This window comes from Chiloscyllium plagiosum, unplaced genomic scaffold (genome assembly GCF_037043375.1).
Source record: "Chiloscyllium plagiosum isolate Xiang-an unplaced genomic scaffold, Cpla_swu_hap1 HiC_scaffold_31, whole genome shotgun sequence".
NCBI lineage: Eukaryota > Metazoa > Chordata > Chondrichthyes > Orectolobiformes > Hemiscylliidae > Chiloscyllium > Chiloscyllium plagiosum.
The window spans coordinates 49785429-49857517 of NW_028270169.1; the positions used below are offsets into that span (position 1 = coordinate 49785429).

The 72089-nt window shown below is 42.6% G+C and overlaps 2 protein-coding genes across 2 annotated transcripts; one reads left to right on the plus strand and one right to left on the minus strand.

Annotated features, from left to right (window-relative positions):
- Positions 1–8537: 8537 nt before the first annotated feature.
- Positions 8538–44159, plus strand: LOC148141919 (uncharacterized). Its single transcript, XM_087977528.1, has 10 exons — positions 8538–8584; positions 16995–17115; positions 19913–20265; positions 22730–22797; positions 24268–24416; positions 30311–30427; positions 33874–34006; positions 37523–37746; positions 39886–39962; positions 44016–44159. Exons 3-10 carry the CDS (start codon positions 20032–20034, stop codon positions 44157–44159), a joined length of 1146 nt encoding a protein of 381 aa, XP_087833654.1. The 5' UTR covers positions 8538–8584; positions 16995–17115; positions 19913–20031.
- Positions 44160–49063: 4904 nt separating this feature from the next.
- Positions 49064–67450, minus strand: LOC122564144 (cytochrome P450 2J2-like). Its single transcript, XM_043718771.2, has 9 exons — positions 67214–67450; positions 65191–65359; positions 60799–60951; positions 59656–59816; positions 57477–57650; positions 53438–53579; positions 51166–51353; positions 50139–50280; positions 49064–49623 (listed from the first exon to the last, which is right to left on the minus strand). The coding sequence occupies exons 1-9, from the start codon at positions 67418–67420 to the stop codon at positions 49421–49423; spliced, it is 1539 nt and encodes a 512-aa protein (XP_043574706.2). The 5' UTR covers positions 67421–67450; the 3' UTR covers positions 49064–49420.
- Between the last annotated feature and the right edge of the window lie 4639 nt (positions 67451–72089).

The window sequence follows — 72089 nt, forward strand, 5'->3', positions numbered from 1 at the left end:
ATAAATACAGTTTTGTACACGGGCTCCATCTAGTGGCTGTGATCTCCACATTGCAATATTATATTTCAAGTTGGCTAAAACATAATCATATGATAATCCCTCAGCAGGTTCAGATAGTGGGAAGAAAACTCCTTTGGTTTAATCCTTCTTTCTGTCTCCAAGGATACACACAGCACAGAAAAGGTCACCTTGCCACTGCTGCTGCGAAACAGCTGCTGAGTAGTCCCACTGTAACCATAGAATCATAGAGGAAGCCCTTCAGCCCATCAAATCTGTACCACTGAAAAGTATGCCATGACCCAGACTGGAGCCAGAGAGTGAAACAGACCCTTTGGTCCACCTTGTCTCTGCCGACCAAGTTTCCTAAACTAAATTAGTTCAACTTCCCTGCGTTTGGCCCGTAAGTTTTAAGGCACTGATATGCAAATTTTACCATTTTTATCACAAAGCACTTCCCAAAAATGATGCAAAGACACTAATAAATTGTTTAAAGCCCTGTCAAGTACCTATTACCCTCTATAGTGAATACTGTAAAATCTGCATGAAGTTACGATTCTGTTATAACTGACATTATGCTGACTTATATTTAGCACAATTACAATACTCCTACCTGCATTTTGAGTGAGACGCTGCTTCTTTAACATTGTTGGGAAACTGGCCATCTTTTGGGGTGGAACAGTGGCACTATTTTCCCATACTCGGCCCATAGCCTCGACACTTCAAGTGCTCATCCTTTTAAAGGTTGTGAGGTTTCTCGCCTCAACTACCCTCCCAGGCAGTGTTTTCAAGATGAAGGGCTTATGCCCGAAGCGTCGATTCTCCTGTTCCTTGGATGCTGCCTGACCTGCTGCGCTTTTCCAGCAACACATTTTCAGCTCTGATCTCCAGCACCTGCAGCCCTCACTTTCTCCTCGAGTGTTTTCAAGATCCCCACCAACCTCTGGATGAAAAGGGTTTTCCTGAAATCTGCTCTAAATCTCTTGCCTTTCACTTTAAAGTTACACCTTCTTGTTATTGACCCTTCAACTAATGGGAATGGCTGCTTTTTATTTACCCTGTCCATGCCTCACATTATCTTTTATACCTCTACCAGATTTCCCCCGCCACTCACCTTTTCTGCTCTTATCCAGCCTCTATTCATAACTAAACTGCTTCATCCCAGGCAACACCCTGGTGAACCTCCTCCACACCCTGTCTAATCATATCCTCCCTCTTTTAAAAAAAATGTCAATCACAGGATGAGAGCGTCACTCACTAGGCCAGCTTGTAGACCCACCCCAAGCAAAACATTCCAACCAGTGAATTTTCCTTTTGCGACATTTTATCTTTGCCCAAACTGATTCTACATCCTGATTCTCACATCTACCTACTTCAAAGGTAATAATCACTATACAGTATAGGGCTTTTGTGAGTGCAGTGGTAGTGTCGCTATCTCTAGCCCAGTAGACGTAGGGAAACCTATATTTCTGTATAGGTAGGGTGAACACAAGGGAAAACAAAGAATATTAGTACTCAACTAATAACAATATTTGGCTTGTTTGGAAATCTGTTTCATCATGATGAAGAATGTTAGCAAAGTAACCTGGTTTCACACATTGAGTGAAACATAATGTTTCCAATGTATTCTCAGAAAACCAGGGGAGCCTCATATGTACATGGCTTGATGAATTAAGCACCTCTCAGTATTAGCTCCTACTGGCTGTAAACAATGATCGCTGCCCTTCAAATTCCATTTTTATGAATCCATTTATAAAAGAAATGGATGTGAGCACATATCCTTCTAAGTCGTCTGTTCACACAAATGAATTCTTCATCTTTTTGATTTTTTTCCACCGATAGTATACAAATTGACGATGGCCTCAACAGATTATACAATTGATTGTTGATTAATTCACTGATTTTCCCTCAAATGTCAGATGAACAAGTAAAAAACCTTCTTTGGAGAATCACCCCCCCCGTCTTTTTAAATTCTGCGAATACTCCACATAAACAGGTAAAGTCTAGGAGGGAGATCAGAACATGCAAACTGAGCAACAGCAGACCATACATGTGCTTGGGGTCGAGAGCGTGGTGCTGGAAAAGCACAGCAGGTCAGGTAGCATCCGAGGAGCAGGAGAATCGACGTTTCAGGCAAAAGCCCTTCATCAGGAATGTGCTTGGGCCTGTTTTGCCATTCAATATAATCTTACCTGATCTTTGGCTTCAATTCCACTTTGCTTTCCACTTCCCATATCTTTTTTTTGTCACATAAGATTTGAACACAAAGACAGCCCAAAAATCATGAAGCAGGGATTCTTTACTCTTCTTGCACCAGGTCATTACAAACATGAAGGGGAATTCAAATTAAACAAGGATGATACAGTATTTACCTGGAATTAAGCCCGTGTTTCACATCTGGCTGAGGAAATCCATTGCCTGAACCTTATTTCCATTGGGCCTCTTTCCCCAAAGATACCCTTTGCTCCAGAAAAAGTTAGCTTGCCCTGCTCTTTGCCATCCCTCAACATCATCACCTGCTGCTAGAGTTCTCAGCACATCTGCTTGAGCTGCCCTGCTCGCTGCTGTCCCTCACCATCCCGCACTGGCTGGTGGTCCCCATATACAATTCCATGTTTGAGATTTGCTGTCCTGTATAACACAATAGTGGGACCTGAAGAAGGGCTTATGCCCGAAATGTTGATTCTCCTGCTCCTTGGATGCTGCCTGACCTGTTGCGCTTTTTCAGCAACACATTTTCAGCTCTGATCTCCAGCATCTGCAGTCCTCACTTTCTCCTCCCACAATAGTGACAGCATTCCCTTCTTGCATCATCAATTTGGGGCAATGGTAAGGATTGGGGTGACGTCCAGATTTGCATGAGAGGATTTTCTGAGCCTCTTACCTGTACGAGGACCGTCCTGGGAATCTTGGCTCTGTGGTAGATCACTCTCTTAGGGTCTATTCTCATTCATATTCACATCAGTCAATTCTCCAGAAAACATTTGATCGATGGCTGGACTTGTTGATTCGGTTTGCTCCTCCATGTAGGTCATCCCTGTGCCATTTTCCAGGACTAGAGTGAGCCTCAGGCTGCCCTCCAGCCAGCAGTTCAACAACACAGGTGTGGGCAGTGTTGTCCAGCCACTCTCGATGTCTCTGTGGAGCTTAAGGACCAGAAAATCCTGTATCTTCTTCCCACTCCTGATGTTCTGATCTTACGGCCAGTTGTTAGGTCTGTCCAGTCAATCTTGAAACGATCAATGTTTTTCTTTTCAGTGCTTCTCCCTCAGTCCACTTGGAGGCCATCTCAGACACCTATCTTAGCCTCATCAGAGCTCAGCTATCCACTCACTGACCTGGTCATCCCCATCAGAGCTCAGCTATCCACTCACTGGCCTGGTCATCCCCATCAGAGCTCAGCTATCCACTCACTGGCCTGGTCATCCCCATCAGAGCTCAGCTATCCAATCACTGACCTGGTCATCCCCATCAGAGCTCAGCTATCCAATCACTGATCTGGTCATCGCCATCAGAGCTCAGCTATCCACTCACTGATCTGGTCATCCCCATCAGAGCTCAGCTATCCAATCACTGACCTGGTCATCCCCATCAGAGCTCAGCTATCCAATCACTGACCTGGTCATCCCCATCAGAGCTCAGCTATCCACTCACTGACCTGGCCTTCCCCTTCAGAGCTCAGCTATCCAATCACTGACCTGGTCATCCCCTTCAGAGCTCAGCTATCCAATCACTGATCTGGTCATCCCCATCAGAGCTCAGCTATCCACTCACTGACCTGGTCATCCCCATCAGAGCTCAGCTATCCACTCACTGACCTGGCCTTCCCCTTCAGAGCTCAGCTATCCAATCACTGACCTGGTCATCCCCATCAGAGCTCAGCTATCCAATCACTGATCTGGTCATCCCCATCAGAGCTCAGCTATCCAATCACTGACCTGGCCTTCCCCTTCAGAGCTCAGCTATCCAATCACTGACCTGGTCATCCCCATCAGAGCTCAGCTATCCAATCACTGATCTGGTCATCCCCATCAGAGCTCAGCTATCCAATCACTTACCTGGCCATCCCCATCAGAGCTCAGCTATCCAATCACTGACCTGGCCATCCCCATCAGAGCTCAGCTATCCAATCACTGACCTGGCCATCCCCATCAGAGCTCAGCTATCCACTCACTGACCAGGCAATCCCCATGAGAAGGTGTGGAGCCCCCTAGATCATCTACAGGAAAGACTGGGACTGGTTTAAGGAAGGGATAGGATGAAGACTAGCCTGTGGATGATTGGGGTGCTATTATACACATAAACTAGTTTCAGAAGATACTCAGGCTGCTTTTATTTACTCTCAGGATGCAGCGGACATTCAGACAGAGTTTGATTACCCTCTGGATGATGGGAGGGTGGTGCTGCTGTTAGCAATTCCATAGACCTTGCAAGGATCTGCCTATTGAAATTGTTCCCCTGATCAATATACATGGTACACAGGCAGCAGAAAGAGTTGAAGTGTAGATCAATCGTTATTGCAAGCCCAATGGGCAGAGTGGCCTCTTTCTGTCCCTAATGTTCCTCTGTTATTTCACAGAATCATGCAATGTAGAAGCAGGTCATTCGGCCCACTGAGTCCACAATGACCCACCGAAGAGCATCCCACCCAGACCCAACCATCTACCCCATCCCTGCATTTCCCATGGCTAATCCACCTAGTCTGCACATCTTTGAACTGTAGCAGGAAACCCAGCCAGTCACGGGGGAACATGCAAACTCCACGCAGACAGTTGTAGAGTCATAGAGCTGTACAGCACGCAAGCAGACACTTCGATCTGACTTATCCATGCTGACCAGATATCCTAAGTTAATGTAGTACCATGTGCCAGCACTTGGCCTATATCCCTCTAAACGTTTCCTAGTCATATACCCGTCCAGTTGCCTTTTAAATGCTGTAATTGTACCAGCCTCTATCACTTCCTCTGGCAGCTCATTCCAGACACGCACCACCATCTGCATGAAAAAGTTGCCCCTTAGGTCCCTTTAAAAGCTTTCCCCTCTTACCTTAAAACTATGCCCCCTAGTTCTGGACTCCCCAACCCCAGGGAAACAAGTTTGTCTATTTATCCTATTCATGCCCCTCATGATTTTTTAAACCTCTATAAGGTCACCCCTCAGCTTCCGACACTCCAGGGAAAACAGCCCCAGCCCATTCAGCTGCCATTCTCCCTATAGCTCAAACCCTCCAACCCTAGCAACATCCTTGTAAATCTGAACCCTTCTGAACCCTTTCAAGTTTCACAACTTCCTTCCGATAGAAGAGAGACCAGAATTGCATGCAATACTCCAAAAGTGGCGTAACCAATGTCCTGTACAGCTGCAACATGACCTCCCAACTCCTGTACTCAATGCTATGACCAATAAAAGAAAGCATACCAAACACCTTCTTCACTATCCTGTCTACCTGCGACTCAACGTTCAAGGAAATGTGAACCTGTCACCCGAGGGCGGAATCAAATCCACGTCCTGGCACTGTGAAACAGCAGTGCTAACCACTGAGCCACCATGCCACCCCACGGCATTTGGAACACAGTCAATAAACAGCTCCCACTCCAGTCACCAATGCATGCACAGACTCTCTAATACCGCATGTCATCATTTTGTGCCTCAGTTTTTGATGTATTTAGTACCAGCCCTTTTTCCTCTCTGCTGTATGTGGTGAAAGTCTCACATTGTCAGTATGCAATAAGTCGTGGTCATGTCCACCAAAACCATTGGAAATGCTTTGGCTAGATTCACCTCTACTAGTCAGCCTGATAAGTGGGAAATTTCCCATGCCCATCCTAATGCCCTATTTAAAAAGCGTGCCATTTCCTCATGCTGACCTCTTCTTCGACCTGCTCAACACTAAATCCCACCAAGAGACATTTCAAACATCTGCTGGACATCTGGCCCGGCAGAATGACTCTCGGGTGGTGCATGATGGGAAATCATAAGCCCAGACAAAGCCTTAATTTCATTCATTTTTTTCACCCAATCATTTCAGTGAATCGAAAGTTAAAGACTGTAGGCCTGTAATTTCTAAAGATCTCTGCTGGAGTCAGTGTCAGTTCTCACCAGGAGGCCAGTGTGGAAATGAACACTCGTGCAAAAAACATCCCACAACTTACTATGGGGAGCTGAAGATGGAAGATTGAAGATTAGAACGAGCAAGCCTGGGTCAGTTACATTCACTGAGGTTTCTCCCTGGCGGTAATACCAAGCCATCTAATTGCTTTATAGATAGTTTTTATTCATTCGTGGATATGATCTATTCTTCCTTCAGGCAAAGCGAGGCTGTTCTGCATCATAATACAAGACTAAGAGAATGGTATCACAGCCATTACCTGGATCCCATGAACCTTTCATTGAAGCTCTGTATTATAGCTCCACATCACTGGTTTAGCGCTTGACTGACAAGGGATTAATAAAACTCATGGTCACCATTATTCATTTCCAATGAGGCTTGACTTTGGTTATTCATACATGGCCCCTCCTCTGTTATTGCATTTCTAGTCAACCTCTTGTTCTTTCCCTTGTTAAACACAGATGGCTTTGAGAATTCACTGTCTCTGGATTGTCTGCCTTCTTTCACGTTAGCATAGGCTGAAATCTGAGGATTTCTCAGTTTGGATTATCTGCAAGCACATCTCGCACGGTAATGTCTATGTTGTGGTTTCACTGAAGTCAGTTGTGTACATTAAATATATACTGCCCATGTTTAGAAACTGTCATCTAAATTTCCCTTGACAAGGTATGTTTTATTTAATTCATCCATGAGATGCCTGTGTTGCTGTACAGACCAGCATTTATTGCCCATAATACCTTTGAATGGCTTGCATCCTGATGTAATATTGTGAAATATAAGCAGGTTTATTTAAAATTAGCTATGTTGAAGTATTTATGAATATGTAAGGTCTGGAAATGTATGAAATATAATTGAATCTTTTGAAATATTAGCATATTATATTAAAGTATTTGCTGATTATTTGATATTTTTGTTAGATGTGTAAAGCACTAACTGAGTTTGCTGAAGCAAAAGTTAACTTAGTTGAAATCAAACAAGTACCCTAGCTTGCACCAAGCCCCTTCACTGGCTTCCCACTTGCTTGCTTGATGAAGAACCAATTAGGTTTTAGATTAACCTAAATCAATTTTTTTAAAAATCCCTTCATGGCCTCTTCTTCCTTATATCTGTAGCCTCCCACTGCCCTACAACTCAATAAGAACTCTACATATTCCAACCTAGTGATTTGTGCATTATGCCCTGTTGCTTTTCTCCACCTTTGGTGCTGTCTGTTTGACCATCGAGCTCTAGAATTCCTCCTTTGGACCTTTCTGCCTCTCAACATCCCTTAAAATGCCTGTTCTAGATGTTTCCTTTTTCTAGCTCAGTGTCAATGTAGCTTCATTAACACTCCTGTGATGGACTTTGTGATGCTTCCTGTGCAAGATCCATGCAAGTTGCAGTTGAATTAGTTGAGTTTTTGGTTGAGTTAGTTATAATATGAGCTAAGTAATGGAACATTACTACAGTTGAGTAAGTACACTGAGCATGAATGGAATTTGGCTAAGTTGGGTGAGAAATGTCTTGTGTGGTTATTGAAATATTAACTTTGTAAATCGAAGCATTATTAGAAACAGGACGTGCAATCTCCTGGTGAAAATAGAAATCATTTATTCAAGCATGACTGTATTGACCACTAAATACATTAATTATTAGTTAAATAATTAAGTTAGTTTATTGCTCAGGGGCAGTGAATTTTGCAAGCCAGCTACCAGGAAATCCAAAGCCCTGTTCAAAGTAATGATTTAAACTTCACACAGTAAAGATTCCACATGATGATCCAAGACAAACTGTTGGGGTGGTGCAATTGAGGGACAGGTCAATTGTCATTAATTTGTATCGATATCTCCCAGAATGCAATTGAAGCAGACCATAGATTGTTGTCACATGTACCGAAATATGGTGAATAGTGTTGTTTTGCGTGCTATACAAGCAGATTGAACCATACAAAATGCATCAGGCCAGCAGAACAGAGTGCAGAATACATTGTTGCAGCCACAGAGAAGGTGTTGAGAGAGAGATCATAATTGACGTTTGAGAGGTCCATTCAAACATCTGTTAACAGCAAGGAAGAAGCTGTCCTTGAATCTATTTGTAAGTGAATGCAAACGCTTTGTATCTTCTGCCCAATGGAGGTGTAGAAGAGTGTGGGCAGAGTCGTTGATTACATTTGTTGGTTTCCCAAGACAGCAGGAAGTATAGTTGGAGTCAATGTCTGGAAGGCTGGTCTGCCTGATGGACTGGAAATGTCTGAGCTGACCCTTTTCTTGATCAGGAACAATGGAATATGTCAGTGTGTGTGAAGCAGATGAGGGATGTGTCTGATCAAGAAACCCAACTATTTTCAGTTTGCAGGTTCAGAACAGAAATGTTTGCTAAAGGTTAGATGTGACTTAGCCTTGACCATCCTACAACCATTTTACTGCCATTCTTTCTGAACTTTTTCAGATGAAAAGCACAGAAGACAGAAATGGTTCAAGAAGACAGCCACCTGCGAAGGTAAATCCTTGTCAATATTTCTGAATGTTAGAAAGTGCAAGAATTGCTTCTTGTGTATAGGCTTTGGGGTGGATGAGGGTACAATGGTGAGGGATAATGGTGTTGGATTCAAAGTTCTCTGTTCAGGGGGCCATCATGGACTGCCAAAGTCCCGTGACTGATTGACAATGTAGGCTCATCACTGAATCCATCAACTTTACAAAATCCTCTTTATCAACATATCAGGGCTTGTGCCAAAATTGAGAGAGCTGTCCCATGGATTCATCAAGCAATTGCCTGACATTGCCAAGCTCATACATTCATAATCTACCATCCATGTCCCAGTCACCCCCATTGTCCTCAGGCACAGCTACTAGAGCTAGAGGCATAGTGGTGTACAATCAAGAGAGAGTCGCTCTGGGACTCCTCAACATTAACTGTGCCCCCACCCTCATGAAGTCTCAAGACATCAGATCAAATATGGTTAAAAGAAACCTGTAGATTCTGCCCCTCTCCATTCAAAAGCTGGTAAATGTGCACTGGGTGGGAAGTTCAATGACCATCATCAAGTGTGGCTTGTTAACACCACCACTGATCAGTAAATGCACAGATGATACAAAAGTTGTAACTGATGAGGGGGAGTAGCCTTAGAATAAAAGGGAATATAAATGGGCTGGTCAGATGTGTTTATCAGTGACAAATGGAATTCAATCCAGATAAAATGTAAAGTGATGCATTTGGACAGGGCAGAGAAGGCAAGGGATACATGAGGAATGGTAGGACCCTGGGAGGCACCGAGGGTCAGAGGGACCTTGTATACTTGTCCCTTAAGATTTCAGGACAGGCGGATAAAGTGGTTAAGAAGGAAACTTACATTTATTTACCGAGGCATAGAGTTCAGGAGTACAGAGGTGATACTGAAAATTCATAAAATGTTGGTTAGGCTACAGCTAGAGGATTGTGTGCTGTTCTGGAATTCACATTATAGGAGGGATGTGACTGCACTGGAGAGGGTGCAAAGGGGATTTACCAGGCTGTTGCCTGGGTTGGAGGGTTTCAGTAATGAAGAAAGATTGGAGAGACTGTGGTGGTTTTCCTGAGATAACAGGAGACCTAGCGGGAATGTGATTGAGATATATAAAATTATGAAGGGCATGGATGGGGTTGACAAGAAGAAATGTTTCCCCTTGATGGAGGGATCAATGACCATGAGGAATAGATTCAAGATCAGGTGCAGAAGGTTCAGAGTATAAAACTGTGAAGATAAACCTTTTCACCCAGAGGGTGGTGGGAGTCTGGAATACACTGCCTGTAAGGGTCGTAGAGGTGGAAACCCTCATAACATTTAAGACGTATTTAGATGTGAACTTGTGATACCAAATTATAAAAAGCTATGGGCCAAGTGCTGGAAAATGGGATTAGAATAATTAAGTGGTTGTTTTTGACCGGTATGGGTGCAATGGGATGAAGAACCTTTCCTGTGCTGTAAATCTCTCTGATTATAACCATTCACTGAGCTGATGCATTCCTAAAAAAAACAGAACTGCTACATTTGGTCTACAGCAGGTGGTGAGGGAACCAAAAAGAAGGAAAGTCTACTTGACCATATTCTCAACAATCCCCCTGCTGCAGATGCATCTGTCCATGACAGTATCGATAAGAGTGACCAATGCGCAGGCTGCATAGGGATGGAGGATCCCTCCATCATGTTGTGTACCACTGTGCTAAATAGGATAGATTTTAAGCAGTTGAGAGTGTGCTGCTGGAAAAGCATAGCAGATCAGGCAGCAACCAAGGAGCAGGGGGATCAACGTTTCAGGCATAAGCCCTTCATCAGGAAGTCATTCTCCTGCTTCTCGGATGCTACTTCACCTGCTGTGCTTTTCCAGCACCATACTCTCTACTCTGATCTCTAGCATCTGCAATCCTCACTTTCTCCTAGACTTTAAACAGATCTAGTAAGTCAAAGTAAGGCATTTATGTGGTGCTGTCATCCCTAGCAGCAGAACCGTATTCGACCATAATCTGCAACCTCATGGCCCCACATATCCTCCATCTCTACCATTACCATTAAACCAGGCAATCAATCCTGTTTCAATAGAGAGTGTAGGAGGCCATGCCAGGTATCCCTTAAAATGCATTGTGAGTCTGATGAAATTAGGACTAGCTTCTATGCCAACAGCAGAAGCAGCAATTACTGAACAGAGCTAAGCATTTGCACAATCAATGGGTCAGGTGTAAGCTCTGCAGTCCTACCACATCCAGTCGTGAATGGTAAACAGTTCAACAACTCACTGGAGGAGAAGGCTTCACAAATATCCCCATCCTCAATGTCGGAATAGCCCAGCATATCATGGGAAAAGATAAGGCTGAACATTTGCAACAATCTTCAGCCAGATGTGCCAAGTGGATGACCCATCTCAGCCTCCTCCAGGGGACCCCAGCATTACAGATGGCAGTTGTCAGCTATTTCACTCCCCGTGCTAACAGAAAAAAACCTGAAATCGCTGGATACTACAAAGGTTGTAGGCCCTGACAACATTCTTGCAATAATACTGAAGACTTGTGCTGCAGAACTAACTGCACCCTGAACCATGTTGTTCAAGGACAGTTACAACATTGGCATCTACACCGCAATGTGGAAAATTGCCCAGGTATGTCCTACACATGAAAAGCAGGACAAATCCTACCCAGTCTATTACCACCCCATCAGTCTATTCTCGATCATCAGTAATGTGATGGAAGGAGGTCATCAACAGTGCCATCAAGCAGCACCCGCTAAGCAATAACCTGCTGCATGATTCTCCACTTTGGATTCTGCCAACTCTTGACCTCATTACATACTTTGACCAAACATGGACAAAGAGTTTCTGTTAGGATGAAGGGAAAGGCTGGTAGGTGTAGGGAATGCTGGATGACAAGAGAAATTGAGGTTTTGCTCAAGAATAAGAAGGAAGCTTATGTCAAGGTATAGACAGCAGCGATCGATTGAATCTGTAGAAGAGTATAAAGGCAATACAAGTATGCTTAAAAGGGAAATCAGGAGGGCATAAAGACAACATGAGATAACTTTGACAAATAGGGTTAAGGAGAATCCAACGGGATTCTAACAATAAACTAGGGACAAAAGGGTAACTAGGGAGAGAATAGAGCCCCTTAAAGATCAGCAAGACCACCTGTGCATGGAACCACATGAGATGGGGGAGATAAGAAATGAATATTTTGCATCAGTGTTTATTTTGGAGAAGAATATGGATTATAGAGAACATGGGGAAATAAATAGCGACATCTTGAAAAATGTCCATTATGCAAAGGAGGAGGTCGTAAAATGCATAAAGGTGGATAAATTCCCAGGACCTGATCAGGCGTACCCTAGAACTCTATTGGAAGCTAGGGAAGTGATTGCTGCGCCCCCTGCTGTATTTGTATCATCAATAGCCAAAGGCAAGGTGCCAGATGTCTGGAGGTTGGCTCATGTGTGTGACACTATTTAAGAAAGGTGGTAAGGACAAGCTAGGGAACTACAGACCGGTGAGCCTGACATGGGTGGTGGGCAAGTTGTTGGAGGGAATCCTGATGGACAGGATTTACGTGTATTTGAAAAGGCAAGGACTGATTAGGGATAGTCAGCATGGTTTTGTGCGTGGGAAATCATGTCTCACAAACTTGATTGGATTTTTTGAAGAAGTAACGAAGAGGATTGATGAGGGCAGAGCAGTGGACGTGATCTGTATGGACTTCAGTAAGGCATTCCTCATGGTAGACTAGTTAGCAAGGTTAGATCACATGGAATAGAGGGAGAACTAGCTATTTGGATAAGAAGTGGCTCGCAGGTACTAGACCGAGGGTGGTGGTGGAGGGTGATGGGAGGCCTGTGACCAATGGTGTGCCACAAGGATTGGTGCTGGGTCCACTATTTGTCATTTATATAAATGATTTGGATGTGAATATAGGAGGTATGGTTAGTAAGTTTGCAGATGACACCAAAATTGAAGGCATAGTGGACAGTGATAAAGGTTGCCTCAGAGTACAATGGAATCTTGATCAGATGGGCCAATGGGCTGAGGACAGGGCAGGACTTATACACTTAATGGTAAGGTACTGTGGAGTGTTGCTGAACAAAGGCCCCTTGGAATGCAGGTTCATAGTTCCTTGAAAGTGGAGTCACAGGTAGATAGGATAGTGAAGAAGGCGTTTGGTATGCTTGCTGCTATTTGTCAGTGCATTGAGTGTAGAATTTAGGAGGTCATATCGGGGCTGTCCAGAACAATGGTTAGGCCACTTTTGGAATATTGTGTGAAATTCCTGCTATATAAAGGATGTTGTGAAACTTGAATGGGTTCAGAAAAGATTTACAAGGATGTTGCCAGGGTCAGAGGGTTTGAGCTATTGGGAGAGGCTGAATAGACTCGGGCTATTTTTCTTGGAGCATCGGAGGTTGCGGGGTGACCTTATAGAGGTTTATAAAATCTTGAAGGGCATGGATAGGGTAAACAGACAAAGGCTTTTCCCCAAGGTGGGGGAGTCCCAAACTAGAGAGCTTAGGTTCAAGATGAGAGGGGAAAGATATAAAAGGCATCTCAGGGGCAACTTTTTCACACAGAGGGTACTGCGTGTACAAATGAGCTGCCAGAGGAAATGGTGGAGGCTGGTACAAGTACAGTATTTAAAAGGCATCTGGATGGTTTTATGAATAGGAAGAGTTTAGAATGACATGGGTCAAATGCTGGCAAATGGGACTAGATTAGGTTAGGATATCTAGTCAGTATGGACAAGTTGTACCAAAGGGTCTGTTTCCATTCTGTTTATCTCTATGACTTTGACTTGTAGTGTTAAAGTGAGAATGACTCCCCTTGACATTAAGGCTGTATTGACCATTGTGGTATCAAGGAGCCCTAGCAATACTGGAAAGGAGGACTCTCTCTGGTGGCTGGAGTCAGACCTGGCACATAGGAAGATGGTTGTTGTTGTTGGAGGTCAGTCATCTCAGCGCCAGGACATCTCAACAGGAGTTCCTCAGGGTAATCTCCTTCACCCAACCATTTCAGCTGCTTCATCAATGACCTTCCCTCCATCATAAGGTCAAAAGTGGGGATATTGGCCGATGATTGGACACTATTCAGCACCATTCATGGCTCCAGAGATACTGAAGCAGTCCATGTTCAAATGCAGCAAGATACACTATTTGTCCTCCTTCCTGGCACCATTATGATGTACAGGACCTATGTTCTAGTCATGGTCACTCGCATTAAATGATAGCTGTTTATTGATGGCTTCTCAATTTCTAACCAAATAAAAGTAAAAAGACAGACAATTGGAAAATGACTCAGACGGACAGGTGGGAAGCTGTTGTCCCTATTCATTGTCACATGCTATCATGTGACTCAGTTATTTAAAGGTTGACTGTAATGAGATACATGTTCAACCTTACTTTGCTGCATGAGATTGGTTCTTTCTTCTAACAAAATAACTGCTTCCTTTTCCTGTTTATTATTTGATAAAAACTAATACTAGCTACCCTGATGAATGAACAGTGTTCCAAAAGTTTGTACTTCCACGTAAACCTGTTGGACTATAACCTGGTGCTGTGTGATTTTTAACTTTGGCCAGCCCAGTCCAACACTAGCACCTCCACATAATGATAACCAGATGAGAGTATCCTGGGTTCTATTTTGAGTTTCACCTCCCTCCAAGGTCTGAATTTATGTCACACCTTGATCATCCCTTCTGTCCAAGGTCGAGCTATTGAACCCAGGTCTCCCTTTGGTTTCTTTTCGGCTTTGCCAGAAACAGGACAGACCATCAGACCATAACAAATAGGAACAGGAGTAGGCTGTTTAGCTCCTCGAGCCATTCCATAGCATCACAACTGACCTGGCATTTTTAACATCCGCTTTTCTGTATTTTATCCATAACCCTTGACTCTCCTATTGTTCAAGAACCTATCTATCTCAGCCTTACATATACACAAGGACTCTGTCCCCACAGCTCTCTGTGGCAAGGAGTTCCAAAGACTCACAACCCTCTGAGAGAAGAAATTCCTCTTCATCTCAGTCTTAAATTGGCACCACTTAAATCTGAGACTATGCTCTCTGGCCCTAGAATCTCACATGAAGAGAAACATCCTCTCAGTATTTACCCTGTCAAGCCCCTTAAGAATCCCTTATGTATCAATGAGGTTACCTCTTATTCTTCTAAACTCTACTGAGTAAAGTCCCAACCTGTTTAGCCTTTGCTCATAAGACAATTCCTCCATCCCAGGGACCATCCTAGTGAACCTTCTCTGAACTGCCTCCAATTAAATGGTAACTTTCCTTAAATAAGGGGACCGAAACTGCTCACAATACTTCAAATGTGATCTCACCAACACCTTGTACAGTTGCAGTAAGAATTCCCTACTCTTGTACTCCAATCCCTTTGAAATAAGGGTCAAAATCCCACTAGCCTCCCTGAGTTCCTGCTGCCCCTGTGTGCTAGCTTTCTGCGTATTGTACAAAAGTTCCCCCGAGTCCCTTTGTGTTGCAGCTTTCTGCAGTTTTTCAACATTTAAATAATATTTTGTTCTTTTGTTCTCCCTCCCAAAATCAACTTTGCATTTTCCCACATTATAGTCCTTTTTGCCAACTTTTTGTTCACTTATTTAACATATCAGTGTCTCTTTGCAAATTTTTGTATCCCTCTCACAATTTCTGCCTATGTTTAAGTAATCTGCAAATTTGGCTCCTGTGCATTCACTTTTTCTGAAAGTCATTAATATATATTGTGTACAGTTGTGGTCCCAGCACTGATCTTGTGGAACCCCGCTGGGGTTACAGGTGTGCAACCTGAGAAAGAAAGCCTTATCCCCACTTGCTGTTTCCTGCCCATGAGCCAATTCTTTATCTATACTAATACACTACCTTCAACACCCCGGGCTCTTATCTTATGACTTAACCTTTTGTGAGATAACACTTTTGAACACCTTCTGGAAGTCCAAATACATTACATCCTCTGCTTCCCTCTATCCAATCTGGCTGAGACATTCTTGAAAAACTCTGATAAAACCACACAGTAGCACAGAGGTTAGCACTGCTGCCTCATAGCGCCAGAGACCCGGGTTCAATTCCCACCTCAGGCGATTGACTGTGTGGAGTTTGCATGTTCTCCCCGTGTCTGTGTGGGTTTCCTCCCACAGTCCAAAGATGTGCAGGTTAGGTGAATTGGCCATGCTAAATTGCCTGTTGTGTTAGGCGAAGGGGTGAATGTAGGGGAATGGATCTGGGTGGGTTTCGCATTGGTGGGTCAGTGTGGATGTCTTGGGCCGTAGGGCCTGTTTCCACACTGAAAGTAATCTAATCTTAAAAAACTGTTATTCCTTTGTCTCCTTTTCAGTCACATATGCTTCTTGCAGAGGAAGCATCAAACCTGAGTCTTGCAAATTGCAGGGGTCAAACAGGACAAGAACAAGAATTTGATTTTGAATTCATTAGTGCTTGGGTTCCAAACCCATCTGTTTAAATTCTAGTTATGGATGGAGAGAATTGAGCAGATCATCCAACTGCTCCCCCTATTGGCTGCATTTTGTTGGCGGAGGCACATAAAATCTATTAGGGGTCACACCAACCCCTGGTCCTCATACCAAGTGGCTCCCAATCTGGGGCTTCGTCCTGTTGCTGCTGGGATTCAACTGGTATTGAATGTGACTCATACTGACCGGCCAGTCCAACAGGTCAAGCAGTACCGGAGGGCCTTAGAATATCACTGCCAATGGACAGACTTTGAAGGGCAGTCAATGTTGTCATGTGTGAAATGTGCTGTCATTTTGAGTGTAGCATTTTTCTCCAGACAACAATGAGACAATGAGATGTAATCTGTGTTCATGATCTTATTTGATGTCACTCTTCCCACAAGATAGTGCCGTGGGATCTTACCTTGATGCTTGTCTATGTGAGCAGTTTAACAATTTATCTGAAAAGCAGAGTCTCCATTTTTGCAATCTCACTGGGGGGTCAGTCTAGATTGTGTGTTCAAGTCCCTGCAATGCCAAGGCATACAAGGATCTGGGCCAAGTATTGGAAAATGGGTTTGGAATAGTTAGATGACTGTTTTTGACTGGCACAGACTCGATGGGCTGAAGGGCCTTTTGCTGTAGACCTCTATGACTTGAAGACAGGACCCATTTCAGTAACAAGGAGGCTGTGCTGCTAACTAAACCACAATTGTAGCAGCAGCATCTACTGTGAGCACCTCTCAGAAAATTATGCGAGCAGGGCCCGAGGAAAAGGAAAACAAAGATTTGGGCGGGCACTGATAACCAGTACGTGGTCCTGATAGGTGAGGCTCAGTATTGAGAGGAGTGCCAACTCAGTTCACTCTGTTACCTTTATGACTGATGCAGAGAATTGTCTTGTACATATTGCATTGTAATAATCAAATCCATGTGCCCCAGCAGGAAAAAGCTCCCACGAGACCCTCGTGCCCTCGGTGGTGTTATAAGTGCCTTCCCATTGCCAGTGGCTTCATAATCCTGCTGGTGATAACAGGATCCATCACGCTAATTCGTGGAGTTCTTGGTGAGAAAGCAGGTTCCATGCTTAAACATCGTTTCTCAATACCTATACTGTCGGCAGGGTGTAACATCTGATAACAGTCCCCCCGACCTCCAAAATAAACCCACCACCATGAGGCGATCACACACTGTAAAGAACCAGTGGATGGTGAACAGTGCATGAGAGGCAGTATAACTTGATGCTGCCTCTGCACCCCCCTGTAATAGCAGGACTATCCTGGAATAGTGGGCCAATTAACAGCAGAGAGGACAATTAGTTCCATGAGCCAGTGACATATTCCCTTACCTGTGTGATTGAGTTCCCATCCCTTCTTTCCCATGATCAGACCATGCTGCACTCATCCAAAGCCCCTCAAATTCAGCAGCCACTCTCCATTGCTGTAAATTGGGAGTCACGCATGACCTCGACTGGGTGGTAGATGTCCTTCCCGAAAGGGCATTGTTGAACCACATGGGTTTTTAATGACATCCTACCATGGTTTCATGGTAACCACTTAACAGGTTTTTAACCAGATTTGTATTTTTGAATTGAAATGGCCATGACGGATTTTGAACCCACACTGTTAGCCAATAGATTGCTAGTCTAGTGACATTACCATCATGCCATCATCTCCCCATTGCCTTCTCAGTGAGAATTTTGATACATGTCTTTCTTATGTGTCTTGTCTCTGAGTTGGATGTTTGTGAACTTTTTTTTGGGTTTGAGCACATGAAACAATATATGGTTTGGCCCATTCAGTCTGCACTAACTCTTTTGAAAAGTAATCCAGTTAGTTGAACACCTCCATTCTCCCCCTCAACCTGACAATGTTTTCTCCTTCCAATACTGATCCAGTTCCCCTGTGAAGGCTACAGTTGAATCTATATCCATTCCCGATAGTATATCCCGAATCCAAAATATGGAATGTTTTCCTCAGCTCAGCTTTGGTTTTTTTGCCAATCAAATTAAATCTGTACCCTCAGGTATATCTTGCAGCCTTTGGTAAAGTTTCTTCAGGAGTCGGTTTAGCTCAGTTGGCTGGGTTGTTGGTTTACAGAGTAATATGATGCTAATACCGTGGGTTCAATTCCCATTACTGGTTTGAGGTTACTGTGAAGGACTCTCCTTCTCAACCTCTTCCTTCACCTGAGGTCTGTTGGCCCTCAGGTTAAATCACCACCAGTTACCTCTCTCTTTAATGAGAGAGCAGCCCCGATGGTCTGATAAGACTGTGGCGACACAACAACAATAATTTCTTCATTCTGACGAAGCCTGTGTGATTTTAAGTAGCTCTGTCAAATTCTCTGCTCCATGGAGAACAATTCCAATCTCTATACTTTCTCAGCCCTGGAATCATTCTGACAAATCTCTTCTTCACCTTCGCAGAAGCCGTCACATCCTTTCGGGTGTCCAGAAATCAATATAACACTCTGACTGGGGTTGAAACAATGGCTTATAAAGGTTTAGTCTAACATTTCCTGGGTTTTTTTACGCTGTGCAGACTCTAATTACAAAGTTATGACCCTTTTGTATATGCTTTATTAAAAACTTTGTAAACCTGACGAGTCATTTTCAAAATTGAATGCACAAGCAGTCCCAGGTCTGATGCTGTGTTACACGTTCTCCCTCATGTATCTGATGAGTCTGTCATGTTTGAGAATTATCGGGGCGGACAGACCAGTTGGGAGGAACTGGAGCTAGGAACAGGCAGGGGTTTTCAGAATGTGAGGGGAGTTCACACATTTGGAGCTTGTCTATTCAGGTCATAAGAGGCCTGTAAAGGAAGCACCCCACCACCATCCCTTCGTCTGGCTGTCATGTGCCAAATTATACCTGACAGATAGGATACTTGGCTGCAGCCTCCATTGTGCCAGGTAAAATCCCTGGGATATGGCAGGAGAACAGTTGAAATAGCCATTGATCGACCAGTTAATTGGTCCATGGGTAAGTGTATCACTCGCTCCTTTTCCTGCACTTGGTAAAATCGCAGCTGGAGTGGGCAGGAGGGGGTGGATAAGAAGGACGGCTGCTGTATTAACACCTAGTTTTATCGATCCCCCTCCTGCCCCAGCTGGTGAAGTCACGAAATTCTAAAACCTAATGCTTTTTCTCTCTTAGCCAATAACCTCAATTCACTAACTTGTTCTTATCTTCAATCTTTAACAGAAGAACAATGATGAAGTAAATATGTGATAGTGAAACATGATTGAAGTGTGAAAAAGTCCCTATTATAATAGGTCAAGAAGGGGAAAGGAAAGCAAACAGAACAGACAAGAGGAGACACTTCTATATCAGGATTTATTGGAATTAGTGCACTGTACTTGCTGTCCTTCCTGAAGGTTTTCTCTGTCTTTAACTTTCGCAACTCTCCAGTGAATCACTTACAGCGTTATAGTTTTCCTGTCCCAGTTGGAAGACAACAATGCCTACGTTACTTGGATGGCTTTTTTCTTGACTTCCTGCCACAGTTATTTTTAATTGCCCATCGCAGAATATTTTTGAAACTATTAATTACAAGATAATTAATAATTTTAAAAAAAGCATGTTCTTTTTATGCCCCTTTGAATTTTCTCTTGGATTAATTCGAGGCAGTGTTAGGAAAATGAATTCCTGGAGACTCCTGTAGTCTATGCAACCTAAATTCAAAACACTTTCCGTCCAGTAAACTAATGGTTGGACCAGTTTTTTCCAAAACATACCCTGCGTGCAACCAAAACACACTCAAGGCAATGCAAATCGACATAGTTATTTGGGAATGTTCCTTACAAGTACATTATAAATAAAACTGTCGATAAACAAACCACTTCTGTCGTTTTTTCAGAGGTCCCGATCATTGTCAATGGATTCGCTCCCAATCGTCCTGCACAGACATCAGTCGCAACCAGCCTGAGTAGCACAAGCATCACTGCTAGCCCAAAACACAGCAGCACCTCCACCAGCATGCAAGGCAGATCCAATACATACACAAGTCAGCATTTGCAGACCCCGGCAAGCAGTGTGACCCCAGCCAGCCATGTGACCAGGTTCAGCGATACGACCAGCTTAAGCATTGTCACAGAAGACATTTGCAACTTTGTGGGAGAGCTGAAGGTAAAGGCGTCCTCTTCCATCACCCTCAGCCCTGACCACAGGTCAGCTGAAAATACATCTATTGCTGCAGCCGTTGAACAGAAGGTAAGAGTGGTGCTTTTAAAAGGGGAGAGTTTAACCAAAGTTGCCTTATTGTGGGCTGGAAATTGTTTCTGGGCCATGTCTGGGATGGCGTGGTGTCCCAATGGTTAGCACTGCTGCCTCACACCAGAGACATGGTTAGATTCCACTATCAGATGACTATCTGTGTGGAGTTTGTACATTCTCCCCGTGTCTGCTTGGATTTCCTCTGGGTGCTCCAGTTTCCTCTCACAGTCCAAAGATGGATTGGCCACTCTAAATTGCCAATAGTGTCCAAGGATGTACAGGTTAGGTGGATTGGTCATGGTAAATTGCCCATAATGTCCAGACATGTACAGGTTAGGTGGTTTGGCAATGCTAAATTGCCAATAGTGTCCAGAGATGTTCAGGTTAAGTGGATTGGCCATGGTAAATTGCCCATAATGTCCAGAGATGTACAGGTTAGGTGGATTGGCCATGCTAAATTGCCCATAGTGTCCAGGGATGTACAGGTTAGGTGGTATGGCAATGCTAAATTGGCCATAGTGTCCAGGGATGTATATGTTAGGTGGATTGGTCATGCTAAATTGCCCATAGTGTCCAGGGATGGACAGGTTAGGGTGGTTTGGCCATGCTAAATTGCCCATAGTGTCCAGGGATGTACAGGTTAGGTGGATTGGTCATGGTAAATTGCCCATAGTATCCAGGAATGTACAGGTTAGGTGGTTTGGCCATGCTAAATTGCCCATAGTGTCCAGGGATGCACAGGTTAGGTGGATTGGCCATGGGAAATGCAGGGTTACAGGCTTGGGGTGAGTCTGTGTGAATTGTTCTTTGGAGGGATGGTGTGGACTCGATAGGCCGAATGGCCTGCTTCCACACTATAGTGATTCTACATTATGAGAGTTAGTTTTCATGTGAAATGTTAGTAACTACCCACCCTCCTCGTCACCTCACTTGTAGAAGTTATGTGACTGGTCATTGCAAAGATAGCTACCATTGAAGCATACAGGATAGGAACCATTCAGACCCTAGGGTTTGCACTCAGACACATCTCCCTTTTGAAAGTTGCAATTAGATCTGCTTCCGCTGTTTTTCTAGCTATAAATAGCATATCTCAAATCTGGCTGTTACACAAAGACAGGTGATGTGTAAGGCAGAACCCTTACCAACCAAAATGATTGGAAGTATACAACCAGCATGGGACTCATTGCTGTCTTGTAATATTAGTCATATCATCTATAATATGTTTTACTGTATTGTATAGTCTAAACCACATGGTTAATCAATCCCTGAGGAATGGCTGCAGTTATTGGCTACACCATTTTGACGTACAATCCCGCATTCCAAACAACTCTTAGCCTCACCTGACCTTGCTTGATCTGAATTGCCCAAATCCAACATCTGAAAATAAGCAAAAGTGAAATGACCAAACAAAAACTGAGGGTGTTTGTCGTGATTGGAACTAGGTGGACCTTGTTGACGATGTCCTCTTTGTTGACCTGTGCCAATCAGGAAGCACAGACTGACCAACATAAACAGGGGATGGTCCAGTCAGTATGTAGGGCGACTGAGAGCTGGGTGGTTGATCGCCAGCCTGGAGGAGAGTGGGCCTGGGGAGGGTCGAACAATACGCAGGGTGGCCAAAGACTGGAAGGCCGACGACTGTCTTGCAGGGAGGCTAGCCAAGGATGATTTGGTCAGTATGTGGTTTGGACCGGTGTCAGGTGTTGTCTTTGGCTATGTTGTGTTTTGTAGACTGTATTCCTTTGGGTCTGAGTGCAGGCGATGTGTAAAGTGTTCGCAATTATATATTGTGGGCTTCAGCCTGTTGTAAACTTTGCCCTTAGGGGCTGAAATGGACTCTTTTCTGTGTTTCTGTCATTGTAGCGCCTTAGAGGACTGTCTTGTGTGAAAATTCTGCATGTATTTTATGTGGTGTTGAATGTATTTTGTGTAATTATGAATAAAAGAAAAAAAGTAGATATAAACAGGGGATTCAGGGGGCCATAGGCAGTGTACTGTGAACAAGTAAATAAATGGTGACCTGGTGACGGGATTCCAACCTTTGTGCAGTTAGTTCAGTGCTGCATTTTGTCTACTGTATCTGAAACTGCGTTCCAGAACACGAGAAGTTTTCAACAGTTGAACAGATGTGCTTTTGTTTGTAACATTTTGAAACTTGACAAACACATTGGAGTCTACTGTCATAATTTAAAGGCTTTCGGGACACTAATTAGACATTTAGTAACGTTATTTGCACCTTTAAGGCAAGTTTCCACCTCATTCCCTTCACTAATGCCAATGAAAAATTCAGGACCAAAGATCAGTAGCCCACGAGAAAATTTCACCCAACTGGCCAACAGATAAAGTTCCATGTCAGGAGAATGAGTGAAATATATCCCAATGTTTGTTGCATTATATTTACAATGATTATTGTATAGCAATCTTGTGGCTTTTCTTTACAATATATACATTTTCCTGCTAGATAAAACAGGCCTACAGATCATCAACATTCAATACGAAATATATTAGTACCCAAATCATTGGCGTAAGGTAAGCAACAATTTCCAAAACCCTTGTGCACTGATTCCTCTCTCCTCCTACCTGGTTACAACACATTGTTAATTTCACCAGGATGATGATATTACCAATTGTATAGGTTTAAGACTGTCTCTACTTTTGTTTTAGAAATTCTAAAATTGCTCCTTCTTCAACAAAATGTAACAGGTTTATTACCAGAAAACATACTCAAACAAGCAAGCAAAGATTATTGACGAGAAAAGCTTTAAACTGTATATGTGTGACTTATATTCCAACATCCCAAAATGAAAATAAGGCAAATATAGGTAACAGGCAAGCTACGGTTAAATGACAAAACACATCAAAAATAAATTGAGATCAAAATAAAAGCAAATTACTGCGGATGCTGGAATCTGAAACCAAAAGAGAAAATACTGGAAAATCTCAGCAGGTCTGGCAGCATCTGTAAGGAGAAAAAAGGGTCAGTTAGACTTGAAACATCAGCTCTTTTCTCTCCTTACAGATGCTGCCAGACCTGCTGAGATTTTCCAGCATTTTCTCTTCTAAATTGAGATCAAGACAGACTTCTCAGCCACCCCCTTCAGACACCCTGTTAATGATACCCTGGGCCACCAAATCCTATCAATGTTTCATTTTTGATATTCTGGTCTTGAAACTCCCTTAAAAGCTGCCCCATTACGGACTGCCTCAAGAATTGCTCATGATCTAGTGGTCTGCCTTTCTCTCCTGGGACGATGCTCCCTTGGATTCTTGGAAACTGGACTTCAGGCCTTACTTACAGGTGTGACTCCAGCTTTTCACAAATAGTTAGCTTCACCAAGCTAGCGCTGCCCCTGAATTTCTGCTCCGGAGCTCTAAACTAATTGGCTGTGTCAAGCAATAGGCATTTGACTTCCATCCTCTGCTGCAGTGAACCATCAATGGATGCATGACATCTTTGGAGCCCCCAGGTTAGTGATTATGTAATACACTGATGGCATTTGAAAACAAAACAAAAGATCTTTGAATTTGATCCCTGGACTATTGAAGTAATGGAGTCGAGGAAATTCTGAATGTGGGAAGGAGAATTAGGATAATGATCATGTGAAATTCTGGGAAATCTGGAAGGTGGAAACTCAAAATTGTAGATATAATGGTTTGGAGGAATATGGGCCGAGTGCTGGCTGGTGGGACTAGATTGGATTAGAATATCTGGTCGGCATGGAGGGGTTGGACCGAAGGGTCTGTTTCCATGCTGTACATCTCTATGACTCTAAAAGTGAGTGGGGAAAATGGACTTAAAATCTTGGCGTAAGTTTTACAAATGTTAAGACTGTCCACTTAAAAACTGGACAAAGCTGATGTTACCTCCTTTTTCTACACCTGGTTCTCACTCCTTTCTAATGAGGCAAGTCTTTAGGTTTCAAATTGTGATCAAAGAGCCCATTGTTTCCAAATGCTTGACCAAATAATTCCCTCATGTATCTATTTCTCCTTATGCAGCAATGTCTACTCAGCTATCCGATTCATGATGCAGTTCTTATGTAGTGTAATTAACCAGGAAAAGCAAATGACTGAAATATTGCAGCAAGGATTGGGAACCATAACGTTATCTGATTCTGAACAGTTAACAGTAGACCTCAAAAGCACAAGTAAGTCTTATTTTTACTGGCTCTCGTCTCTTGACAGAAATGGCTTGCCAATGGCCTAGAAATTCCTTCCATCTCTAGTGGTATGGAAGTACATTGGAAAGGTTTTGGCAGCTAATTGGGATTACTGGGGAGGTGAAGCAGGTGGGAACAGCATCCAGGGAATTCTTGGCCAGGATTACTTGAGATATCTAAATGGAATGCAAATGAAGTGCATGGATTCCTTGAAGATTTTTGATGGGTTTATTTACAGCTAAACTAATACAAACATGATAGAGTAATCTCTAAACACATCCTTTGCCTAGGGTGCTGCAGTGCTGAGTGTCCCTGTTTATGTGATAACATCCAGGTACTTAGCTTATCTGCATGTTTATCTTCATAAAGTAAAATTACTCTTAAAATGATAGTACATCATCCCCTTTTACTCAAAAATAGCCCCAATGTACCACAAGTGAAAGTAGATTGGATTAGGTTAGATTACAGTGTGGAAACAGGCCCTTCGGCCCAACAAGTTCACACCGACCCGCCGAAGCGCAACCCACCCACACCCCTACATTTACCCCTTACCTAACACTACAGGCAATTTAGCATGGCCAATTCACCTGACCTGCACATCTTTGGATTGTGGGAGGAAACCGGAGCACCTGGAGGAAACCCACGCAGACACTGGGAGAATGTGCAAACTCCACACAGTCAGTCACCTGAGGCGGGAATTGAACCCGGGTCTCAGGTGCTGTGAGGCAGCAGTGCTAACCACTGGGCCACCGTGCCGCCCAAAGTACATAAGCATTTGGAAATTGTGAATTTAATTGTTCAGCGATAGAGTTTGCAAAATTTATAAGTTCAGAGGTAATGAAAATTTATGGTGTACAAGTATAAACATCCACGTATGGTTAACAGCTCTTCCAGATTTTGTTGTGGTGTAATCTTCTGGAAAGTGTTTTCTGGATTTTGTCATTGGCTGTTCTTGATTTGATGTTGGTGTGTTGATTGTTTTTCTGGAGTTCTGTCTCACTGTGGTTGCCTGGGTGTTCTTTCGTGCTTGCTGTGCACAACAAATGCAATATACATTTCCCTCACCTCAGTATTGCTCAATCTGATGTTGTAAGACCTGGGCAGGACTTGGCTTTGGGTACTTCTGTGGTTAAGCATGCTCCCATTGTAGACGGTGTGACTCTGAAATTTTGTTCACCATCTAGCTGATGCAGTTTTGCTTATGCACCATCTTCACCTTTCCTCTTTGGTTGAGAAGTATTTCCAGCGTGTCAGAGAATTTGGATAGGGTCATGGGGAAATCATTCTTGCTTGTCTTGTGAACTTGATCTGTGCTGATAATAACCCTATATCCAGAGGTGTGGCTGCAAGGAGTAACGATTACATAGAAATCTTGTTTTGTTGTCCCGCCCTTCAGAAGGAATGATATAACAGTGTATACCATCCACTCAGTGAGAACATTTGATCCAGGGTAAATGGGTGAGGATGCTGCATGGTTTATACTCCACTGGTACACATGCCCCTAGAGGTTCTGCTCATATACTGCAGCCAGTCTGCTGACCTGACTGGCAATGGCAGACAATGTGTATGCCACAGAGGCCTTTTAAGTGTTTTTATCTTCCTGACATTTGGAAATTTGGAGAAATAAATAGTGACCAAATTAACATCATGTTAATCTTTGGTCAGTGGTAATTTTGCATTATTGGACTGAATTTGTACTATGAGACTGTGCAGGTGCAGAAGTTCTCTACATTGTTGTAACTGGTGAATCAGCATGCCTGACACTTGTCAACATCACTGTTAATTCCTGACTAATGGACTGGATCACGTTCTTAACATCTTATCCAAGCAATGGCCATATGTCATAGAATCCCTACTGTGTGCAAACAGGCCATTTGGCCCAACAAGTCTACACCAACCCTCCGAAAAGTATCCCACCCAGCTTCATCCCCCTACCCTACTGCTCTAGATTTCCCTGACTAATGCATCTAACCTACACATTCCTGAACACTATGGGCAATTTAGCATGGGCAATCCACCTAACCTGTGCATCTTTGGATTGTGGGAGGAAACTGGAGCACCCGGAGGAAACCCACATAGACACAGGGAGAATGTGCAAACTCCACGCAGACAGTGACCCGAGGCTGGAATTGAACCCAGATCCAGGTGCTGTGAGGCAGCAGTGCTAACCACTGAGCCACCATGCTGCCTGATAAGCCACCATTTGCACATGACCTTGATGTAATTGTGACAGTTTGTCCTGGTGCACAGCTTGGGGCATAAATACTTAGAGTCACAGAGTCATACCGCATGGAAACAGACCCTTCGGGCCAACCCGTCCATGCCGACCAGATATCCCAACCCAATCTAGTCCTACCTGCCAGCACCAGGCCCATATCCCTCCAAACCCTTCCTATTCATATACCCATCCAAATGCCTCTTAAATGTTGCAATTGTACCAGCCTCCACCACTTACTCTGGCAGCTCATTCCATACACGTACCACCCTCTGCATGAAAAAGCTGCCCCTTAGGTCTCTTTTATATCTCTCCCCTCTCACCCTAAACCTATGCCCTCTACTTCTGGATTCCCCAACCCCAGGGAAAAGACTTTGCCTATTTATCCTATCCATGCCCCTCATAATTTTGTAAACCTCTATAAGCTCACCCCTCAGCCTCCGACGCTCCAGGGAAAACGGCCCCAGCCTGTTCAGCCTCTCCCTATAACTCAAATCCTCCAACCCTGGCAACATCCTTGTAAATCTTTTCTGAACCCTTTCAAGTTTTGCAACATCTTTCCGATAGGAAGGAGACCAGATTTGCACGCAATATTCCAACAGTGGCCTAACCAATGTCCTGTACAGCCGCAACATGACCTCCAACCTCCTATACTCAATACTCTGACCAATAAAAGAAAGCATACCAAATGCCTTCTTCACTATCCTATCTAACTGCGACTCCACTTTCAAGGAGCTATGAACCTGCACTCCAAGGTCTCTTTGTTCAGCAACACTCCCTAGGACCTGACCATTAAGTGTATAAGTCCTGCTAAGATTTACTTTCCCAAAATGTAACACCTCACATTTATCTGAATTAAACTCCATCTGTCACTTCTCAGCCCATTGGCCTATCTGGTCCAGATCCTGTTGTAATCTGAGGTAACCCTCTTCGCTGTCCACTACACCTCCAATTTTGGTGTCATCTGCAAACTTACTTACTATACCTCTTATGCTCACATCCAAATCATTTATGTAAATGACAAAAAGTAGAGGACCCAGCATAGAGGTTTATATGGAGAGGAATTTGGTAAGTGTGTACAAGAAAATTTTCTGATTCAGTATGTTGATTTACCCACGAGAGAAGGTGCAAAACTTGAGCAGGGCAAGTGACTGAGGTGTCAGTGGGGGAGCACTTTGGGGCCAGCGACCATAATTCTATTAATTTTAAAATAGTGATGGAAATAGATAGACCAGATCTAAAAGTTAAAGTTCTAAATTGAAGGAAGGCTAATTTTGATGGTATTAGGCAAGAACTTTCGAAAGCTGATTGGGGACAGATATTCCCAGGTAAAGGGACGGCTGGAAAATGGAAAGCCTTCAGAACTGAGATAACAAGAATCCAGAGAAAGTATATTCCTGTCAGGGTGAAAGGGAAGACTGGTAGGTATAGGGAATGCTGGATGACTAAAGAAATTGAGGGTTTGGTTAAGAAAAAGAAGGAAGCATAGGTCAGGTATAGACAGGATAGATCGAGTGAATCCTTAGAAGAGTATAAAGATGGTAGGAGTATACTTAAGAGAGAAATCAGGAGGGCGAAAAGGGGACATGAGATAGTTTTGGCAAATAGAGTTAAGGAGAATCCAAAGGTGTACCCTAGAACTCTGTAGGAAGTCAGGAAGTGATTGCAAGGCCCATTGCTGAGATATTTGTATCATCGATAGTCACAGGTGAGGTGCTGGAAGACTGGAGTTTGGCTAACGTGGTGCCACTGTTTAAGAAAGGTGGTAAGGACAAGCCAGGGAATTATAGACCGGTGAGCCTGACGTCGGTGGTGGGCAAGTTGTTGGAGGGAATCCTGAGGGACAGGATTTACATGTATTTGGAAAGGCAAGGACTGATTAGGGATAGGCAGCATGGCTTTCTGCATGGGAAATCATGTCTCACAAACTTGATTGGGTTTTTTGAAGAAGTAACAAAGAAGGTTGATGCAGTTAAAAATCGCACAACACCAGGTTATAGACCAACAGGTTTAATTGGAAGCACTAGCTTTCGGAGCGATGCTCCTTCATCAGGTGATTCATGTCGATATGTGCAATCTTCTTGGAGATCCTGTCCACTTTAAGCCGGCAGTTAGTGGTGTCGATAGTAGTCATGATTCGGAGATGCCGGTGTTGGACTGGGGTGTACAAAGTTAAAAATCACACAACACCAGGTTATAGTCCAACAGGTTTAATTGGAAGCACACTAGCTTTCGGAGCGACGCTCCATCAGGTGATTCCCCAGTCCAACACCGGCATCTCCGAATCAAGGTTGATGAAGGTAGAGTGGTGGATGTGATCTATATGGACTTCAAGTAAGGGATTCGACAAGGTTCCCCATGGGAGACTGGTTAGCAAGGTTAGATCTGATGGAATACAGGGAGAACTAGCCATTTGGATACAGAACTGGCTCAAAGGTAGAAGACAGAGGGTGGTGGTGGAGAGTTGTTTCTCAGACTGGAGGCCTGTGACCAGTGGAGTGCCACAAGGATCGGTGCTGGGTCTCTACTTTTTGTCATTTACATTAATGATTTGGATGTGAGCATAAGAGGAACAGTTAGTAAGTTTGCAAATGACACCAAACTTTGAGGTGTAGTGGACAGCGAAGAAGGTTACCTCAGATTACAACAGGATCTTGATCAGATGGGCCAATGGGCAGAGAAGTGGCAGATGGAGTTTAATTTAGATAAATGCGAGGTACTGCATTTTGGGAAAGCAAATCTTAGCAGGACGTATATACTTAATGGTAAAGTCCTAGGGAGTGTTGCTGAAAAAAGAGACCTTGGAGTGCAGGTTCATAGCTCCTTGAAAGTGGAGTCACAGGTAGATAGGATATTGAAGAAGGCGTTTGGTATGCTTTCCTTTATTGTAAAGGAAATAGTACAGTCTTTGGGAGGTCATTGTGTGGCTGTATAGGACATTGGTAAATTCACTTTTGAAATATTGCATGCAACTATGGTCTCCTTCCTATCGGAAGGATGTTGTGAAACTTGAAAGGATTCAGAAAAGATTTACAAGGATGTTGCCAGGATTGGAGGATTTGAGCTATAGGGAGAGGCTGAACAGGCTGGGGCTGTTTTCCCTGGAGAGTCGGAGGTTGAGGGGTGACCTTATGGAGATTTATAAAATCATGGGGGGCATAGATGTGATAAGTAGACAGTCTTTTCCCTAGCATGGGGGAGTCCAGAACTAGAGGGCATAGGTTTAGGGTTAGAGGGGAAAAATATAAAAGGGACTTAAGGGGCAACCTTTACACGCAGATGGTTGGTTTTTGTATGGACTGAGCTGCCAGAGGAAGTGGTGGAGACTGGTACAATTACAACATTTAAAAGGCATCCGGAATTGGTATATGAATAGGAAGGATTTAGAGGGATATAGGCTGGGTGCTGGCAGGTGGGACTAGATTGGGTTGGGATATCTGGTCGGCATGGACGAGTTGGACTGTCCACGTGCTGTACATCTCGATGACTCTATTGCTGAACCTGATCTCTGTTAACAATGTGCAGTTGAACATAAAGATAGAGTCTTTGCCTTAAAATTGGAAAGCAAACAATAATTAGCCACAAATACAAGAGAAATCTTTTGAAGTTTAAAACCATGACTGTTTAAACCATGAGCCAATCCTCTGTCTCATCTGCTTGCTTGCAGTCATATGGTGCCATGATAACATGCTAATATGTGACAATGGATACTGCACTGGTAAAACCAATGCATTCTGTGATGGCGTCAAAGACTGCTGGAATGGAAGTGACGAAGAGGGTTGTGGTACGTTAGCTTACAAATGGAGTATTATCTTGTTTTGTCTCAAAATGTTCAAACATCGGGATGAATTTCCCTGGGGGGGGGATTGTGATATTAAAGGGTACCTCAACATAAAAGACAAAGGAACCCCTTAATAAACAGCAAACATGCCCTTCATGCTGTGCTTTCCATAGCACTCCATTCAATTATTACACTGAGAATAAAAATTAGGCCATGATTTATGTATTACTTTGCATGATTGCCTGATCAAATTAAATAACATGACTCTCTGGCTGTTTGTGAATAGGCAGAGACCTTACTCAACCAGCCCACACTTGAAAAACCCAAACAAGACATCTCTTGTTAAATGCAATTTTGCAATTGGGAATCATTTGCTGAGCCATCACAAGTGTGCTATTAGCTACATAACCAACCCACCTTCGAGAGCTTGTCTTGCTTATAACAACAAAAGAAAGATGTTGAAGCTTTACCCCTGTTATGAATTATCCAGAAGCATGAGGAAACCCTCTGCTTCCAAATCACATTCTCCATGGCAATATCTTAGCCAATCAGTGTCGACTTGCCAATCAGCACCCCTTCTCTCTTAGGTAAAACCAAGGACTGCAGATGCTGGAAACCAGAGTCTAGATCAGAGTGGTGCTGGAAAAGCACAGCAGGTCAGGCAGCATCCGAGGAGCAGGTCCTGCACTCCCTCTTTGAACCTGCTCATCTTCAATAAGATCATGCCCATCTGAATTTAACTTCAAATCCACAATCTTACCGATATCTCTTGCCCCTTCAACCCCTGAGCTTAAGAATCCAGCAACCTGTGCCTTAAAATATTCAAGGACTCATGATGCTCTGTGAGAAAAAAATTGTCTCATCTCTGTTTTAAATGGTTACCACCATATTTTTAAACACTGCCCCTTATTCTAGATCCTGCCTCAACAGGACCGATATTCTCCACATCCAGCTTGTGCAAGCCCCTCAGAATTTTATGCTTCAATCAAGTCGCATTTTAACTACAGTCGGGATAAGCCCAGCCTGTCCAACCTTTCCCATTCCAGATATTTGTTTGACAACCTCGCTCTGAACTGTTTTCAACAAATGTACATCTTTCCTTAAGTAAGACCAGTACTGTACGCAATATTCCAACTGTGGTCTCACCAATGCTCTGTTTAACTGAAGCATAAGTTCGCTTCATAACTAATGCTTCCATTCTATTAGCTAACCGAACTACTTGATGCACTTGAATACCAGTGTTTTACAATTCATACACAAGGACTCCCAGATCCCTCTGCATCTCAGAATTGTGAAATCTCCCACCATTTAGATAATATACTTCTTTATATTCCTCCTGTCAAAATAGAGAATTTCATATTTTCCCACATCATTCTCCATTTTCTACATCTTTTCCCATTCAAATAATTTACCTTTATTTTAAGCTTTCCATATTCTCTTGACAGTCTGCTGTCCTCTATTTCTTTGTATCATCAGCACTTTTGGCAACCATACCTTCCAACCCTTCATCCAAGTCATTTATATAAGTTGTAAGCAGTTGAGGTCCCAGCCCCAATCTCTGTGGTATGCAACTCAATACATATTCGCAGCTTGTAAAAGGTCTCTTTATGGCTGCTATCTGCTCCCCGTTAGACAGGCAGGAGGCTGGAAGGACACAGCAGGCCAGGCAGCATCAGGAGGTGGAGAAGTCAACATTTTGGGTGTAAGCCTTCTTCAGGACTGGGGGTAGATGTGGGGGGAGCTGCAGATAAAAGGGGTGGCAGGGGCAGGGTGGTGAAGTGGGGATAGCTGAAGACAGGTAGAGGGTACAATCTGGTTGGTCAGTGGGAGGAAAACATCCGGTTGGTGGCTGGGGGAAGTGGAAGGAAAGGTGAGGGGCTGGGAATGAAGTCGGGGGATGCACTCCAAGGTCTCTTTGTTGAGCAACACTCCCTAGGACCTTACCATTAAGTGTCTAAGGCTGCTAAGATTTGCTTTCCAAAATGCAGCACCTCGCATTTATCTGAATTAAACACCATCTGCCACTTCTCAGTCCGTTGGCCCATCTGGTCCAAATCCTGTTGTAATCTGAGGTAACCCTCATCACTGTCCACTACACCTCCAATTTTGGTGTCATCTGCAAACTTACTAACTGTATCTCTTATGCTCACATCCAAATCATTTATGTAAATGACAAAAAGTAGAGGGCCCAGAACCGATCCTTGTGGTACTCCACTGGTCACAGGCCTCCAGTCTGAAAAACAACTCTCCACCACCACCCTCTGTCTTCTACCTTTGAGCCAGTCTTGTATGCAAATGGCTAGTTCTCCCTGTATTCCATGAGATCTAACCTTGCTAATCAGTCTCCCATGGGGAACCTTGTCGAACGCCTTACTGAAGTCCATATAGATCACATCAACTGCTCTGCCCTCATCAATCTTCTTTGTTACTTCTTCAAAAAACTCAATCAAGTTTGTGAGACATGATTTCCCACGCACAAAGCCATGTTGACTATCCCGAGTCAGTCCTTGCCTTTCCAAATACAGGTACATCCTGTCCCTCAGGATTCCCTCCAACAACTTGCCCACCACCGAGGTCAGGCTCACCGGTCTATAGTTCCTTGGCCCAGGAACAATTGTCCATACTCCCAATTAGTTGCGCCAAAGGGACAACACACAAGTTGAGAGACAATTGGTGGGGATATCCAGTGCTGCTTTGTTGTGTGTGTGAGATTCCAACAACTATATATTCAGTTATGCTCTCAGAGCTCAGACTGTGAATATGTTTACATTTGGCAAATGGGTGTTAGGAGTCAGTCACCAAGTCACCTCTTACGTAACGTGCCAACTGGTTCAGTAATTACTTAACCATTTAAAATGTTGAGCTTACTTCAAACAAAGTTGAGTCTTCAAGCAGCAGTTTATGCACTTTTATGAGAATGCAATGACCTTATTGGATGCCTGCTACTGTTAAAAGTTACAATTAAATTAAATGCAGACTTCGTTATTTTTAATGAACTTATTCAGTTCTGATGAAGAGTCATACTGCACTCGAAACATTAACTCTGTTTCTTTCTCCAAACACTCTGCCATACCTGCTGGGTTTCTCCAGCATCCTCTGTGTCTGTTTCAGATTTCCAGCATCCATGGTTTTTTGCCTCTTTTCACATTTTTACTGCCCTATGTGGGTGAACTCCATTAACATTCTCACTCTGAAGTGTGGGTATTGTACTGCTAAAAGGCTGCCAGTGCCACAGGCTCTTTCAGAAGCAATCACATATATTTCCAGCTTATACCTGACTGACTGAACTGATAAAACCATTCAAATGTTTAGTGGAGATGTTTGCCTCAAGTTTAAAGATTGGGGTTAATGATTCCAACTTATTCCCTGTGGAGTTTATGATGCATGATACACTCCATGATTGGTTTTAGAATTTAACACCCTATTTGTTTTGTTTTATATTGAACCAGATTGTCAAGCTTCATCTGCTGGTCAATGCCCATCGGTGGTTACTCTAACCGGGAGGCGTTACAAGTTTCTTTGCCATGGTGCCCTCATCTCCAATAAATGGGTGCTGACCAGTGCCAGTTGTGCAAATCAGAGGTATAGACTTTTGCTTCTCAGTGATAGATTCAGACATAGTAAAGTATCAATATGACGTGCTGCCTTTTGTGAGCTGGTAATCCAGGAGGGCAGTCTACTGCAATCCTAAAGATCTGGGCCACTGATAACCAACTTGATAACCTGAATTGTATGTAATACGTGTTACAAAGATTGTAGGATAAACCATAATTCAGTTGGCAGCACTCTTGCCTTTCAGTCCTAAGGCTGTGTTTGCAAATCCCATGTGGACATCTTGGGTGACTCTCAGTCTTGGGGGAGCATGCTGGCTCAGTGGTTAGCACTGCTGCTTCACAGCAACAGGGACTCTGGTTTGATTCCACCCTCGGATGTCTGTCTGTGTGGAGTTTGCGCATTCTCCCCGTGTCTGTGTGGGTAATCTCCGGGTGCTCCAGTTTCCTCCCACATTAGAAAGATGTGCAGGTTGGTTCGACTGGCCAATCTAAATTGCCCTTAGTGTGCAGACCAGGTGGATTAGCCATGGGGAAGTGCAGGAATGGAGTGGGTTTTGTGGGATATTCTTTGGAGAATCTGTATGGACTCAATGGATCAAATGGCTATTTCCATACTGTAAAGATTCTCGGACTCCAATGCAGTTCTCTATTATCAGTTCTGTAGTCTTTTGGAAGGAAGTCAAATCAAATAATCTGTCCAGTCAGATGGCATGGAAGATTCTGTGATATTATTTTGAATAACAGCAAGAGACTTTACCCCTTGACCTCACCAAATAATTACCCATATTAATGTGATTTCTGAATCGTTAAGCTTGGCCCATCACACAATCTGTCTCACACCCGGCAGCCCATCTACATTCTGTTTCTGTGGGCAGGAGCCTAACCCCAGTTAACATTGAGAGTGTGGTGCTGGAAAAGCACAGCAGGTCAAGCAACATCTGAGGAGCAGGAGAATTGATGTTTCGGGCATAAGCCCTTCATCAGGAATGAGGCTTGTGAGCTAAGGGGGTACTGACCCCAGTTAAAACTCATCTCTCCCCAGCAACCCATTCCACCCCAGACTGAAATTATAACATAGACTCATCGAGAAAAAGGCCTTCAGCTCATCAAATCATCAACATTGAAGGCTTTTGTTTGTGTGTTGGGTTTGTGACGAATTTTCCCAACTCTGCATTCCCAACTTTGGAGTGAAAATTCAGAGGGTGATTGCAGTGTACTCAGTTGACTGCAAGTGGTATGGGATATCCTCATGTTCTGTCAGGCAATATATTAATGCAATTCTTCCTTTTTGGTTGCTTTTAAATCTCTTCTGAGTTCTTCAGTATGAAACTGAGTCTTTGCTGCAATGCTGAAAGGTGGGCCTTCTTTCAAACGAGACATTAAACCAACTCAAACTTCGACGGGGACTCATTCCATTTCTAAAAAAAAATAAATAATTCTCAAGTTGCAGGCAAAACTGGTATATTCCCCTGCCCCCCCCCCCCCTCCAGTTATTTTGTGGAGGTAACTGAGTGTTGTTCTGTGTCATACCAGAGGAAGTTAATCTATCACCCTGGATAATATAAGCTTGACTGGGTCAGCCTGGATGGCAGGATTCTTGCCCTTAGAACCATTAATACGCCATCATTTTATTTTCCATTGAGCTTTCACTGATGTCAGTTACTTTGCCAAGTTTTTAACATCAAATACAAATGATTGAAATGCTGGAGTGGCATTTGAATTCCAGTTTCCTGTATCCTTAATAACAAGTACATAGCCAAAATGTAACCATAGCACATATGTCACATAGTGAGAGCATTGTCATCAACTGACCAGGAGAATTAGGTCAGTTGATTATTCATTTATTTCCTGTTTGTTGAACCATGCTGTGTATAAAATGGTTGTGGCCTTCCCTGCACCACGTAGACTATTGAATGTCACATTTAGTCCTGACCCTCTGATAATGCATCATTGCTACATCACTGCACATGCCTTCTCTCTCGGCCATGTTGGAATATCTGCTGGACAAACACAAAACAAAAGCCTATATGGCTATTGTTGTTTCATAACCAGGGAAGATCACTTTGACCTTGCCTGAAGTATGGTTTATGGTTGTACACCCTACCTTTTTAGGGTCCATTCATTTATGCCCCGTTCGCTTTACCCCCAGTCCGCTTAACCCACCCAGACCAATTTGCCCCCCAGTCTGATTTACTCCCCCAGTCTGATTCACTCCAGTCTAATTTACCATAAGCCCTTCATCAGTAATGTGGAGGGGGAAGGGGGCTGAGAGATAAATAGGGGGTAGGGTTGGGGCTGGGGGGGAAGGTAGGTGGGAAAGTGATAGGTAGATGCAGGTGGGGGGTGATGGTGATAGGTCAGTGGGGAGGGAATAGGTGGGAAGGAAGATGGACAGGTCAAGAAGGCGGTGCCGAGTTCGAGGGTTGGATCTGGGATGAGGTGGGAGGGAAAGGAGATTTGGAAACTAGTGAAGTTGATGTTGATGCCATGTGGCTGAAAGGTCCCTAGGTGGGAGATGAGGCGTTCTTCCTCCAGTTGGTGGGTGGCTTGGATTTGGTGATGGAAGAGGCCCAGGACTGATCTTCCGCCTTGGAACCCTTCAACCACACGACATCGACATTGACTTCACTAGTTTCCAAATCTCTTCTCCTCTCCCCCTCCAACCCCTCCAATTCCTCCAACTCAGCAATGCCTTCTTGACCTGTCCTACCTGTCCATCTTCCTTCCTACCTATCTGCTCCAGCTTCCCCTCTGACCTATCACCATCACGCCCCACCTGCACCTACATATCGCTTTCCATGCGAGCTTCCCTGTACCATCCTATTTATCTCTCAACCCCCTTTCCGCGCCCCCCCAACATTCCTGATGAAGGGCGTATGCCCAAAACATCAATTCCGCTGCTCCTCGGATGCTATCTGATCTACAGTGCTTTCTTTTCAGGTGCCACATTTTTTGACTCTGACTCTCCAGTATCTGCAGTCCTCACTTTTTCCTGATCTGATTTAAGTTTGATTTACATCCCATCCAATTTGCAAACCAACTGATTTCCAGCTGATCTGATTCACATCATTTCCTGATAAACATCCCATTCTGATTCACACATCATCCAATGTTTACCCAGTATACACTGTCCCTATTTATACACCAAACTGTTGGTTCATCCATCAGTTTTTTTTTAACCTTTCTAAATTTCTTTCTTATCCCAGTTTTTCAAAGTAAACGATTCTTGCCCCAACATTAAGTTAAAAATCACACAACACCAGGTTGTAGTCCAACAGGTTTAATTGGAAGCACTAGCTTTCGGAGCATTGCGCCTTCATCAGGCTCCTTCATAAGGAGCGTCGCTCTGAAAGCTAATGCTTCCAATTAAACCTGTTGGACTACAACCTGGTGTTGTGCGATTTTTAACTTTGTACACCCCATCCAACACCGGCATCTCCAAATCATGCCCCAACATTGCCTTTTCTCTATCTTTTCCGCGGTATTGTGTCTTGTTTCGGGTGCTTGAGGGGGTGAATATGTCTGTTCATGTTATCTGTTTCAGTTCCTTTTCAGCCATTTGTGTCGGTTCTCCCAAGCCAGAAAAATACCGTATCGCTGAGCATCGCATTGTGGATTGGAAAGGGGAAGGCATTGCACTGCTTCATCTGGAGTCAGAAGTGAATTTCAAGGACTTCCAGCCAATCACCCTGCCCGATTCTGCTGGTCAAACTGAAACAGCTCAAACCACCTGCAGAATTGCCATACAAAAGGACTTACAAACTCCATGTAAGACTGTATCTATTAACATTCCACGCATAAGATATCTCATAGTCACAGCCAGAAGATAAAAATTCCATTCTATCTTTTGATTTGGAGTTGCCGGTGTTGCAGTGGGGTATACAAAGTTAAAAATCACACAACACCAGTTTATAGTTCAACAGGTTTATTTGGAAGCACTAGCTTTCGGAGCGCCGCTCCTTCATCAGGTGGTTATGGAGAATAAGATGGTAAGAATAAGATTGTAAGAATTGTGGAGAATAAAATTGTAACTTGTCTTTCACCTGATGAAGGAGCGGCGCTCCGAAAGCTAGTGCTTCCAATTAAACCTGTTGGACTATAACCTGGTGTTGTGTGATTTTTAACTAAATTCAATCTTTTATTCTTCGGCTAGCTACTGAAGCAGATGTCCCACTTCCATGACAATTGCAGAACTGGTAACTAAGTGCTTCACCTAGTGTGACCACTGTTCATTGCAACATGGCTTAGGACAGAAATAGAAGGTCCATACCAGACTTGAAATGTTAATTCTATTATCTCTCTACAGCTGCTGCCAGACCTGCTTAGTTTCTCCAGCACTTTCTGTTTTTATTTCAAACTTCCGGCATTTGCAGTATTTTGCTTTTATGTCTTAAGATTGACCTGGTGATGGCCACAAGTTGAGTAGCTCTTTACTGTTTTGTCACTCGATTTCCCAGTAAAGTCTAGGAATATCCTGAGTGTCTTCCCACTGTTTCACTGGAACTGCGCTTAGTTCCATAGCATATATCACAGCAGTGTAAGCAAATGGGGTTCCTACCATGTTTCTTTTTCTGCCAAAGGGAAATGTTTAGGAAAAGCCAACAAGGGAGCCAACAGAATGGGACTCAAAGCAACAAAACTAGAATTAACAAGGAGAGAGAAAAAGACAGAGCAAGCAAAAGTATTCTGATTTAGACCCTACCAAAGTCCTGTGGCGAATAGGGCTTGAGCTGAGCTCTTTGGATGTCATGTGATCAGAGCATTGGGTGCACATGGATGAATACACCAATTATTCAAATTAACATTGTCCCTCCACCCCAAGGACTGCAGCAGCTCACCACCATCTTTTAAAGGAGCTCTGGATCAATACCCAGTGGCCTAGTCAATGTTGCCTACATCCCATGAATGAATTTTAACAATCCAGTTGTGGGTCGTTCTACTTTCAGATTCATATTTAGATTATGTAGCAAGACTTGGGGTAATTTGGGAATGAGAAGGGTTTGGAGATGTTTACTGTATACATTGAGAAGCTGCCAGATACAAACAGACAATGGCACTAATGACAGAAGAGTGTGATTGTTGTGTGATGGGTTTACGTTGCCAGTTTCTATATGCTGAGCTGTGCCTTCCAGATGCAGAGGGAACAGAGCAATTTCTCATGGCACATGTTGAGACAATATTGTAACAAGGACAGGCAGTAAATAAGGTATTTTAGATAAGCAACCCTCAGCTTTTTAACTCTTCATGAAGACTGTAATTCATACCTTAGTCTTTACAACCTGGGATTACGGTATCTAAACTGTTCTGGATCAATTTGTTTTGGCGAGTAACCCTGTGATAGCAAATAGACATTATACTATGCTCTTGGAAGTGATTGTCCTTATTATACACAAGGAATCAATTGTCTGTATTACACCAGGGAATTGGCTGTCCAAATAAATCAACTTCCTGTGCATTGCAGGGACAGATGATTCCCAATGTGTAACAGGAACTGTCCATTTCCAAAGTCAATTCGCAGCGTGTAATAGGAGCAGTTGACTCCTGGAATATAATATGGACAGATGACTCTCAGAGTGTAATCCAGATAGTCAATTGACAGAGTATGATAGGAACAGTTGATATCTAGTGCATAATAGGGACAATCTACCCAAGATAAAATCACTGTTCAGACATGAAGGATATCATGCTGCTAGCATGGAGGCTGTGCTACTGGGAAATCTGTGTGCAACCACTCCTACATTTGCATTGTATAGTAGAAAACAAAACCCGTATAGGAGTGTTGCTGCGTTTTTGATATGAGCTTCTGTTTCATGATTCTGCTCAACAGTGGCTGGAGTTTTGAAACCTTCATGTTGTTGAAGCCAAGCCTGTGAAAACCAAACTTTCTGTTTCTGCTTCTTTTGACAGGCAGCTGGAATGTTATTGCTTCGAATAAGCAAACAATCGTAATGAGACAAAATTGTCAGAAGATCAGTAAATGCCAGGTACATCTTTTGCCCTACTCCATTGTGATTTAAGTATAGTGGAGATCGACAATATAGTAAGTCCTCACTTAAGCAACACTGTAATATGGAGGAGCACAAGTGGACCATTCAGCCTATCGAGTCTGCTGCACCATTCAATAAAATCATGATGGACCTGATCATTCTCAACTCCACTTTCCTGCCTTTTCCCCATAATCCTCCATTTCCATACTGATTAAACATCAGTCTGCCTCGGCCTTGAATATGCTTAATGGTCTAGCCTCGACAACCCTCTGTGGTAAAATAATCTCACAGATTCACTCCTGTCTGAGAGGAGAAATTCCTCCTCATCTCTGTCTTAAATATGTGGCTCTTTACTTTAAGATTATGCCCTCTGGCCTAGACTCTCCCAGACAGAAGGACAACCTCTCCACATAGAATCCCTACAGAGTGGAAGCAGGCCATTCGGCCCAACAAGTCCATACCAATCCCCAGAGGTGCATCCCATCCAGATCCACCCTATTCCTGCATGTTCCAAGGCCAACCCACCTAACCTGCACATTTTTGGATTGTGAGAGGAAATCACAGCACCCAGAGGAAACTGATGCAGACACGGTGAGAATGTGCAAACTCCACACAGACAGTTGCCTGAGGCTGGAATCAAACCCAGGTCCCTAGTGAGGTGAGGCAACAGTGCTAACCACTGAGCCATGTGCCAAATGTTTATGAATATGTTTCTCAACTGCATTTTCCTGCCTTCTCCCTGTAACCTCCATGATCCTCTTACTAATCAAGAACCTATCTATCTCTGTCTTAAGTACACTCAATGACCGGGCTTCCATAGCCTTCTGTGGCAATGAATTCTACAGATTCGCCATCCTCTGGCTAAAGAAATTCCTCCTCATTTTATTTCTAAAGGGTCCTAGCCTTTCCTAATAATGAAGACATCTCCACACTCACTCTATCCAGGCCTCTCAATATTCTGTAAGTTTCATCCTTCTATACTCCATCAATTCAGACCCCAAGTCCTCAACCGCTCCTCATGTGACAAGTCCTTCATCCTGAGGATTATTCTTGTAAACCTCCTCTGGACAGCCTCCAAGACCAGAACAGATAAAGGCCCTGAAATTTCTCATAATATTCCAAATGTGGTCTGACTAGAGCTTCAGTCGTACACCTCAGCTGTTGTTTTATAGCTCTCTCGAAATGAATGCAGACATTGCATTTGCCTTCCAAACTGCCAACTGAACCTGCATGTTAACTTTGAGACCCCTGAACTTGCACTCCCAAGTCTGGTTATGCTTCAGATTGCTGCAGCCTTTCCCCATTTAGAAAATAATCTATGCCTCTCTTCTTCCTACTAAAGTGCATAATGTCACACTTTCTCACATGACATTCCATCTACCATTTCCCTGCCCACAATCCCAGCTTATCCAAGTCCTTCTGCAGACTTCCAGCTTCCTTAACACTACCCCCACCTATCTCTGCAGTATCTGCAGTAGCTGAATGGTGCTCCAACGCAGTTTGCAATCACCTGGTCTGGCATGTACCTACTCTACCATCAAGCCAGGTGCTCAGCCTACTTCAATAAAGAGTGCAGGAGGCATCCTGTAAAATAAGGAATCAACCCAATGAAGCTACAGTACAGGACTACTTGGGTATCAAACAGCATAAGCAGTAAGTGATAGATGGAGTTGAGCAATGTCACAACCAATGGATCAGCTCTAACTCTCTGCAGTCCTGCCATTTTTCGTTGTGAATGGTAGTAGATAATTAACAGCTCACTGGAAGAGGAGGAGGCTCCTCAAATGTCCCCATCGTTAATCATGGGCGAGCCCAATCCAACAGTGCAAACAAAAACAGAAGTTGCTGGAAGAGCTTAGCAGGTCTGGCAGCATCTGTAAAAAGAAATCAGAATTAACGTTTCAGGTCTGGTGACCCATCGTCAGATCATGTTCTGGGGAAGGGTCACTGGACCCAGAACGTTAACTCTGATTTCTCTTCACGGATGCTGCCAGACCTGCTGAGCTCTTCCAACAACTTCTGTTTTTGTTTCTGATTTACAACATCCGCAGTTCTTCCAGTTTTGATTTTCCATCAGTGCAAAGATCAAGCTGAAACATTTGCAACACTCTTCAGCTGGAAGTGCCGAGTGGTTAATCCATCTCTGCCTCCTCTAAAGCTCCCCACCCTCACAGCTGCTGGTCTTCAGTCACTTCAGTTCTGTCCAGGTGATATCAGGAAACAGTCGGAGGCATTATAATCTGATAGCATTCAGGCTATAGAACTTCCCTTCCCCACCTGTGTATTTTTATGCCTCTTCTTTGTTTTCCTAATTTAATTTTTTTTCTCCCTGTAATTTCTGTCGACCTCTGGAGCTTCTGTTGCTTTGAGGCCTGAGTATCTGCCATAAGTGTCCCTTTTTTCCCTTATCCCACTGCTCTGATGTAGATTTCCTTGCAAGTCAGTTCTCCCACTCCACTTTGGCCAGGTCCTGTCTTATTTTATTAACATTACCCTGAAGTCCTCCCAATCCAGTACCTTTATTTCAGGTTCACCATTATCCTTTGCCATAACCATCTAAACTCTGGCTGAGTTACAGTGAGCATTATCGAAATGCTGTCCCACTCATCTAAATTAAGGTCCAGTACCACCTCCTCTCTTGTAGGACTTTCTGTGTGCTGGCTTAAAAATCTTTCCTGGATAATTTTAAGAATTCTGCCTCCTCTAAGCCTCTAACACATTGTCAAGCCTAGTTCGTATTCGAGGTGTTGGAACCCTTACTATTATCACCTAATTGTTTTTTACAGTTCTCTGAACATATCTGCCCTTCAATCTGTCCCTGACCTTTTGGGGATCTATAGTCCATCACCCCCTTTTTGCTTGGTCTCATTTCAGGAATCATCTAAGATTTCATCCCTCCTTACTGTGGTAATTGACTCCTTGATCAATATTGCAAGACCACCTCATCTATTACACTCTGCGCTGTCTTTACTGAGGGTCTTGTATACCCTGGATGTGATATTTATGTGATACAATATCACACACATTAATCAGTATCTTCAACTCATTTGCTTCTCTTGCAATACTCCATGTTTTAAAATAATCTCCATCCAGTCTTGCCAAGCTCCCTTGTATCTTAGAGGAGAAAGTGAGGTCTGCAGATGCTGGAGATCAGAGCTGAAAATGTGTTGCTGGAAAAGCGCAGCAGGTCAGGCAGCATCCAGGGAACAGGAGAATCGACGTTTCGGGCATAAGCCCCTGAAGAAGCCCCTGCTGCGCTTTTCCAGCAACACATTTTCAGCTCCCTTGTATCTTAACTTGAGTAGGTACGCCCTGCCTTCCAGGCTGACATTTTTATCTTCTATATTTGTCTGTGCAATATTGGAGAAACACCAACCTTTGAAGAGTAGGATGCAAAAATGTTTGTCCAAAACTCTGGTTATAAATCCAAAGCTTAACTCCATTACATGGAATCAGTGCACTGCAAACACTGGATCAGTGGAGAGACCAATAATTGAGAATGCAACCAATGTGTGTCTATCAACAGAGCTAATATGAGAGCACCCCTGTTTAATATACAACGTATGTCTCCCAGTGAGAGTCTTTCAGTTTTTATATTTCATACCTGAACTTGTATTTCTAATTAGGATCAAGCTAAATCTAATGGGAATTTTTTTCTCAGTTTCAACTTCATACATCTCCGTTGCAAGAGTGGCTTTCCTTGTTTTGATGACACTGTAACTCTGAGCATTCCTCTTTTGTTCAGATGCACTGTTCTTCATTTACACCTTCAGCATGTTCAAACAGAGATATGTTGTACTGTCATTCATTTTCTCCCAGCACCTCAGACCTATGGGAATTCTAATCTTCTCATCTGACTCTGCTTCATGTTATATCCCATGCTTAGAATGATCTAAGTCTTGCCTCTTCATGTGTCTTCCCTCTTGTTGTTGCCCCCTATTGATGTCCTGCCTTGTGAAACATCACACTCAATAAATTTCTCAGTGAAAGCAATCCTTCTGTTACAGACCAACGAAGATGATTCAGCCTTGCTTTCATGATTTATTACAGGTTGCCACAGGCAGTCCCTTAGTGTGCCGAAAGGAAAATAGCACTTGGGTGCTCACAGCAGTCAGAGGTGATTGTTCAGCTTCTACAATGACATACAGAAGAGTGAATAAAGCCTTGGCATTAATAAAGAAGTACATCAATTGAACACATAAATGATAAAGTCTCAATGTCTATTGCTCCATGATATTTTACAATGTTTGGTAAAGTTCTTGCTCCAGATTATAATTCAAACTCCAGGATTACAGTCCAGTAACCCAACCACAATGTACCTGTACCCCCTGCTTATGTCACTGTGTTAGTCGTCCCAAAAGTGTGAGTGCAAATCCCATGACAATTTGAGAAATATTTTAAAGCATTTGAAGAACAGTTAAAAATTTGACCAACAAGAAATTACACTTGCAGGATATACAAATTATTGCTGCTGTTCAGCAAGACTCTACATCAAATCTTAATATTATATGGTTTTACATGCATTGCTATGTATATATCTATATGTAACTATGTAAAATGAGTGTGTACATGTGAGTGCATGTCTGCGTGAGCTTGTGTATGTGTCTGAGATAGATAAATTCTTGATCAGTTGCGGAATCAAGGGTTAGAGGTAAAATGCAGGAAAATGGACTTGAGGTAATTTGGATCATCCATGATCCTATTGAATGGCATACTAGACTTGAGGGGCTGAACAGCCTATTCCTGCTCCTATTTCTTATGGTCTTCTTCTGTATGTTTTTCTGTGTCTGTTGCAAGAGTGGCTTCCTCGACGTGCACATGTCAAGAAAGCCCTTACTTAAAGTTTTGACTATATTCTGGAAAATCACAACTTTAAATGAAATGACTTCAAAAGAAACATTGATTCCCAGTAAGAGTCGATACGAAATCCAGAGTTATATACCTACAGATATTAGAATAACAATGTACAGACTGAAATAGTTTACCAAACCTGTGTAGTACTATGTATTTCTAGCTCGAAAAAACTTTCAAAACAAAATAGATTACTAAGTCTAAAAAAAAGTAATAATTAAATGCTTTGAGATCATTTTCATCACAAGCTGGAGTCTAGGTTTTCATCCCAAATTTCGAACAGCAGGAAACAGAGAACACCAACACTGCTGACTTAAAGATCAGAGCTTTAAAGTTTCCGATTTTGAATAATTGGAGCAGGGATAGAAGGGGTTGGATGTAAGAGCAGAGGCATGGGAAAAGTTCTTGAAAGCAGGCACTACCCATTGGAAGTCTTTAGGAAACAACCTAAATCTTAAAACAGCTTTAAACAAATATATTGTTTTGATTTTATTAGCAATTAAAGTGGAAAAACATTAAATAAATGAACCTTGAATAGGAACTCCCTGTACATCTGTATGTTGTATGTATGTGTGTGTGTGTAAATGTGTGCATATTTGTGCTTGCATATCTATGTTTGTGAACGTCTGTCTTTATGTATATCTGAATGGATATCTGTGTACTCACATCTCTCTATGTGTATGTTTGTGTATATCTGTCCCTGTATGTGTATATCTCTCCCTGTGTGTATACTTCTGTCTGTACCTATGTGGGGTTTGGTTCGTTTTGGCGCAGCTGTTTGGGCACCAGCGTTTTGGCACAGCCGTTTGGGCACCAAACCTATTTGGCACCAGCCCATTTGGCGACGGACAATTTGGCGCTAAGAACATTCCTTTATTTGTAAATCTGTCTGTATGGACAACTTTAGCGTAACAAAATTACAATATATCTGTTATATAACCATCTGTTATGTTGGATAACCACGAATGTTTATCGAATGGTGTAGATAAGTTTAATTTCAACATAAATATACTACTTGTACATATGAACATATAATTGCATGTTTTTTTTGTACTAAGTGTTTTTGTATATAGTAGTTGAGCATACAATTTCGAAAAGACCAATAGGTATGTTGCTGTTTGCACTTCCTTTGTATTCCTTTGTATAAATTGAGCTAGTACGTATTTGGAAACAGGAAAACTAGCTCTTTCCTCGTTTAGCTGTTTGCTCAGGCTACAGTTAGTCCTTAACCTCAGTTGAGTTAACTGCGGGTGCGCTGCCACAAATGTTTCGTTCTTTTGCCATCCTTTTATATTTTTTTAATCGTTTTATCCATATGATGGCTGAGGAGGTATTAACAAAACGTGGTAAAGAAAAATTCCTCTACGTCTTTGACAAAACAAGCAAAGTTGACAGCGACTTGAAATTTTGGCATTGTGAGCAAAAAAATCGGTGCAAAGCACAGCTCCATACTAAATCTGGAGAGGTGGTGAGGGAGCTTAGCATGCAATATCCTACCATATGGAAATTAATAGATGGCCTGCATAAAGTACAGAAAGGTAGAGATGTATTATTATGAAGGGTTACTAGCTGGGCATGAACCACCACAGAAACTAAAAAAGTATAGACATGCAGATAGAAGAATACATGAAACTCTTCTTAGATGTGAAAACATGGATGTTATTGAGTACTTAAGGAGCCTTGCTCATAATTACTAAATGAACTAAATAAAGCTACGTTACAGTTTTTAGTGATTAACGGATTTAAAGTTTTTATTTTTCAATAAAGTTACAGTTTTAAAACTTTTTAAAGTTTTACCTTTGAATGAAGATAAATCAATCAACATTTTTTCCCAGCGCCAAATGGGCTGGCGCCAAGTCAGCTGGCGTCCAAACAGCTGTGCCAAAACACCAGCACCCAAACAGCTGTGCCCATTCATCCCATTCCAACCTATGTGTGTGTTTTGCTTGTCTGTCTGTCTTTCTATCTATCATGTGTATATAACTATTGTTGTCTGGACCCTGGTGAGAATAGTGCATTTGAAGTCTAAGTTTCATCAATGGACAAGAAACAATAACTTCTGTATTATAACAAATTGGCCCTCTAGTATGAAAACATAATCTAAACATACATACATTCATTCACATGTAGTCTGCAAAATCTTTTTTAAAAATTGAATACTTGCACGGTCACACGGAAAGGCAGTTGGATGAATTAGTTAGCACTTTCAAAGACTCAATACAGGTGTGATGGGCTAAATGGGCTCCTTTTGTGCTTTATTGCTCAATTACTCTAGGTTGTGTATGCATATGTATGTCAGAGTGTGTGTCTAGCTGTATCTGTAAATGTAAGTCTGTACATCTGCATGTCTATCGGTGTTTACGTATGTATTTAGGTTTGTGTGCATCTGATGGTCGACATGGACAAGTTGGACTGCAGGGTCTGTTTCTGTGCTGTACATGTCTATGACTGTATGAGTGTATGTACTTTGTGTATATGTAAGGTTGTTTAATTGTGTTTCTGGAGTATGTGTGTTTTTTGTGTTTATGTGGCTGTGCCTTTAACTGCGAAACAATAATGTTAAACAATAATGTTAGCAGCAGAACCATAGTCTGTCAGAAACATGTAGTCCACCACATCATTGTCCAGTCAGTTAATACTCCCATTAACAATTCATACTAGGTACATTGTATGTTAATTATACTTTCAGATTTACTGCTTATCGGTTGTCAGTTTGAGAATGAGGGAGTACTATGTCCCAGAGGATCTGTAAATTAACATACACCGGTGATAATACGGTGAACATTCCAGGGAAGATCTTCTGGTTCAGTGTGTATGCACTGAGAAGGACAAACCTGGAGATTGCATCCCATATGTTAGGAAGACAATGGTGTGTTGGTACTGTCACTCGAGTAGTAATCCAGAGGCCCAGAGTAATGTTTTGAGAGCATGGTTTCTCACTCCAGGCCCACTGCAATGCTGTTGAGTCTGAATTGTCCTTGTGAGTTACTCAGTTCAAGGGCAGTCAGAAATGTGGGACAAGAATCAAAGAATCCAGACAGTGCAGAAAGAGGCCATTAGGCCCATCAAGTCTGCACCAACCCTCCAAGGAGCATCCAACCCAAACCCCTTACATTTCCACACGATGGGCAATTTAGCATGGCCAATCCACCCAACTTGCATGTCTTTAGACTGTGGGAGGAAACCTGTATAGACAGGGGGAAGAACGTGTAAACTCCACACAGACATCATCCAAGGCTGGAATTGAACCTGGGTCCCGGGTGCTGTGAGACAGTAGTGTTAACCATTGAATCACCATGCTACCCAAGCAAATGCTGGCCTTGTTGGTGATGACCATTATCTGTGCAAGAATTTTTAAACAATTGACCTGGAGCTAACAAATTTCCCAATCCGCATTCTAGACAGGCCTGAAGAGAAAATCTCCCTTTAGTGTCTTTGTACTAATGTGCATTTATATTTGTTCACGTGAATATTTAGTGACTTCAAGACAGAAGTTTAGCTTCCCTAATATGCATGTCAATGTGGCAAATTAATGACTTTTAAGTAGGAAATATTTTTGTGGAATGTGTAATCAGTTGATTAATACGACACATAATTCAGTATAATAAAGTTTATCTGATGATAATGCACTGGGAATTAATGCTTGTTTTGTACGTTGCTCCGACAGTGCCTCTATTTCTGTATACGCCTGCACAATAGGGACACGGGTCAGGATTCTAATCATATTCTTTCTGATTATAGTTAGAAATCACACAACACCAGGTTATAGTCCAATTTGGAAGCACTAGCTTTCAGAGCACTGTTCCTTCATCAGGTAGCTCTGGAGCAGGATCATAAGACAGAATTTATAGCAAACGATCATAGTGTCATTCAACTGAAATGATATATTGAACGAACCTAGATTGCTGCTGTTAAGTCTTTCATCTTTTAGAATGGGTTGCATTGGCTGCTTTTCATATGCTGATGGCATGGTTTCGATTTAGCCTCATGTGGAGAGGGTCAGGCCTATACTGGGACAGGTGGAGTCCTGCACTAATTCATCACTAATGTTGGATTACTCCAGGTTATAGTCTTGGTATTGTATGATTTTTAAGGAGAAAGTGAGGGCTGCAGATGCTGGAGATCAGAGCTGAAAATGTGTTGCTGGAAAAGCGCAGCAGGTCAGGCAGCATCCAAGGAGCAGGAGAATCCTGTTCCTTGGATGCCACCTGACCTGCTGCGCTTTTCCAGCAACACATTGTCAGCTTGTATTATTTTTAACTTGGTTCAGCCTAGGCTAACACCGGCACCTCCACACATGGTTGAAATTGGGCTGCAAAAATCCAAAGTTGGCAAAGACGGATCTCCAAAATCCAAAACAAATAGAAAAATTGCACAATTCCTCATAAAACTAGATTGTCAACATTAGTCACATTATCATTTGTGAATCTATGAATGAATTGTTCAACGGAAAAACAAAAACAATCAATCAAGGTGGTTTGGTTTCCCATATAAATAACACAAGTAATTAGGAATTTAAGTACAATTTATACTAGGGGAGTCAGAAAAACAATTAGTGAGGGGATCAGTTTGAAACTGAAGGAGGTGTGTGACTCCTCACTGCTCTAGAGGCTCCCCCCCTCACCTTCTCTGAGTTTAACACACAGGCGATAAGGACATGGACTCAGGGTGATTCCGAACTTAGATTCAGTGTAGTTTGGTCTTGGCTCATTTTCTGGGAGATGGAATGTGAACTGTTGGAGCATGGAGGTGAAGAACAGGAAGAGTTCAGTCTTTGCCAGCTGCTCCCCCAGGCACACACGGCGACCTGCAGAGAGAGGAGCAAAGAACGGTCAAGTCAGCAGGAGAGAGGTCGGAAGGTCACTGTGGAGTCACACTGATTAAACAACAACTTTTGGAAGGGGTGTCTTCAGTTCATTGCACAAAATGACTTTCTGAACTTTATAATAAAGAAGTCACATGCTCAGCAGAGAAAACTAATATCTACTTCCATCCATTTTTAAACCCAAGTTCCCAAAGAATAGCAATATATAACAAAACCTACATCACAATAGCAATCAGTACTTTAAATACCCAATGTCCCTCTGATAGCATCCCACCCCATCTCCAAGAAATCAACTTTTCTCAACACTAAGTAAGTATTATCTTTATTTTTATTCAATTGATATAGAATTAACCCTTTCAAAACTGGTCACCCACAGGAGGATTTCAAGATTGACATTAAATTTACGGGATTTCCCACATCCTCTTTGAGGTGAACCCTACATTAAGCTGGTCACCATTATTTCAGTACGGTTAATGCTTCCTCAAATTGTATGTTACCTGCAGAGAATGGGATGAAAGCTTCTGGTCTCACAAAGCTCCCCTCTGAGTTGAGGAAGTGACCCGGATTAAACTGGTGTGGAGTCGACCAAACATTCTCATCAAACAAGGCAGAGGACAGATTCGGGATGATCATTGTTCCCTACATCATTAAAATAGAGTCATTAATCAAGAATATATTTGTAATCAGCCATCACAGCAATGAGGAGGCGACCACTCCTGTACCTGGGAGGGAGATATTGACCCCTCTGGTTTAAGAACATTACCCCCAGTTGCAGACTGACTAATAACCATTGGATGACATGAAGATTTTGTTTTGCATGTAAGTGGTTAGAAACTGGGACACACTGCCTAAGAGTTTATTGGAGGCAGATTCAATCATGACTTTCAAAAGCGAACTGCATCTGAATCAGATGAGGAAACAATTGTAAGGCAATTGAGCAAGGACTGGATGGTGAGACTATTTTGAGTTTCTCCTACTCATGAATACTTTGGCCTGACAGGCTGCAACCATCCTGTCATTTGACCATTATGCTATCTCAATTAACCAGTCAAAATGATCATAAGCAAATTAAACCATTAGTCAAGTTTAAGCCTCTTAAAGGAGCACTGTAATACAAATCAATCCTCAAAAAGGAATGAATTTAAACTAGAATGACATTGCTAGGGCTGATGGTATACTCATACCCCAGTGGGGCCCACTCAGAAGACTTCAAATGTATCAGTGTGCTCCCACTCCTGAGATACATGGACACAGATGTACCAACAGAAGAGAAACAGTGGTTGGGTCTAATGAGCCCTCCTATCATTATATCCTCACCTTCCCATTATAGATATCTGTGCTCAGTTCCTTAAGTAACAGGGATCTGCTCAGTTCAGTGAGAATCCTCGCTTTCCTCATTTTAAGGTATCAGTGGAATGTTCATAATTAATAATTACATTTGGTGAGGAGTTGTAACTTCAAAGAGGAACAGATCTTGGCAGCAGAAGTTGGGGCTACATATTTGAAATGAATTCCAGACCATACCTTAGGGATTGTGTAGCCCATGACCTCTGTATCTCTGTATGTTTGATGAGGAACTGAAATGGGAGTAATGTTTCCTGCCCGTTGGATTTCATGGATAACGGCATTAGTGTACGGCATTTCCTCACGGTCTTCCAATGCTGGCTTTTTCTCCTTCCCAATTACACTGTCAATCTCCTCCTGCACTTTAGCTACAGAAACAGAAGAAAACAAATGTTGACAATCATCTCGAGTGCTGATGTAATGTAGAAGCTACAAGACATCAATTCATACACAATTAGGTCTGGTAAATAGCAACGCGATGGATGACTTTAGTTTGATCATGAGTAAGAACTCCAAAAGTACTGTGCACATTTTTAATTTGTGTTTTCCACAAGTGGGTTTTAGGGCAAAAAATGACTGTGATTGAAAATTAATTGGCTGTCTGTAGGAATGTAATACTTAACACAACTTCAAAGAGACTGAACAGTTTTCTCTTGTGTTTATAAAGGCAATGAGGCTAACAATCCCTTACTCAACAGCAAGCCAGCTCTCTGTAGATTATGACCCCATCTGTTATGTTGAAGTTGCCAAGGACGTTGGTGAGGCCTCTTATGGAGTACTGCGTCCAGTTCTGGTCTCCCTCTTATCGAAAGGATGTTATTAAGCTGGAGGGGTTTCAGAAAAGATTTACCTGGACTTGCCAGGTATGGGAGATTTAAGTCATAAGGAAAGGCTGGATAGGCTGGCCCTTTCTTTCACTGGAGGGTTGAAGGTTGAGGCGTGACCTTATAGAGATTTGTAAAATCATGAGGAGCTTAGATATGATGAATAGCAAAGGTCTTTGCCTTAGGTAGGGGAGTTCAAAATTAGAGGGCATAATTTTAAGGTTGAGGTGAAAGATTTAAAAGTCGTGAAGGAAAATTTTTGCACAAGGGTGGTTCATATTTGGAATGAACTACCAGAGGAAGTGGTAGATGCAGGTACAGTTACAACACTTAAAAGACATTTGGACAGATAGATGCATAGGAGAGCTTTAGAGGAATAAGGGCTAAATGCAGTTTTGTTCTGTATCATCCCTCAATTTAAAGCCATGTCCCCTCACGCTAGCCATCACCATCCGAGGAAAAAGGCTCTCACTGTCCACTCTATTTGACCCTCTGATTATCTTATATGTCTCAATTAAGTCACCTCTCAACCTTCTTCTCTCTAATAAAAACAGCCTCAGTTCCCTCAGCCTTTCCTCGTAAGACCTTCTTTCCATACCAGACAACATCCTAGTAAATCTCTTCTGAACCCTTTCCAAAGCTTCCAAATCCTTCCTATAATGCGGTGACTAGAACTGTATGCAGTACTACAGGTGTGGCCTTACTAGTATCTTGTACAGCTGAAGCACAACCTCGTGGCTCCGAAACTCAATCACCCTTCCAATAAATACCAACACACCATATGTCTTCTTAACAACCCTATCAACCAGGGGGGCAACTTTCAGGGATTTATGCATCAGGATACTGAGATCTCTCTACTCATCTACACTGCCAAGATTTTTACCATTAGCCCAGTACTCTGCATTCCTGTTACTTCTTCCACAGTGAACTACCTCACCTTTCCGCATTAAGCTCCATTTGCCACTTCTCAGCTCAGCTCTGCATCTTAAATATGTCCCTCTGTAACCCACAACATCCTTAAGCACCATCCACAACTCTACCTACTTTACTGTCATCCGCAAATTTACAAACCCATCCTTCTACGCCCACTTCCAGATCATTTATAAAAATGACAAACAGCAGTGGCCCCAAAACAGATCCTTGCAGCACACCTGCTGGTAACTGAGCGAGGGAAGAATATTTCCCCATTAACCACCACCTTCTGTCTTCTTTCAGCCAGCCAATTTCTGATCCAAACCGCTAAATCACCTTCAATCCTAAAACTCTACTTTATGCAATAGCCTATCATGTGTAACTTTATCAAACACCTTACTGAAGTCCATATACACCACATGTACCGTTTTACCTTCATTGATCTCTTATATCACCATCTCTAAGAACTCAATAAGGTTAGTGATGCACAATCTACCCTTCACAAAACCGTGTTGACTATCCATATTCAAATTATTCCTTTTTAGGATTTATAATAATCTCTTATAACCTTTTCCAACACCTTACCCACAACCAAAGTAAGGCTCACTGGCCTATCATTACCAGGGTTGTCCCGAATCCCCTTCTTAAACACATTTGCTATCCTCCAGGAATGCAGAGTAGACCAAGCTTTGACTCTGAGACAGAGACACACTTACATTGCACATCTGGATGGAGAACCATGAAGAGTAGAGCCCAGCGCAGGGTGGTGGAGGTGGACTCAGTTCCAGCAGCAAAGAGGTCTATAGCTGTCCCTAACAAATTGGATTTCAGAAAACTTGTCTTGGGATCATGCTTCATCTGAATGTGCAACATAAAGATTTAAATATCAGTCATAAAAACATAATGAATTAAAGAGAGCCAAAATATTCCTGTTAACCCATGTCTTTACACATTTTTTAGATAGAACATAGAACATTACAGCACAGTACAGGCCCTTTGGCCCTCGATGCTGCACCGACCTGTGGAACCAATCTGAAGCCCATCTAACCTACACTATTCCATTTTCATCCATATGCCTATCCAATGACCATTTAAATGCCCTTAAAGTTGGCGAGTTTACTACTGTTGCAGACAGGGCATTCCACACCCCCACTACTCTCCGAGTAAAGAAACTACCTCTGAAATCTGTCCTATATCTATCACCCCTCAATTTAAAGCTATGTCTCCTCGTGCTAGCCATCACTATCCTCAGAAAAAGGCTCTCACTGTCCACCTTATCTAACCCTCTGATTATCTTATGTCTCAATTAAGTCACCTCTCAACCTTCTTCTCTCTAACGAAAACAGCCTCAAGTCCCTCAATCTTTCTTCATAAGGCCTTCCCTCCATACCAGGCAACATCCTGGTAAATCTCCTCTGAACCCTTTCCAAAGTTTCCACATCCTTCGTAAAATGCGGTGACCAGAACTGTACGCAATACTCCAAGTGCGACCGCACCAGAGTTTTGTACAGCTACAGCATGACCTCATGGTTCCAAACTTCATCTCTCTACTAATAAAAGCTAATGCACCATATGCCTTCTTAACAGCCCTATCAACCTAGATGGCAATTTTGAGGGATCCATATACATGCACACCGAGATGTCTTTGCTCATCTACACTGTCAAGAATCTTACCATTCACTCAGTACTCTGCATTCCTGTTACACCTTCCAAAGTGAATCACTTTCCACTTTTCTGCATTAAGCTCCATTCATCATCTCTCAGTCCAGCTCTGCAGCTTATCCACATCCCTCTGTAACCTACATCATCTTTTGGCACTATCCACAACTGTACCGATCTTGGTGTCGCCTGCAAATTTACTAACCCATCCTTCTACGCCCTCGTCCAGGTCGTTTATAAAAATGACAAACAGCAGTGGACCCAAAACAGATCCTTGAGGTACACCACTAGTAAGTGAATTCTAGGATGAACATGTCCCATCAACCCCCACCCTCTGTCTTCTTTCAGCTAGCCAATTTCTGACCCAAACTGCTAAGTCGCCCTCAGTCTGAAGCCTCTGTATTTTGTGCAGTAACCTACCGGGGAACCTTATCAAATGCCTTACTGAAATCCATATACACCACATCCACAGCTTTACCCTCATCCACCTATGTGGTCACCTTCTCAAAGAACTCAAAAAGGTTTGTGAGGCATGACCTACCCTTCACTAAACATGTTGACTATCCCTAATCAACTTATTCCTATTGTGATGATTATAAATCCTCTCTCTGATATCCTTTTCCAACACTTTACCCACAACTGAAATAAGGCTCACTGGTTTATAATTACCAGGATTGTCTCTACTCCCCTTGAACAAGGGGTCAATGTTTGCAATCTTCGGGTACTATTCCTGTAGGCAATGATGACAAAGATCAAAGCCAAAGGCTTGGCAATCTCTTCCCTAGCTTCCCAGAAAATCCTAGGATAAATCCCATCTAGCCCAGGGGATTTACCTATTTTCACACTTTCCAGAATTCTTAACACTTCCTCCTTGTGAACCTCAATCCCATCTAGATTAGTAGCTTGTTTCTCAGTACTCTCCTTGACAACGTTGTCTTTTTCCAGTGTGAAAACTGATGAAAAATATTCATTTAGCACTTCCCTTATCTCTTTGGACTCCACGCGCAACTTCCCACTCCTGTCCTTGATTGGCCTTAATCTTACTCTAGTCGTTCTTTTATCCCTTATATATCTATAGAAAGCTTTAGGGTTCTCCCTGATCTTATCCGCCAACAACTTCTCATGTCCCCTCCTTGCTCATCTTAGCCCTCTCTTTAGGTTTTCCTGGCTACCCTGTAAGTCTCAAATTGCTCTAACTGAGCCTTCATGTCTCATCCTAACATAAGCCGCCTTCTTCCTCTTGACATGAGGTTCAACTTCCTTAGTAAACCACAGCTCCTGCACTTGACAACTTCCTCCGTGTCTGACAGGTCCATATTTATCAAGGAGGCACAGTCGCTGTTCCTTGAATAAGCTCCACATTACAATTGTGCCCATCCACTGCAGTTTCCTTCCCCATCCTATGCATCTTAAATCTTGTCTAAATACATCGTAATTGCCTCCCCCCCCCCCCCCCCCCCCTAGCTGTAGCTCTTGCCCTCCAGTTTATACCTATCCCTTTCCATCACTAAACATAACCTAATCGTGGTCACTATCACTAAAGTGCTCACCTACCTCCAAATCTAACACCCGGTCAGGTTCATTACCCAGTACCAAATCCAATGTGGCCTTGTCCCTTATTGGCCTATGTAACATACTGTCAGAAAACCCTCCTGCACACAATGGACAAAAACTGAGCCATCTAAAGTACTTGAACTATAGTATCCCCAGTCAATATTTGGGAAGTTGAATTCCCACATAACAACTGCCCTGTCACTCTCATTCCTATCAAGAATCATCTTTGGTCTCCTTTCCTCTCCATCTCTGGAACTATTCAGAGGTCTACAGAAAACTCCCAACACTCCCAACTCCTTTCCGGTTTCTAATCTCAGCCCATACTACCTCAGTTGACGAGTCCTCAAACGTCCTTTCTGCAGCTGTAATACTTGACTAACAATGCTACACCCCCATCTCATTTACTGCCTTCTCTGATCCTACTGAAACATCTAAATCCCAGAACCTGCAACAACCATTCCTGTCCCTGCTCTACCCATGTCTCTGAAATGGCCACAACATCGGCAGGTACTGACATGCTGCAGGTTCACCCACCTTATTTCGGATGCTCCTGGCATTGAAGTAGACACACTCCAAACCAACCTTTTGCTTGCCGGTGTCCTCTTGCGACCCTGAAACCTTATTTCGGACCTCCCTACTCTCAACCTCCTCTACACTCGACCTACAATTTAGGTTCCCACCTCCCTGCTGAATTAATTTAAACCCACCCAAAGAGCATTAGCAGAATCCTTCCCCCCCAAGATATTGGTACCCCTCTAGTTCAGGTGAAGACCATCCTGTTTGTAGAGGTACCACCCACCCCAGAAAGAGCTCCAATTATCCAGGTATTCAAAACCCTTCTTCCTGTACCATCCCTGTAGCCACGTGTTCAACTCCTCTCTCTCCCTATTCCTTGCTTTGCTAGCACGTGGCACGGGTAACAAACCAGAGATAACAACCCAATTTGTCCTAGCTCTTAGCTTCCACCCTAGCTCCCTGAATTTCTGCCTTCAATCCCATCTCTCTTCGTTGTATGTTGTTAGTGCCTACATTGGTGCCACGACTTGGGGCTGCTCCCCCTCCCCAGCAAGAATCCCAAACTCACGATCAGAGACAGCTTTTGTTTGCAGCTTCTGAAACAACTCCATCTTTTCTGTGGGACTGGATTTTGGTTCTCAGACTGTCAACCAAAGGCAGTGTGCCATGCGAGGGTCACTCATTCCCAAGTTGTATGAAGATTTTACCCAGTTTAATCTGATTTTAGGTGGTTTGACAGATTCCCCTGGTGTGCCAGCAGGTTCCTGCACTGTCTGCTTTGGTACTGAGCCCTATATCAGGTTGGTTTCTGATTCAGTTGCTGCACTTGGATCAGTACTCTTTGCAATAGAATTAGGATTATATATTATTAAGTACAATATGTAGGGAGGAGAGAAATCTATGCTGGTCTCTGATAATTGATTAATCAATGCACTGACTCCCCCCACCCTTACATAACCTCAGAAAATAATTTAAAACACATCCGCACATCTCTACCCCTAACACAGTGCAGTATCCATTACAAACCTTCTCCTGCTCAGCTAAGAAAGCATCTATGAAGTCCCTGGTCTCATCAGGGGGCCATGATTCTTCATGCCTCGTGACAGTGTTCTGAATGAATTGGACGAGGAGCCGTTGATTCTTGAATATCTTCTGGTGTGGACCCGGGAGGTTGCGAATAAAGGGGAATGAATTCAGCAGCTGTGGTGAACACAGAGTTTGGAATTAAACACATTCTCTTCTGCAGCACATTTCTGATTGCATGGTCAATGTCAGACAGAAACTGTTCTGAAGAGTCTTACTGTACTGAAAACCTTAAGAGTGTTTCTCTCTCCACTGATGATTGGCAGCCCTACCAATCATCAAACCAAAAATCTGGGTTCGCTACGTAGATGACACCTTTGTCATCACAAAATGAAACAAGATAGAAGAGACATTTAACAACTTCAACAACACCCTCACAGGCATAAAGTTCACCAAGGAGGAAGGAACCGACAACAAACTCGCATTCTTGGATGTCACAGTCGAAAGAAAGGACAATGGAGAACTACAAACCTGTGTATACAGGCACGGTGGCACAGTGGTTAGCACTGCTGCCTCGCAGCGCCAGAGATCCGGGTTCAATTCCCGCCTCAGGCGACTGACTGTGTGGAGTTTGCACGTTCTCCCCGTGTCTGCGTGGGTTTCCTCCGGGTGCTCCGGTTTCCTCCCACAGTCCAAAGATGTGCAGGTCAGGTGAATTGGCCATGCTAAATTGCCCGTAGTGTTGGGTAAGGGGTAAATGTAGGGGTATGGGTGGGTTACGCTTCGGCGGGTCGGTGTGGACTTGTTGGGCCGATGGGCCTGTTTCCACACTGTAAAGTAATCTAAAGTAATCTAATCTAATCTAAAACCGACAAACACTGACCAAATACTTAACTACACCAGCAACCATCCCAACACACACAAACAAAGCTGTATCAGAACACTATTCCAACGAGCCACCACACACTGCAGCACAGACGAACTTCGGAAAACAGAGGAGAACCACCTATACAACGTATTCAAGAAGAACGGATACTCAAAAAATACAGTGCCCAGATTCCTCAAGAACAAACCACGACAAGCAGACCAAACACAGCCAGAAACCCTAACCACCTTACCATACATCAAAGAAATTTCAGAAATGACAGCCAGACTACTGAGACCCCTCGGAATCCTAGTAGCACACAAACCCACTAACACTCTCAAACAAAAACTAACAAACTTAAAAGACCCAGTACAACCCATGGACAAAACCAACGTCGTCTACAAAATTCCATGCAAGGACTGCCACAAACACTACGTGGGACAAACAGGAAGAAAGTTAGCCACCAGGATACATGAACACCAGCTAGCCACAAAAAGACACGACCCTCTCTCCCTCGTAGCCCTACACATGGATGAAAAAAACCCACCATTTTGACTGGGACAACACATCTATCCCGGGACAGGCTGAGCAAAGACATGCCAGAGAATTCCTGGACCCCTGGCACTCCAACCACAACGCCATAAACAAACACATAGATCTAGATGCCATCTATCAACCCCTCAGAAAACGAACAGAAAATGACATCACCACAAACCCCAGGAACCCCATCCAGGAGAAAGATATAAATAGAAAGCAGGAGACAACAGCTTTGCTTCACTTGGAGGTTGCCACTGATGATGTTACCTAGCCAGGTAATGAAACATCTGGATATCAAACCTACAGCTCAGCGAGCAAACCTACACCCTAAACCTCAACCTGAGCTACAAACCTTCACAAACCTTGCATTAATAAGGTTGTTTGGCGAGCAAACAGTCAACACATGTCCACACCCACTCGATGTGTGTCACCCAGATGAGACATGGAGGGACGTGGCCAAGTATGTTCTTAGTTAGAAGTCTGCTTCTCTGGTAAGATTTTTAGAAATTTCACCATTAAACTGTAACATTCTGAAAACTGAAAAATTCCAAATTCCGAAAAACAGCTGGTCCCGAGCATTTTGGATAAAGGATCTTGTACTTGTACTGGGCCTTTCATCAGTCCGAGTTCCCAAGTCATTGCATTATTTCCTCTAAAAATAGAGATTTATCACTGTCTTAAACCGTGACTCCATCTTGGATTTGCTCCATATGAGATTGGAAATGATGTTCAAAATCCTACAACACACAGTTTCCCAATATACTTGTGGATCTGATTTACCTGACCCCAAAATCCACCTTCCAAGACCAAATCCTCTGAGAGATAGTGAAGGAATTTATGGAATTTTTCATCTTGATAGTCAAATCGTTCTCCAAAGACGATTGAGCAGATAATGTTTGAGGCTGCATTGTTCAGACTGATGTGTGGGTCAAAAGGGAGACCTGAAGAAGAAAATGTCACTTGTGAATGTTCCAAGTCAAAATGCTACCAGCAAGCATGTCTGAGCTCTCACATTTACCGATCGTACAGAGGGATTTTAGTAACTGCTGTGGGCTGGCGTTCAATTCAAAATTGAATCTATTGAATCCCAGCCACTGCTTGCCCTCCTTAGAAAAATAGCTGCAATGCAGTTTGGGGCCATTCATCCCATCATGTCTGTACTGTCTGTCAGTAAAAGGAAATCACCTGGTCCTACTCCCAACTTTCTCCCATTGCACTGTAAATGATAATTGTCCTCTTGTCTTTTGTAGATCATGTGAGATCACAAGACGAGAGGAAATAGCAGGGGCAGGCCACTTGTCCTCTTGTTCTTGCTCTGTCAATCAGGTCACAGCTAATCTGTCGTGGCCTTAACTCTAATTTCTTGCCTGCTCCCCATAACATTTGGACTCCCGTGTAGATCAAAAATCTGGTTAACTCAACCTTGAGTATGTTGAATTTCCCCACCTCCATCACTCGCTGGGGAAGAAGAGAATGTTAACCTACTTTTGGCTATTCAGAAGAACCTCATCAGGTACTCATGGATAAAGTTCTCCTTACTTTTTTAATTTCCAAACCTCCAACTCCACAACTCATTACCAAATCTCTGCTCCTTTTGGCCCGGACAGCTCCAGTGTCTCTGCACACATTCTGATCAACAACAGCCTTCAGGAACTACAAACAGACCCAGCACCAAGGTCCCACAAACTAAGGCAGTGCTTCAGAAACTTCAAGGGATGATGGTGCCGCCTGGAAAACCATTCTGGGACAATCTATCAGATCACTGATATTCCTGACAATCAGTTTGTTTCATATTAACGTTAAGGGGGATCTTGGACATGTGTTGCTAAATTCCTGTGGAATTTTAATATGCGCACAAAGTGTTAGTGCATCTCCACAACAGCTCACGGATCTTCCACGTCCTCGAAAATATCAATTCCTTACCTTTTGCATTTTCAAACTGTTTGTTTAAAAATTTAGCTTCCTCCAGGATTCTTGCCTCCAGTGATCTCTTCCCAAGCCCAAAGTTTCTCAGTGTCGAAAGTGAAAACCTTCTCTGTTCTCTCCACCAGGGGCCATATCTTGCGAAGACAATACCTATAGCATTACAACAGAAAGATAGTGATTTTTTTTTACAACTTTCTATGGTATTGTATAATGGACAATATCTTCCAGAGAATCTGTCAAGAAGAGATGAGGAATGAGCAGCTGAATGGCACAACAATAATGTTTCACCATAATGTTATCCATTGAGATCTGGTCCACTCACCAATGGTCATGAAAAATAGAGAAAGAACATTTTAAAAGTTGACACTGTGAAGTAAAGAAGAACTTATAAGTGATAAAATTCCTACTAGTGGGGAGTCCACTGCTTTTGGTGCGATAGATTTGATCACTTTCAGCAGGTTAACAATGCAAAATCACCTTATCAAAATCCATTAAATAGGTCACCTCCATTATGAAGGAAAATCCAGTAAAATGAACAAGAAAAGAAGCTTTTTGACGGTTGTTAGCTCTGTGGGGTTGCATGATGATTGGGAGCAGGCATTCTGCTCAGTTGCTTTAAAGTCATAGAGCTAAAACCATCAAAACAGACCCTTCGTTTCAACTCTTCCATACTGACCAGATAATACAAGGAGGAGAAAGTGAGGACTGCAGAAGCTGGACAGTCAGAGTCCAATAGTGCGGTGCTGGAAAAGCACAGCCGGTCAGGTAGCATCCTAGGAGCAGGAGAATCGATGTTTTGAGCATAAACTCTTCATCGGGAATCAGCCCTATTCCTGATGAAGAGCTTATGCGTGAAATGTCAACCCTACTGCTCCTCGGATGCTGCCTGACTGCTATCCTTTTCCAGCACCACACTCTTCGTCACAGATAATACAAGTGTTTTCCTCGATTCTGGATCAATCATTACTGTCTTGCCTTCAACTATGAAGTAATTTTACACAGTGCACCTTCAATATTACATGTCAAACTCTAGATTCTGAGAGGTAGTAACCTTCCAACTCTCAATAGGTGTGAAACCATACTTAAGAACAATGGACAAGCTGACAGAGGGCCTGTGTGTGTGAGTGTGTGTTAAGGAATCAGAGCAAATCCTTATAAAATCAGCAGCCTTTTGTGTAAATATGTCTTCCACAGCCAGCAGAAGATTCTCCAGGTCAGGTGACTATATTCCATCTCATGAGGAAGTGCCAAAATGATGATTCCAATCCATTCTGCAGGAAGGCTGGATGACATTTTGTGAGGAATTTCTCAGCTTTTGATCAACTTTACAATTCCTCATCAATTCTAATTGAAAAAGAAAGGAGCCTCTTCCTTCCTTAAAGATTTCTAACCAGGAGATGTATTTGGGATTGAACTTGATAATATGAGACTATCAACTCGCTTGTCCCCAGAAGCAGATCTTGTTGTAGCTGAATCTTAATTTCCGATGTGGCACTTTTCTGATAGTTGAGAGCAGAATTCTTCAATCAGCCAATTTGTCTGATCAGTGCTAATGAAGAAGTGCTACATGTTGAAGAAGTGGTGCTAGTTCCATGATTTTCAATTTCAAGGGATGGTCTGACAGGGCTTTCATTATTATGAAGATGTGGGTGTACTATCCCTTTAAGAGAGTAAACACTAGCAGTGACAGCACCAAGTCTTCTCAATAAGACACAATGTAACATGTGTTCCAGCTCCTGAAGTAATTGGTTGCCTGGAAATGACAAAACAGATTCGAATACCCTGAAAAAAAACAAATTTCAATCAAGTTTGAATTGAGTATATTGACGATCTTAAAAGCCAATGACACAATCCAATGTTGTAAGACCGGGGAGACTTGAACAGTTGGGAGGAGAACTGCCACCAGACCCACAGCTGTATACTCTGGGAGAACTCTGAGTGGTACCTGTCTGGAGAAGGAGTTTGCACTGAAAGAAACTTCGACACTGGCCTGGGGAGCAAATCTACCGAAGATAAAGAGAAGATTCGACCGCTGGCTGGTTTTAAAAATTGAATTTTCCAGTAAATCTTAATTGAGAGTTTTATCGGACTAGTATTGTAGAAGGGGAGGTAAAGATAGGTTAGAGAAAGGAGGTGTAAATAGTTGTGAGTTAATTATTCTCTGCTTTACTTTAAAGAAATAAAGTTGTTAATTTTTATTTTAAATAGTTCTTGGCCTCTCAAATTACTGCACAGGATAAATCTTCTCTGTGTTGCAGTTTTAAATTAAGCAGGAGGGTTTACCCAGTGTCGTAACAACATAGTGTTCCTGATGATCTGGTCCAAGAGCAATGGGAACAGTCAACCTGAATGTCCAGGAAAATTCAGCAGTGAGGGAAACAGGTAGAGTTTAACAAATATCCATGAGCCAGCTGTAATAACAATGTGACCTCAGTAATCATATGTTGTACAAAGAGGTTAGCCCCTTCACAAATCTGGACATATTGCTCTGTAACCGTACCATCATGTATGGTGTAACAATAAACATATGTTAACAGTTACAAAGACTCCTGGCCTCAGTTGGTGTCAAGACCCAAGCTGGCACCAATAAAAAGTACTGCCCTCGGATTGGCTGGGGAGTTTCCTTCCTTCTGGTGGGGACTCTCTTTTCTGACATCTGGTAATTTAGAGTCATACAGCATGGAAACAGACAGTGCAGGTCGACCATGTTTCCAAACTGAACTAGTCCCAGCTGCCTGCACTTGGCTCATTTCCCTCCAATTCATGTGCTTATCCAAATGTCTTTTAAATGTTGTCACTGCACCACTTCCTCTGGCAGTTCATTCCACACATGAACCACCCTGTGTAAAAAAGCTGCCCCTCATGTCCATCCTAAATCTTTCTCCTCTCACCTCAAAAATACTCCCCCTAGTTTTGAACTTCCCCATCCTAGGGAAAAGACTCTTGTCATTCACCTTGGAAAGGCCCCTCATAATTTTATAAACCTCTATAAAGGTCAACCCCTCAATGTTCTAGCAAAAATAAAATTTCCAGTCTTTTCAGTCTATTTTTATGTCTCAAACCCTCTATTCCCAGCAATATGCTGGTAATTTCTTTCTGAACCCTCTCCAGTTTATTAATATCCTTCCTTTAACAGGGCAACCAGAGCTGCACGCAGTACGCCAGAACCATGTTTCTGCACATGAAATGGTCAAACGTTTGGGTGAATTGTGACAACCAGTTTGGGGCAGGCTTTACACTTACACATAGGATTCCTTCATGTTTGTGAAGATCATTCAGGACTTGAATTTTTATAGCCTTGCAATATCCATGTACTTATTTAACACTGCCAGTCTATTTATCAATTCACCCACTTAGACATCTGCACTGTAGCACTCTGTCATGACAATCTAGACCTGGCACTATTGTGTGAATCAATATTCACTGAACTCATAAACTCAACAGCTTTTGGATGTATGTATGCTCGCTGAGCTGGAAGGTTTATTTTCATAGAAGGAAGGAAAATGGATTATCAGACCAGCCAATGATCTCAGTGAATGGCAGGGCAGATTCAATGGCTGATTTCTGCCCCTTTTCTTAGAGTTAATGCTGTATTTCCACTTTTGAAGATTAAAGCTGGAATGACTCTGTTTCCTGGGGAATCACTTGGAGTGAGATTCTCCCTAGTCTTGGAGGTCCCGTTGTCCAGCTTCTCCAGAACGGAACTGTCAGGATTGGCACTGAAAGCCTTTTCAGGGACAATGTTCTCCATTGAGTAAGAGTTTAAGGTATTTCTTAATCCACTCAGATTTCTGTCTTCAGGGACGATTACCCCAGTTACCCTCTTTGAGGGAGCTGATTTAGTTGCTGCTGGGAATGTTGTTTTCTGGCTTCCTTTATGCATCTCTCTCACAGGATTTCAGCGATGGTGCAACATTAAAACTCATGCTGAGACTTCACTCTGTCAGTTCTGAGGACATCTAGGTTTTGTTGCTGGGGGCTGCAAGTACCTCATGTGGGCTGTCCATTTGGCTGTAGAAACTGACTCCATTTCAGGCCAATTCTCCAACTACACAAGAAGCATAGATTTGTTGATGGTGGCACACAGAGTATCCAAAAGGGATGGAGAACATTCTGCATCAGAGAATTCAGAGAACCTAGACTTAAGTATTTGCACTGAAACCAGTATCGGACTGGCTTGATGAATAATACATTTGAATTTACCGAAACCAGTCCCCCAGACACACCAAGACCCAATTCCTCTAGAGTCTTTAGCATCTATTCCCACGGATACAGTGGGATACTGAATGTCCTGCAGATTGCCCAATGGAAGGAAGCAGAAGCTGCAAAACAATTCCCAACCCACTTCCCAGGATTTATGTGGCTGTCTCTAAAACCTGCGACATTTACCTTCCCCTGTCATCTTAAAGATTTCCTCATACACTGCAAACTGTGGCCGGTCGGCAAAGTCTTCAGATTTCTTCACCAGCGCTTCTTTTAGGGTTTTGTAGCCGTTTAGTATCACTGTGTTGGTCCATCCGAACTGCACACTCACCACATCGCCATATTCCTTCCATAGCTTAAAACATAATAAAGAGAAACATGAGTTAACTAGGCAAAAGGGGAAGGCTATCCTTTTGACTTTCTCACTGGCCACATGTGGGTCAGATAACAACATGGGTCAGCGCAGAATGATTTCAAACACAGAGAGTCACCCACAGCCCTGGTCCGCTGAGGTGGTTTTGGGCCTCAATATGTCTGGCTTCCCAGCTCACCTTCCAAGGCTGGTGTTGCGTTTGTTATGTACAGCGAATGTTGCACTGGTTAATGCAATCACCCATCAACTGATTAATACTGAGAAATACTTAAATACTGTAACCACACACACACCACTAAACACATCCTTTAGTATCCTTTAATGGATATTAAAGAAACAAAAGATTTGGTTCTGGGTTGGCAGCTAAGAATACAGCAGCAACTAACACTTTTTCCCAGTCACCACCCAGTGAATCAAATTAAAATAGCCTTAAAACCTGGAACAGTAGAGCCAACTTTCTCTACATATCTTTGCATTTGTTTTTCAAAAGATGAAAACACACACAAAGCAATGCACTAAAGCTATAATTTAAGCAGATATTATGGAAGTTATTCTGGCAGATATGTAGTTAACTTATGATTTGGAGATGCCGGTGTTGGACTGGGGTGTACAAAGTTAAAAATCACACAACACCAGGTTATAGTCCAACAGGTTTAATTGGAAGCACACTAGCTTTCGGATGAAGGAGCGTCGCTCCGAAAGCTAGTGTGCTTCCAATTAAACCTGTTGGACTATAACCTGGTGTTGTGTGATTTTTAACGTAGCTAACTTAGTGTTGCAATGTATGCCCGGGATCATGTTACAAAGCTCCAGTAACAGGTAAAAACAATGACTGCAGATGCTGGAAACCAGATTCTGGATCAGTGGTGCTGGAAGAGCACAGCAATTCAGGCAGCATCCGAGGACAGGCAAAAATCGATGTTTCGGGCAAAAGCCCTTCATTCCTGATGAAGGGCTTTTGCCCGAAACGTCGATTTTGCCTGTCCTCGGATGCTACCTGAATTGCTGTGCTCTTCCAGCACCACTGATCCAGGAAGTAGATTGTGATAGGTTAGTTAAATCACTGGGAGATGAGCTAATGCTGAAGATGATGTGTTGTAATGTGATAGGTCAAGTATGATGGAGGGAACCAGTGTGACAGATGATGATTAGTTTAGAAAGACAAAGCAAGCCAGCATTATTAGCTATGCTAATGTTATCTGATAAGCATGGAACCAACAAATTGGAGGAGAACAAAGTGCTTGTGGGGAGTCAGGGGAGATATTTTGCTGGCTCCCACAGCTTTGATTTTACAAGACTTAAGTTTGTGAAGGATTTCTGCATCTCCTGGTAATTAATTTTACAGAACATTGAGTAATTCTTTCACAACAATATCTGTTGCAAAACCATTTCAGGAACACAAAATGGGATCAGAATAAACAACATTCACCCCACAATTTGTTTTTGCTCCCTCTACTCAATGTCAATGTCAATCTGTTTTAAATTAAGTTTCCAAAATAACTTGCTTGGAGGTGCTGGTGTTGGACTGGGGAGTACAAAGTTAAAAATCACACAACACCAGGTTATAGTCCAACAGGTTTAATTGGAAGCACACTAGCTTTCGGAGCACTGCTCCTTCAGCCACCTGATGAAGGAACGGTGCTCCAAAAGCTAGTGCTTCCAAATAAACCTGTTGGACTATAACCTGGTGTTGTGTGATTTTTTTTTAACCATAATAACTTATTAGACAAATTCATCACACTTTGTCAGATAAATTGCAGGCTATCGTGAAGTCCTAGTTCCAGGACACAATGGATCTCTCACTCACTCTCTGCTCTCTGACCATTTGTGCTTTACCTTGGCAAACGATAAGTGGGGGCTGTTCCAGTTCACTTGAAAAATGTTCCCAAAGAAAGGCAAACCCCGGGGCCCAGGAGGGTAATTCTGACACTTGCGTCTCTTCATGAAGTCAAAGACCAGGGCAAACACCATGAAGAACAAGGCCAGCACAGAGAATCTGTCAAACACTGAGGTGAAAAATCTGGGAAAAGCTGAGAGCTCCATTATTCCCAGAGACAAACACTTGTCCAACAGTCAGAGATCAAATTCCTCTGTCAGCTGACAATGAGTGAGGCTGCTGGGGATTTTAGTGGGAGTGGTTCTCCAATCTCATTTAATACTCTACATGTTGTGACAAGGCTGACTTCAATCACCGTCATAGTTTGTACAGAAAAGAACTCTGTCAACGTAAATTAGAAACAAAATAGTTCTTAAAAGCAATTTCGCTTAAAACAAGAACAATCTTTACTTCTGTGCCTAAAAGCCTTTCATTTGTCTTGGCTTTAATTTGCAAACCACAGCTGGATCTGCAATCACCAGAAAAAGGGGCGGTGAAATGTTTAGATCCCTTTCATTGGTTAACCGTTCTTTTACACTCGTATTGCAAACTCTCTCCACACTTTCCTTAAAAGGATACTAAAGAAACAAAAGACTTGGTTCTGGGCAGGCAGCTAAGAATACAGCAGCAGCTCACAATTTTCCTCAGTCACCACTCACCTTCGTTATCATCCAGTGAATCAAATTACAATAACCTGAAAACCTGGAAAAGTACAGCAAACTTTCTCTGCACGTCCTTGCATTTGTTTCTCAAAAGGTGAAAATACACACACACACACATACACACAGCAGTGCACTAAAGCTAGCATTCAAGCAGATATCTGTAGCCAAACCATTTCAGGAACACAAAATGGGATCAGAATGAACAAGGTTCACCCCACAATTTCTTCTTGCTCCCTCTACTCAATGTCAATCTGTTTTAAATTTAGATTAGATGACTTACAGTGTGGAAACAGGCCCTTTGGCCTAACAATCCACACTGACCCACCAAAGCACAAGCCACTCATACCCCTAACATTACAGGCAATTTAGCATGGCCAATTCACCTAACCTGCACATCTTTGGACTGTGGGAGGAAACCCACATAGACACAGGGAGAATGTGCAAACTCCACACAGTCAGTTGCCTGAGGCAGGAATTGAACCCAGATCTCTGGTACTATGAGGCAGCAGTGCTAACCACTGTGCCACCAGAACTTATTAGACAAATACAAAAGAAAGCTAAAGTGAATAGACTGTTTGGCTGTTATTCCAGTTTCTGTTATTGGTAGTTTGTAATACTGAGAGCCTGGATCAGGAAAATAGCTTTCGGAGGAAACATGAAGATGATGTGTTGCAAGATCATTTTTTATGTTCTACATAACTGCTTGACCATAGTTTCATTCTTATGAGCCATGGAGACCTCTTACATAGGTTAAGAAGTCAAAAGCATGTATGTTGCTATGACACACATGAAAAGAGTTTAAGTTGTACCATAGACGTCTTTACAGAAATAGTTCCTGCTGGACTAGTTTAACCCATTGCAAAATGTGATAAGATCTCCGTTAAATGAAATGGAAAGACATGTTATGGTAAAGGGCCGAGGCAAGATGTGAAGACTATCACTTAAGTAGCGAGTGTTCGTTTGGTCTTGAATTAATTTCTTGAAAAATTGGTGGAACCAGGTTCAACAATAACTTTCAAATGAAATTGGGCAGATATGCGGAGGAAGGTTTGCAGGAGGATGGTGAGAGGGCTAGCACGGAGATGATAGGGCCGAATGGGTTCGTTCTGCCGTATCAATCTTCCTGTGGTCCCTCGAAGTAAGGAGGATGCTTGCCACAGAGTGGGGGCCAGTGGGAAGAATCCAGGTGTGGAATCTTTTAACAAGAGGAGGCTGTTGTGCTGAGTTCCCCTCAGTTTTGACTGGACAGTAAGCTCTCCTGTTTGTGCTCCACAGGCATTTTGGGAGGATTTGCAGGTTGATAATCAACCTGTTTGACCCCATGATGAATGTCCTGAACTGACAGCTGCTGGCTCAGAGACAGGGACACTACTCACTGCACCAAGAGATATCCACTGATTTTACTGCAGTTTAGTGCCAAAGCAAAATCTGCAAACATCCAGTACACTCACACACATGTATACAATCAATATCGATTCATGTGCCCTATAACTGCCAATGTTTACTTGCTTCTAAGGAAAAACTTAATGGGTGCCAATTTCCACAGAGTGTTCAGAATCTGCTGCTGTAATCTCTCGGAAAGTGCAATGAAGACTCTGCTAATACAGTAACTTGAAGTTTTTTATTTAGTCGTTTGCACGATGTAGGTGTCTCTGATTCTGCCAGCATTTGTTATCCTTCCCCAATTGCCCTTGAGTGGGTGAAGGAGAGCCGGCGTCTTGAACCACTGTAGTCCGTGTGGTGTAGGGACACACATAGCACTGTTAAGGAAGGGAATAACTGGGTATTGATCCAGTGACAGTGAAAATACAGTGACATGGTTCCAAGTCAAGATGCTGTATAGTTTGGAGGCAATGTTATGGCAACTCCAGGAATATTTATTGCATGTTTATAACAGAAAATTTATGATTCATGTATTAGGTATACAGATGCTTCAAATCTTGTCATTAATCAAGGATTGTCAACTAACAGGAGAAAAAGTCAATGGGGATAAAAAGCCAGGGATCTTCGAAAGGAAAAACATGCATTTGCATAACGCTTTTCACAACCTCAAGACTTCACAAAGTACTTTCTTGTTAATTTAATACTTCGTGAAGTTTAGCCACTGTTGTAATGTGGCAGTCAATTTGCACACAGCTCTCATAAACAGGAGCACAGCAAAGAGAATACTTTATTGATGTTGATCGAGAGACAAATATTGGCCAGAAGTGATACTCTGGGATCTTTTAGATCCACCTCCAAAGGCTGAAGGGATCTCGATTTGATGTCTCATCCAGAAGACTGAACTCTCAACAGTGCAACATACCTTCATCACTAGCATTAGGAGAGCAGGCAGTCCCCTCTTTATGAACATCTGACTTACAAATGCTCATACTACAAATGAGTGTATTAATATTGTAACGACATGATGATGAACCCTTCTGCTAATTAAACCAAACACACAGAAAAGCTCACCTCACCTCATTACCTGTTAAAGTATGAGTGACAGAGAACTGCCAAAACTCCACTATTTAACAAAAAAAATCAATTTTATTCTTTAACTCTAAAGTGAACGTTAAACAACAACTATTTACAACTGTAACCCTCTTTTCTCTTAAAGGTTTGTTATCTACCTCACGCTCTAACAATACACTGATCCAATAAAGCCCCTATTAAATTTACAGCAACTCAATTTTCAAAACCAGACAGCGGCTGTCATCTCCGGTGTTGATCTTCCTCTGTTTGCAGATCTTCCTGGTTCGCCTTCGGTCTTCTGCTGCTCAGATGTTTCAGATGAAAAAGGTACCTTTGATAGAGAGTGTTTTCAGGCATTCTGTCTGACAATGGCAGGTGGTGCTCTTTTCGGCTAACTGTCCAAAATGCCTGCTTTTTATACCCCAACACATCGGATTGTCTCATTGGTTCGACATTGTCAAAACAGTAAAATTCAAATTCAATTGGGTTTTAGTATCTTGGGGCATAATTTAAACTGATTGGTTAAATTTAAACTGCTGTGAAAATAACTTAAAACCAAAATGCTACATCTTTCAATTTTTCAGCATCCTCTGTGACATGATAGGTGCTTGCCAGCTTTCAGCTTTCACTCTCTCTTAAAGGTACAGTATACACCCTCAACTTCATAACAATATTAATTTTAAAGATCTGACTTGAAAATATATTCTTGTGCTTATGAACAGCTATTTTAGTCCTGAAGGGTTGCTGCATCTGAAATGTTTTTCTCCACAGATACTGCCAGTGTTTTTCCAGCAATATCAGTTTCTGTGACAGCTATTTTCAATTGTGTTCCAACTTGTGTACAAATCGACTTATGAACATAGTCAAGAATGGAACTGATTCATAACCCAAGGACTCCCTGTATCAGCTGAGAATCTTGTACTTAAAGCAGGGATGAGGTTTGGGACAGCACCAGTATAAGGCAGGAGGAGCAGCTACTGATGTTTTAGTACAGAGACCAGGAAATGAGATATAGGCCGGTGTGTGCAGTCGTAGGATTTAGGGCCTGATGTGAGAAGGAAGATTGTGAGATAATTTAGCTGGAACAGAAAAAGATTCTCAACTGCATGGGAAATCCCAGAACTTGAAGTAATAAGTCCAAACTAATAATCAAAAGTAGGATTAAGTATCAAGTTTCTGTTCATAATCAGATTCTCTTTTTAATTTACATAAAGAGATAAAAATGATCTTGTACAAAAATAAAGTGCTTCCAAATGATTTCTTCTGAATCTTTGCTACTGCAGCAATATTTTTTGAATGACTGGTAATGTTGTATAATGTAATATAAAACAGGACAGTAACCAAAGAGATTAAACAAAACCAGGCAACAATACTGAGTTCAATTTAAATGACAAATTAAGATAAATATTGATTTGATTTGATGACTGTGATTGGATTAGCATAATGCTGTTCATATGAAGCTTTGTTTACTTTAGTAAGTATTGCAAATATTACTTGGAAGAACCATGCAATAGAATTTTGCCTCTTTCACTTGTGGGAATGGGTGTCACTGGTTGGCTAGCATATATTACCCATTCCTAATCATCCTTGAGAAGGTGGGGGGTGAGCTGCCTTCTTGAACTGCTGCAGTCTATGTGCTTAGGCAGGGAATTCCAGGATTTTGACCCAGTAACACTGAAGTAACAGCAATACATTTCCAAGATTTCTTATATACAATTTT

Coding starts and splice junctions, on each gene's coding strand:
- LOC122564144 (XM_043718771.2), bottom strand. CDS start 67,420: ATGGAGCTCTCAGCTTTTCCCAGATTTTTCACCTCAGTGTTTGACAGA. Junction 60,952..65,190: donor CTTTAAGATGACAGGGGAAG/GTAAATGTCGCA, acceptor GTAATGCTATAG/GTATTGTCTTCGCAAGATAT. Junction 53,580..57,476: donor TCTTAGCTGAGCAGGAGAAG/GTTTGTAATGGA, acceptor TTGCACATTCAG/ATGAAGCATGATCCCAAGAC.
- LOC148141919 (XM_087977528.1), top strand. CDS start 20,032: ATGCAAGGCAGATCCAATACATACACAAGTCAGCATTTGCAGACCCCG. Junction 34,007..37,522: donor GCCAGTTGTGCAAATCAGAG/GTATAGACTTTT, acceptor TATCTGTTTCAG/TTCCTTTTCAGCCATTTGTG. Junction 39,963..44,015: donor AGAAGATCAGTAAATGCCAG/GTACATCTTTTG, acceptor GATTTATTACAG/GTTGCCACAGGCAGTCCCTT.